The sequence below is a fragment of the Schistocerca cancellata genome, chromosome 5 (assembly GCF_023864275.1).
Source record: "Schistocerca cancellata isolate TAMUIC-IGC-003103 chromosome 5, iqSchCanc2.1, whole genome shotgun sequence".
NCBI classification, from domain to species: domain Eukaryota; kingdom Metazoa; phylum Arthropoda; class Insecta; order Orthoptera; family Acrididae; genus Schistocerca; species Schistocerca cancellata.
This window is the reverse complement of record NC_064630.1, coordinates 736,731,446-736,803,534: the sequence shown is the minus strand read 5'-3', so window position 1 is coordinate 736,803,534 and position 72,089 is coordinate 736,731,446. Positions and strand designations below refer to the sequence as shown.

The 72,089-nt window shown below is 41.6% G+C and overlaps 1 pseudogene; it reads left to right on the top strand.

Moving 5' to 3' along the window:
* The first annotated feature begins 47,228 nt into the window (after positions 1-47,228).
* Positions 47,229-47,346, top strand: LOC126189771 (5S ribosomal RNA; annotated as a pseudogene).
* Positions 47,347-72,089: the final 24,743 nt, after the last annotated feature.

Below are 72,089 nucleotides of genomic sequence, written 5' to 3'. Positions count from 1 at the left end.
CAGGCACATAGACACAGGCAACAGAGCATGCACAATGTCGGCACTAGTACAGTGTATATCCACCTTTCGCAGCAATGCAGGCTGCTATTCTCCCATGGAGACGATCGTAGAGATGCTGGATGTAGTCTTGTGGAACGGCTTGCCATGCCATTTCCACCTGGCGCCTCAGATAGACCAGCGTTCGTGCTGGACGTGCAGACCGCGTGAGACGACGCTTCATCCAGTCCCAAACATGCTCAATCGGGGACAGATCCGGAGGTCTTGCTGGCCAGGGTAGTTGACTTACACCTTCTAGAGCACGTTGGGTGGCACGGGATACATGCGGACGTGCATTGTCCTGTTGGAACAGCAAGTTCCCTTGCCGGTCTAGGAATGGTAGAACGATGGGTTCGATGACGGTTTGGATGTACCGTGCACTATTCAGTGTCCCCTCGACGATCACCAGTGGTGTACGGCCAGTGTAGGAGATCGCTCCCCACACCATGATGCCGGGTGTTGGCCCTGTGTGCCTCGGTCGTATGCAGTCCTGATTGTGGCGCTCACCTGCACGGCGCCAAACACGCATACGACCATCATTGGCACCAAGGCAGAAGCGACTCTCATCGCTGAAGACGACACGTCTCCATTCGTCCATCCATTCACGCCTGTCGCGACACCACTGGAGGCGGGCTGCACGATGTTGGGGCGTGAGTGGAAGACGGCCTAACGGTGTGCGGGACCGTAGCCCAGCTTCATGGAGACGGTTGCGAATGATCCTCGCCGATACCCCAGGAGCAACAGTGTCCCTAATTTGCTGGGAAGTGGCGGTGCGGTCCCCTACGGCACTGCGTGCATCCGTGCGTCGCTGCGGTCCGGTCCCAGGTCGACGGGCACGTGCACCTTCCGCCGACCACTGGCGACAACATCGATGTACTGTGGAGACCTCACGCCCCACGTGTTGAGCAATCCGGCGGTACGTCCACCCGGCCTCCCGCATGCCCACTATACGCCCTCGCTCAAAGTCCGTCAACTGCACATACGGTTAACGTCCACGCTGTCGCGGCATGCTACCAGTGTTAAAGACTGCGATGGAGCTCCGTGTGCCACGGCAAACTGGCTGAAACTGACGGCGGTGGTGCACAAATGCTGCGCAGCTAGCGCCATTCGACGGCCAACACCGCGGTTCCTGGTGTGTCCGCTGTGCCGTGCGTGTGATCATTGCTTGTACAGCCCTCTCGCAGTGTCCGGAGCAAGTATGGTGGGTCTGACACACCGGTGTCAATGTGTTCTTTTTTCCATTTCCAGGACTGTAGATTCTGACCACTATCTTACCAGAGGCAAAATTAAATTCACCCCAAAAAAGAAGCGTCGAAGGGAAAAATCACTAATTCCCAAATTTGATTTTAAAAAATTACAGAAGTATCGGAAAAAACGTGCAAACAACTGGAGAGATTTACAAACGAAAATTATACAGAAAGCAAGCAAACTGATCTCATTAAAGAAAAAAATCCAAGCTCCCATGATGGAACTCAAATTGTGATAATGCAATAGAAGAGAGACAATGAGCCTTCTTCAACCATAATTGTGACCCATATGAAACCACACAAGAGAAAAAAAATGAATTGAGCGTATGGCATTGCTGGCCTGGAGGCCCCTTTCGGGAAAGTCCGGCCGCCAAGTGCGAGTCTTATTGCAGTCGACGCCACATTGGGTGACTCACGTGCCGGTGATAAGGATGAAATTATGATGAGGATAACACAACATCTAGTCCAGAGCGGAGAAAATCTCCAACCTGGCCGGGAATCGAACCCGGCCCCCACTGCATGGGAGGCAGGCACGGAATCACTCAGCTGAGTAGTCAGGAAACAAACAGCTAAAATACTTAGACAAACTGAAAGAAAATATTTCAATAAACAACTAAAGTCGATTGAAGAAGACTTTAGGAATCACAAAAAACAAGACTTTCTAAACATTCTACGTGGTGTCTGTCTGTTCTATATCGTGTCTCCCTACCACTTTCGCGCAACGACGCTCTGAGGGTGTTTTTTAGGGAATTGAATAGTTTGAACCTGGGACCTGTTGCTGGTAAGGAGACGCCAGACCACACATGACATGTAGAATTCAGAAGAGTTCAGTGAGACTAGCGATGATGTAACCAAATACTTAATGATTTCAGCGTCAGCTCCACTGCACTCCCTGTAAAAGAATCTTAATACTAACTAAAATTAGTGGAAGGGGTTCAAGGCTTTCCTATTTTTAGTTAGCTGGTAAAATAACGTCGAAAAAGCAGTTAATTTTACCATTGGAAATATTATTCTACTCACAAAACATCGTTTATAAATTGCACTATTGATAAAAGGAAATGTTTTAATACAGGATGGTAAAAACCAACTGCGTTCAACAAAAATGTGAACGAATATTTCCTGAATGGGTTTCCAAGTTCTACAATGGATCGAAGGATGACCTATGCCATATCACATCTATAATCTAGGTTTAAATTAAGTTTCACAAAAGAGAAAACTATCAAAATGGTCTACAGTGACCCTCAACTATCTTTAATTACTTATCTAACTTGTCGTAAATTACAGTGGCTGATGTGGCTTCTCAATAACTATATAACAGAAAAATCATCGCGTTTCAGATTTTTACTTCAAGTGGCAAATGTGAACACCATGAGCTTTAATTGACGATCGACACTAGTATTACGTAAAGGGGATGTAACAGATGAGACTTCTGCAGTTCTGAGTGAAGCCTTATGCGCTCAAAAATGCGGCATCGCGGGCGTTCATTGCCTTGTCGGTGTTCGTCAGGGGGCGACGGGCAGCACAGCTCCGCTCACCTCGCTGTCTCGGAGTCAACTCTCTCCTAACTTCTCCTTACTACAATTTACCGAAGTTGGTTTAAAAAAAAACTAACTGGCTGTGTTTTCATCTGACCAATCAGGGTCTCAATGTTAACCTTAAGCTCCACCTACAACAATTCTGTCTATCCAACGAGAAACGTTATACTTTTCGTGGTGGGGCAATGTTTTTAAAGTTTGCAACGTAACACAGAAGCGAAAAAGTCTCACGCTAAAACTTGCAGCTGGTGTGGTCCTTTTAGCGTTATCGTAAGATCTATACTGTTCTTCTGGAGGGCTCTATCTTTTAACATGGGCTGGGGGGTGGTCCTAACGTAATAGAGACGCGAAAAAGTCTCACGCTAAAACGTGCGGGTGGTGTAGCCCTTTTTGTGTTATCTTAAGATCTATACTGTTCTTCTGGAGGGCTCTATCTTTTAACGTGGGCTGCGGGGTGGTCCTAACGTAACAGAGACGCGAAAAAGTCTCACGCTAAAACTTGCGGGTGGTGTAGCCCTTTTTGTGTTATCTTAAGATCTATAGTGTTCTTCTGGAGGTCTCTATCTTTTAACATGGGCTGGGGGATGGTCCTAACGTAACAGAGAGGCGAAAAAGTCTCATGCTAAAACTTGCGGGTGGTGTGGTCCTAGCAGTTAGCTGTCGACGTGGGTGTCCGTCCGACCCTTATCGTAGGGCCTTCCAGCTTAACACAGTTCTGCTCTCGGCTTCTGTTCTCATTTCTCCCCTCGGAACTGCGTCTGTCTCGTGGTGGGAAGGTATGACATGCATTTGGGCATTCTTGTGTTAGTCTGTGGTATTCCATTTGCTCACTCGTTACTCGTATTACTTTGGATAATTTACTGTCACGATTTATTCGGAGCTATGTGACATACTTCTGGATTTGCTTATCATGTCAGGGTTTTCATGGAAGGTGTTGGATTTTCCTGACACCTTACATATCACCACCCTTCGAACTTAATTTTTGTACTGAAGTTAGGCAATGATTGAATCGTTGTCTAAGTCAGTAAAAAATTATTTCTTTATCTAAATTTTGTTGCCTACTGTTCAGCCACGTTATTCTGGTTCTATGCTAGTTTGTATTACTAATTTATATTTTTATATTCTTCCAAATTATTCTCAAAAATGACAAGAGAAGAATATTTTTATGCTATTATTAATTTTTAATTATTTTCTTTCTTTATTTATGTGTGAAGTTTGTTTTTTAGAAGTTTGTTATCGAAAGTGAGGAGTCTTTCACATCAATTTTCTTAGAAATATATATTTTTTTATAAATGTAGTAATTAAGTAAAATCTATTCCTAACACATTTTCTAAATACCGTGTACAAGTAAAATGTTTTTGTTTCTAGACGCTTATTTCAACATTGTTACACTAACAAATAAGAATTATTTCCAAGAATTGCTTTGACAAAGAAATATACATGCACAAGTATTGAGATATTATCCTAACAAATGGTACAAATGTTAAAAAAAATGTAAAACATCCAACAAGATAATTTTTTATTCTTTGTTTTTATAAGGAGAAAATAAGTAAAATATAGTTATTCTTTTATTTTTATGAGGAGAAAATAAGTGGCATATAGTTGTAGTGTTTATTATGCCTTACTTTTGTTGTTTATATACTGTCCATTCTAGAACTAATGACTTATTTTTATAGATAGTCGATTTTTTACTTAAGTCCATAGTCAATGACTGTTATTTTGTAGTTTATTAGCTGTCTGGTGTGCTTAACTCATTTAGTTTTTCACACGTTTCTTTTACACAATTCCTACATAATGTAATTTGATTTCACGTGTTCACACAATCCTATGAATGTTTAAGCATGAGGTTGGCGAATGTTTTTGCACGAAGGTGATGGACTTGAGCGAGATGGATGTATGCAAGTATTTGATGTACAGCTTCGTTCGTCGTTGGCTTTGCAGGTGTGTGTTGCTGTTGTGGAGGTCCCATAATGGAATGGAGCTGTGGGTGCAGAATCTCGTGGTTTACTGGCTTTGTATGCGTGAAAGTCATCGTTATGTGTCGCTGAAAGCGGTCGTTTTTCGTTGTAATACTTCACAGACGACTAGTCTACAATAGGATAGGGATTTGGGAAGGTATGTCATCTATTCTTCACCCATCTTCTTTTTTGGTCTCAATCTTGGAAATCTTCAACTTCTGTTCTTCCTGCTTTTTCTCTGCTTCTTACTTGATTCTTGGTTCTTCTCTGGGCAGGATATGGAAATATTTATTGATAACTAGTCGCTTTGAAGTTCTCCTCTTAGTAACAGTTTGATAAATGGTTTGGACATGTCATTTCTACTTTGTGGACGTTTTCTTCAGTTTCGTGCATCAGTGTGCTGTTTAATAGCAGTAGTGTGACTTTTACACATATTTTTTGCCAGTGGTTGCTTGCCCAAGCGGTCTTCTCGTCGGGCCGTTTTTTGCTCACTCCACTGAGTGTGGGCGCTCGGAAACCTTTCCGGCATTGTTCAGCTCTCGGCGTCCCGTCTCTGCAGGGCTCCGCTACTGTGCGGGTCCGTGTTCCATCCCAGCAGGGTTCCGCCTAGCAGTCAAATTTATTGCCCACTCTACGAGGGCCCTCTGTTGGTCTTGCTGTCCTTTCCCTTCTCTCGACGCTTCTGCCTTGTAAGAATGCTTGCTAATTACATCCTTTTCTTTCTTGGTACTTCTTGCATTGCAACTTGTGGGTCGTTGCATCTGGTCTTTGCTAGAGTTTTTACAGTGGTTCTTACAAAAAGTTTTACTTATAATCATCTGACATATGTCTAGTACCTACATTATTTTACGCCTTCTTAAAAAGCTTTACATATTTTGGCGTCCTTTCCATGTTACAATTCTAAGATATTTTGAGTCTTAACTTATCCAAGAAAGCTCAAATTCGTTTTTTATTTTTGTGTAGTGTTGTGGTGTATAGCATTTTAGTATTTCATGCTGTTAGACTATCTACGCTTTATCCCTTCACCTTAATCTATGGTACTATTGGTGTTATTATTGAAACTACTTTCTTTTTCCCACCTTTCTCTCTCTTCATTCTTCTTTCTCCTGACGATCTTATCTGCAACATAATCTTGAAATATTGTGCTGATTATTTACCAGTAATAAAATTAATCTTAAAAATTGTACTGAAAGTGTTTAATACTGCCAGTCTTAGGTAAAAATACCTCTGCTTTATCTCGTAAAATACCCTCTAATTCTCTTTTACTGTGTTCCAAAATACCTTGAACTTCTTGCAATTTTTCATGGATTTCTTTATGGACTTCTAACATGAGTTGAGGCGATTCCCCCTTTTGTGCATACCATTCTAATTCTTCATCCTCTTTATCTCGCATCATTCTTAATTGTTTGTTTATGACTGGTATTTCTTCTAATTTTAGCTTTTGCTCAAAGAGAAGTGTGACATTCCCGAATGTTACGCTACCTTTCCCCATATCTATTATCGCTCGTCTCTCATTTAAAAAATCTGCACCTATAATCAATTCTACAGTTAGTTTAGGTATAATCACGAAGTTGGCTTCGATCTTTTGACCTTGGCACGAAACAGTTAACCTTGTTTGTCTCGTAACTTCCGCAGCATTGTTTCTAATAGGACCTCTTACTTTAATCTTATGTGTTTTCAGAACTGGCAATTCCTCATTGGCATTACACTGCATGAATAAATGTTCTGAGATCGCAGTCAGTTCACTTCCGCTATCAATTACAATATTGACTGGGATATGCTTTACCATGGCCTTCACAACTGGTTGAATTTGAAAGGGTTGGTTCTGTTCTTCTTCTTCTTGCATCAACGAATCCTCCACTGAATCATACATGAATCTTTTCAGGAATTTCCCTTGTAAATTCGAGCTTTCTGTAGGATAAGCTTCGACTACTACTTCTCTCTCTTTTATTTCCTCTTCTCTATTTCTTCCTTCATTTACGCTTTCTTCAACATCCTCTACTTTTTCCTCATCCTCGTCTATCTTCTCCTTCTTCGTCGCTACTTCCACATAATCGCATCTAAATGCTCTAATTATCGCTTCATAACTTCCTTCATTATATACGTTGGGTTGTGTGCCCACTCGTAACTTATTTTCAACTTCTGTCGACTGCGCATTATCCTCATTGAATTCGCTTTCCCTGATTTCCTTCTCAAATAGCTCTGCAATACTCATTACTTCGTCCTTTCCTCCTACATTCGTTGTGCATGCCTCTGGTAATTCATCTTCCTCGTCAGTATTCTCCCAATTAATTTTGTCCCAACACGATATTGTTATTTTCTTGTCTTCGTTTTCATCTGGTCCCTGCGGATTTGTTTCTTCCTTCTTCTCTGCTCGCGATAAGATTTTTACTTCTCTGTTCAAGGTGCTGCAATTGTCCTGGGTCGGTGCGTCATTCTCTTGGGCATGGGCGCTTAGCTGTCAATTCGAACGTTTATCGGGGTTTGGTGGTCTTACCTCCACCTCTTCTATCTTTATTCTCTTTTCTTGTTCAGCTTGTTGATAGTGGTTTCTTTGTTGATAATTTGTCGGTCTATTGGTTCTCCAGTACCCGTTCCGGTTGTCGTTATTCCCTCTGTAATAGTTGTTGCCGTTCCTGGGTGAATTATAGTTATTGCCATATTCTCTTCTAAATCCATAACCGGTTCTTTGTTGAAATCTATTGTCGTTTCTTGGTGCGAAGTTATCATATGGTTCGTAATTATTGTTTCTTCGTACTGTGTCTTGTGGATTCCACTGCTTTTTGCTTTCGTTTTCACGTACGCTTCGTCTTTTTCTTGCGTCATCTTCCGTAAATATGAACTCTAGTTCCCTTAGAATACCTTTAAATGCTTCGACGTCATTGCCTCCGCGACCTACTAATGATTTCTGCTATTTCAATGGAAGCTTCATCGCGCATAATTTAATCAACTCTCCGTCACTGTTTGGTACATCTAAGCCATTAATTCGAAAAATTTCACGGGACTCTTCTCTCCTGAATTTTCAAAATACGGGTTCTGTAATAATTCGTACTTTGTTCTGTGCTTCGCTGGACCAATATCGTGAGAGAAACTTCTCTCTGAAATCTTCGTACGATCGGCATGTCGCTGCAACATTCTGCATGGTTTCTGCAACTGTTCCTGACATGTGTGCACATATAAAATCTAATTTTTGTGCTAGCGTCCAGTGTTCTGGTAATCCCACTCGGAATTGATCAATAAAAGTTCGTGGATGTAATGAGTTTCCTTCTCGAAAGTGTTGAAATTTTCTGACTGTAAGGAAATGATCGTTGTCGTACTTTGTCATAGTTCCATATGAAATTCGCGATTCTTCGCCACTTTTGTTTCTGATCATTTCTCCCGTCGTTCTTTCCGGTTGTGGTAGATCCATTGGATATTGTCCACTGTAACTTTCGCCTACCCTTGCGTATTATCGTTGGAGTGGTACGCAATAATTTTCTTCCATCGGTTGTGAACGTGTAGCTGAATGCATTGCACTGTACTCTTCGCGACCTGGCTTTCCATTGTCACGTATGTTACTTTCCGCCTGTGATTTGAATAGCAAATGCGTAATATCTTCGTTAATTGCTTGTTTTCCGGTGCTTTCACAGATACGGATGTGGTTGCAGACTCTGTGCTTGTTCGGTCCTGTTCACTACGCTCTTCAATGGTTTGCAACAACTCTGTTCGCAATTTCTGAAATTGTCGCTTCGTTTGCGCTTCTATTTTGACTATGCGGTTATCATATCTTTTCAGCGCTGCTTTTGTGATACGTTTGTGTAACACACTGTTTTCAACAATTTCACGCGCTGTACCTGCTGCTTGTCTAGTAATTACGTTTATCTCTAGTTTCTTGACTTCTGCCTGGGTGTTGTTACGTAATGTTTTGATCTCGTCCTGAGTGTCAATACGCAGTGTTTGTACGTCCACTTGTACCTTGTCAATGTCTGTTCTCAATTGATTGTAACCTGTTATTAAGTTTCCTATCACTTCTCGAGATTCTTTTGCCTCGTCTTCAATATGACTTAGGTGTAACTGAATTTTTTTGTTTTGTTCTTTAATCTCACGCATTTTTCTCGTGGTTTCTGCATTCTGAATTTGAATTTGGTTCGCTATGTCTTTATTTTGTCTTGTCATGGTTTCCGTAATTTGTTGTAGTAATTGTGCCAGATTGGTGGGTCCTATTGCGTTTTCTTCCGACGTCCTACGCTCTGTGTTTTTGCCCAATTGTTGGTTTGCAACCGATTGCATTGAACTGTGCGGTGACACGTTTCTGCTCGCATTCCTTGTACTCTGTGGTGAGGGAGATCTGATTACTTGTACTATGGGTTCTACGTATTCAAGACGCAAGTTAGAATCCTCATCGGCTGTCTCTCTACATTCCTGCTTCTTTATCGTATGCTAACTTACGTTTTCTATGCCTTGGCGTACATTATCCTCGTTATAGTGCGTTATATGTCCTATTTCTCGCGATACTGCATCGTCTGTTGTACTGTCCTCTATTCTCTGTCCATTTTCATGCTGGGTCTCTACCTCAATTCGGTCAAGGTCTCGATCGGCCATTGCTAATCTTTCCGAATCCCTTATTTTCTCTTTTAAAAGCAATTCACGCGCCCTACTTCGAGTCAACATGCGCTCATACGATCTCACGCGTTTCATAAACTTTTTGTTCACACTACTTGACACTACCAAGACTGACAATCCATTCACTTACTTGTTGAGTCAGAACCAACTTGTCAACGATGTATCCGCCACCTGTGCGTTTGCTTTGAGGAGATAACTTAATTCTAACAATATTAAAATTCACAACTTAATTATGCTATTGTCTCTGACACTTTCTTACTATCTATCACTGCAACTACTGTTTTCGAGTATTAAAAACTTTAGGAAAAAATAAATTTTTTACTACGAAAATTTTTCAACAGGATATTTTTCTGACCTAGTTAGGCATGTGGTCGAACTTCAAGCATGGTATTTTACCATCCTGGCAGGGTCACCATTTTCTAAACATTCTGCGTGGTGTCTGTTTGTTCTATATCGTGTCTCCCTACCACTTTCGCGCAACGACGCTCTGAGGGTGTTTTTTAGGGAATTGAATAGTTTGAACCTAGGACCTGTTGCTGGTAAGGAGACGCCAGACCACACATGACATGTAGAATTCAGAAGAGTTCAGTGAGACTAGCGATGATATAACCAAATACTTAATGATTTCAGCGTCAGCTCCACTGCACTCCTTGTAAAAGAATCTTAATACTAACTAAATTTAGTGGAAGGGGTTCAAGGCTTTCCTATTTTTAGTTAGCTGGTAAAATAACGCCGAAAAAGCAGTTAAGTTTACTATTGGAAATATTATTCTACTCACAAAACATCGTTTATAAATTGCACTATTGATAAAAGGAAATGTTTTAATACAGGATGGTAAAAACCAACTGCGTTCAACAAAAATGTGAACGAATATTTCCTGAATGGGTTTCCAAGTTCTACAATGGATCGAAGGATGACCTATGCCATATCACATCTATAATCTAGGTTTAAATTAAGTTTCACAAAAGAGAAAACTATCAAAATGGTCTACAGTGACCCTCAACTATCTTTAATTACTTATCTAACTTGTCGTAAATTACAGTGGCTGATGTGGCTTCTCAATAACTATATAACAGAAAAATCATCGCGTTTCAGATTTTTACTTCAAGTGGCAAATGTGAACACCATGAGCTTTAATTGACGATCGACACTAGTATTACGTAAAGGGGATGTAACAGATGAGACTTCTGCAGTTCTGAGTGAAGCCTTATGCGCTCAAAAATGCGGCATCGCGGGCGTTCATTGCCTTGTCGGTGTTCGTCAGGGGGCGACGGGCAGCACAGCTCCGCTCACCTCGCTGTCTCGGAGTCAACTCTCTCCTAACTTCTCCTTACTACAATTTACCGAAGTTGGTTTAAAAAAAAACTAACTGGCTGTGTTTTCATCTGACCAATCAGGGTCTCAATGTTAACCTTAAGCTCCACCTACAACAATTCTGTCTATCCAACGAGAAACGTTATACTTTTCGTGGTGGGGCAATGTTTTTAAAGTTTGCAACGTAACACAGAAGCGAAAAAGTCTCACGCTAAAACTTGCAGCTGGTGTGGTCCTTTTAGCGTTATCGTAAGATCTATACTGTTCTTCTGGAGGGCTCTATCTTTTAACATGGGCTGGGGGGTGGTCCTAACGTAATAGAGACGCGAAAAAGTCTCACGCTAAAACGTGCGGGTGGTGTAGCCCTTTTTGTGTTATCTTAAGATCTATACTGTTCTTCTGGAGGGCTCTAGCTTTTAACATGGGCTGGGGGGGGTTGGTCCTAACGTAACAGAGACGCGAAAAAGTCTCACGCTAAAAACTTGCGGGTCGTGTGGTCCTAGCAGTTAGCTGGCGACGTGGGTGTCCGTCCGACCCTTATCGTAGGGCCTTCCAGCTTAACACGGTTCTGCTCTCGGCTTCTGTTCTCGTTCCTCCCCTCGGAACTGCGTCTGTCTCACGGTGGGAAGGTATGACATGCATTTAGACATTCTTGTGTTAGTCTGTGGTATTCCATTTGCTTACTCGTTACTCGTATTACTTTGGTTAATTTACTGTCACGATTTATTCGGAGCTATGTGACATACTACTGGATTTGCTTATCATGTTAGGGTTTTCATGGAAGGTGTTGGATTTGCCTGACACCTTACAACTTTTACAAAACGTTAGCAAATCAAATCAGAGGATTCACTCCACGAAACCTCTGCTTCAGGAAACAAAATGGTAAATTATCACTAACTAACAAAGAAAATTGTCAAGAACTAGTAAATATTTGTCACAACTTCGAAATTGCTCGCAACTAAATACGAGATTTCCCAGATTACAACCAGAACACACGAATGAAACTTCACTGCCGCCAACTCAAGAAGAAATTTCTCGTTACATTAAAAAGCTCAAAAATAATAAGTTATCGGGAGAAGACGGCATTGTAGCTGAACTACTGAAGAACCGTAGTCCAAATTCCATAAAAGGGATCACTCAAATTATGCAAGAAAAATGGCAGACAGCAAAAATTCCAGAGGATTTTAAATGTGCACTAATTTACCCATTGCACTAAAGGGGAGAGAGATCAGTTACAAACAGCTACAGAGGCATTTCACTTTTGCCGGTCACCTGCAAAATTTTATCCATGTCTTTTTTCAAGAGAGCACAAGAACAGCTAGAACATACAATTTCAGATTACCAAGCAGCCTTTCGACCTAATAGATCATACCCAGAACAAATCTTTACTCATAAAACGATTTTAAAAATTAAAACAATCATGTCGCAACCAATACTCTGCATATTTGTTGATTTTAGAAAAGCATACGATTCTATAGATAGACAATCTCTATTGGAAATTCTATGAGAACTCAGTAATAGACACAAAAACTCGAAAACTGATCAAACAAACACCCTAAGAAACCAAATGAAAAATTAAATTCATAGATGAAATTTTGGAGCCATTCTTACTTAAAACAGGAGTAAGACAAGGAGATGGGATCTCGCCACTATTATTCAACATAGTTTTAGATAAAGTAATGAAAGAATGGGAAGTGGAATTAAGAAGACAAAACTTCTGGAAGTCAATCGAGCTAGGAAGAGGTCAAGAAAAATTGAACGTTCCATACTTAGCGTTGCAGATGACATGGCGCTACTAAGCGACAGTGAAGAAACAGCAGTAAGACAAATTGAGACCCTCAAAGAATGTTTGGAGAAGGTTGGCCTGCAAATCTCCTTTGAGAAGACTGAATTTATGTGTTTCATGTTACATTTCCGAAACTTAAAACAAATTATGGTGACATCAACATAGTCAGACACTTTAAGTACCTCCGTGAAATTATTGAACCAACAAAACTTGAAAAAACAGCACAAAAAAGAGATTGCAGAAAATCAAGAAAGCGTTGGACTTGTTTCAAGTTTGTTTAAAAAAAAAAGCCTGTCAAAAGGCAATAAAATCAGACACTACAACACAGTAATCAAACCGACAGACACATATGCAAGTGAAACACTCTCATTTAATCGAAAAATAGATTTACAAGAAATTAAGAAAACAGAGAGAACAATTATTATTAAACTTCTAGGACCACGATACACACAAGATGGATACAGACTGCCAACGATCGAGACAACAGAAAAAGTATTAAACATCAAGATCGGCATCAGAAACACACGAGTGAAGTTCTATTGACACCTAGACAGATCACCTGGAAACAGACTAACTAAATGACTATTGGACTATGTGACATCCTTAAAGCACCAATACCTTGGGTAACTGAAGTTAAGAAGAATTTTACAAAAGCAAAAATTGACGTAACTAACACGTCAGACAGGGATACATTCCGAAGCAAAATCGATAAACGGTAGTTTATTTCAGAGATGGAACCAAAATGATAACGATCCAAATGGACCGAAGAAAGAAAGAAGGCCTTCGGGGAAAAAATGAAGAAATATTGCGAAAATAAGAAGAACCCTAAGAAAGATTGAAAACCACTTGCTTATCATTCTCCAATGGGGAAATTCGCTAATAATAGTAATAACTGATTTGTGATCAAGACTAATTTTATTAAAATAATTTTATCGTACGACTTCGTTTGTGTTAACTGTATTCCCTGCACTGGTTGATGGAGTGAGCAGTCACAGCAAATCTTTTATTTCGTTGGCGTCATCATAATATAATTATGCAATCAAGAAGTTGACTGCTCGTTCTTTTATTCTGAATGTCATACTTGAACAGCATTATGTAGACCACCTACTGCACGTCTAATAATATTTCTGTACTTCCTACTCTGCGTTTTTTTTTTTTTGTTTGTTCATCTGAGATGTTGCTACGCCTAAGTGCATCACTCATCGGTAATATTTCAGTATACATAATATTTCAGCAAAAGTTTGTAGCTCCTTTGGCAAAGATTTGTCTGGGTTCGAAGCTTTTAAGAATATTAGATCCACTAAAACAAATGTTCGTTCACATTTTTTATCCCAAGCTGTTACTGCGTGTGTGATTAAACATACAGGACACTTCCTAAGAATACAGTGTTTATAATTGCTGATCTATTTCGCTAACATTGTAGAGATTAATGCAATCAGTAATAGCCTATTGTCCATCTTCTTCTCCTCCCCTTCTGCCTTAACTTGTCACATGTGCGATCCATTTAATACTTATCTTGCTGCTTGCTTATACGTTTCTTGCGGATAATTATGTCACTGCAACTGTTCTAATTTTAGTGGTCATAATTTCTGACGAATGCTTCGAATACTTTTCAGTTTACCAATAGGCTGTTGTATACTATTTTTGACTTAGAGATAGACAACATTTTATATACTGTCTCACAAAACTTACACAGGGTTTTCATTTCAAATGTTAGAAACTTTTTCCGTCTCTTCACTCTTTCGGTTTATTACGTTATCAATACTCAGAATGATTCTACAGCTTTCTTCCCAACGATTTATTTGTGTAGTATTTTCAGCAAGTGTTTGTTTATATCTTACTTTTTTAAAAAAAATATTATTTCATGGACCTTTACAGCTCCTGTTTACAAAGCATTCCTAACATTTTCAATTCCGTTGTTTAGTGTTTAAGAATTACGTTGACGTTTTCAGTGTCCATAATACACCTCTTAAGACTTCTGTTTATTTCTTCAATTGTTCTGTCAACATATAAACCAACGTTCAGCTTTTGCATTGCCCCCCCCCCCCCCGGAAATAAACGTACGACATGGCACACAATATATTGGCAGAGTTACTATTGGTAAATTATACCTCAAACAGACAATCTTGGAAGAAATGTCTCTATAGCACAGTTTTCTCATTTTATAAATAACCAGAAACCAGTATTGCGTGGCATTTTAGCAATCCCCACATCTTACTATATATTCGTTGTATTTCACTTCGATTCTTACACGCACTTAATAAATATGTTTTAAATTCGTATTGTCGTGTTTGAAACCTATGAAAAGGTTTGCATTATCCGCTATCAACTACTTCAGAAACCAGGAAAATATATAGTTCAAATAAAAGGCATCAACCTCCACTTGATAGCCAAAACAGTAATAAATTGATGCAGAAAAAATCGCAACACTAAAAATAATAAACGTAGAGTTAGCGAATTTCGGCAATATATTTGTCTAGGTACCACATTCTGATAAGCCAAAATTTATGACCATTGTCCACTGCGACGCTGGATACCGCCTGGCGGAATTGCGAGCTCGTGACGTAGTAACGAAAGTAGCTAAGCAGAGCAGGCACGGATGAGGATTCACCCTATCGAAGATATCGACTGCAAACGTAGAAATCCGTTGAGATAAACGACTTTGACAAAGGGCAGATTATTATTAAGTAGAGCCTGTGAACGAGTATCTCGGAAACGACGAAGCTGGTCGAATGTTCACGTGCTACTGTTGTAAACATCTACAGAAAGAGTTAGAAGGATAGTGAAACTATCACTAGACGCTAAGTGGTTGGATGTCCACGATTCTTCACGAAACGTGGGGTTCGAAGATTGCCTGCTCTATAAAGTAGGATAAAAGGTGATCTGTGGCAGCTCTACCGAAAGGTACCACACTGGTGCAACACATGAAGCATGTTCATACGTTATATACTCGCCGCGGAAAGGTAAATACTTTCCTGCTCAGCAGTCACTGATACAGCGCACGCTTTCCGAACGCTCTGTGAATCATTTTAGTAAAAGCTTTTAGTACTTTTGATGTATTCTTTTGTGTGTTAATGTATAGGGCTGTTATACGAGGGCTATCCACAAAGTACATTACGTTTTTGAATTAAAAATAAATAAAGTATTGGAAATTTTTTTATTATATACAGATGAAAGCCACACTTAAATACTACTTTTCTACATAGTTGCCATTTAAATTAAGGCACTTATCGTAGCGATGGACGAGCTTGGAAATTCCTTCGTCGTAAAATTCGGCAGCCTGCGCCTTCAACCACGTGGTTACCTCTTCTTTTGGGACAGAAAAGGTGTGATTTTTGTGGATTTCCTGGAAAGAGGCACTAGAATAAACTCTCAAAGGTATTGTCAAACTCTGCACAACCTCAGAGGAGCAATACAAAACAAGCGCAGGGGAAAGTTGGGCTCAAAGATCTTGCTGATTCACGACAACGCCCGGGCCCACACGGCAAATGCCACTCGTGAAGTTCTCGAATCTTATAAGTGGGAGTTGTTTCCTCATCTGCCGTACAGTCCCGACCTGGCACCGAGCAACTTCCACTTATTCCCAGCAATGAAGAATCGGTTGGCTATGCAGCGTTTTGATGACGACGCACAGCTTAAAGAAGAGGTAACCACGTTGTTGAAGGCGCAGGTTGCCGAATTTTACGACGAAGGAATTTACAGGCTCGTCCATCGCTAAGATAAGTGCCTTAATTTAAATGGCAACTATGTAGAAAAGTAGTATTTAAGTGTGGCTTTCATCTGTATATAATAAAAACATTTTCCAATACTTCATTTATTTTTAATTCCAAAACGTATTGTACTTTGTGGATAGCCCTCGTATTATGTATGAAGTCCATTCAGTATGCATATACGCTCATGAGCCAAAATATTGTGACCACTGCTCACCGCGACGCTAGATGCCGCCTAGCGATTGGGGATGTATTTTGTGATAAGCGGCTTTGACAAAGGGCACATTATTGTGTAGGAGTATCTCGAAAACGGCGAAGCTGGTCGAATCACGCGCTACTGTTGTTACCATCTACAGAAAGATGTAGAAAGACAGTGAAACTACCACTAAGTGCTAAATGGCAGGATGTCCGCGATTCTTGACAAAACGTGGATTTCGAGGATTGCCTGCTCTCTAAAGTGAGACAGATGGTGATCTGTGGCATCTCTACCGAAAGGCACAACACTGGTGCACGCGCAAGTGTTTCGGAGAACACCTTTCTTCGTACATCGTTGAACATAGAGCACCGCAACAGACAACCCCGACGTTTACGTTTTCACATGTTGACCCAACGATATCGTGAATTACGATTGCAGTGGCCACTGTACAATCGGGATTCGACAGTCGATCAATGGAAACGTGTCGGCTCTTCGGGTGAACCACATTTCTACTACAATAAGTCGATGATCGTCTCCACAAACGACATCATCGAGGTGAACGGCGGTTCGAAATGTGCAGCGCACCACGGGTGCAGGCTGGTGGGAAGAGTATTATGCTGTGGGAGACATTCTTCTGACCTTAACATCGAACCTGTGATGGTAATCGAGGACACGCTCACAGCTACGAATCACCTGCATTCCCTCATACATGATGTCTTGCCCGATGGCGATGTTGCCTTTCAACACTATTATTGTCCGTGTCTAAGGGGTTGGTTGGGTTGTTTGGGGGAAGAGACCAAACAGCGAGGTCATCAGTCTCATCGGATTAGGGAAGGAAGGCGGCCGTTCCCTTTCAAAGGCACCATCCCGACATTTGCCTTGAGCGATTTAGGGAAATCACGGAAAACCTAAATCCGGATGGCCGGACGCGGGATTGAACCGTCGTCCTCCCGAATGCGAGTCCAGTGCAGTGTCTAGGAACCATAATCGTGCTACAGTGATTTGAGGAGCATTATAGTGAACTCATATTGATGTCCCAGCGACCAAATACGCCTGATGTAAATACTGGGTCACTCTCGGGTACCATCACCGCCTATGCAAAGCAGCGGTCTGTTATTTACACAAATTACATGACTATTTGATTTACCCTCTGCAAGTGTAAAATTCTAAAAAGTGTAATATACATCTTCATTCCAAAACAAGCAGACACATTATTAAGATAAAGAATCAGTTTACCTGCATACATCTTTGGTATACACAATCTCCGCCTTGGAAATGGTTTATTAATCGTAGTGAAGAAAATTCCATTATGAATCTTCCATATCAGCTGCCAACCATTACTGTTATTGTTATCTTCCCTTAATCATTACATTCCTTAACCAAATGAACGTTTTACCAAAAACTTTTTCTCTTTCTCATGATATAACATATTTACATTAAGAATCTTAACCTCGTTCCCTAACTCTACGCAACGAGTGTCCAATTCCAGGCCTAAAGACAGCATGGATAACATACTGATGACTTTGTTCTCCTCGCTCTTATTTATTTATGTATTTCAATAGCCCCCTTAGAGGATACAATAAATCAGCTTCGGTTTTATTTCGCTGTCAATAGACTTTCTTGATCTTTCAAGTGTGTCGCTCCTTCATAGGTGCAGTTTCTTCCTTTAGCAAATCTCTTTACTTCCTGAAATCCTACTTCTTACGTTGCTTGTCTGAAAAGTATTCTGTTATCTGTAAAGACGAAAAAAATTCCAACATCGAGAAACACTTGTGTGCCGTAAGGGAAAGTTGGGAGGCCTGTATCTACATCTGAAAGATGATCTCTATTCAAATTTCGTATTGCATCTAAAGCAGCAATTTGCGCAGCACTTACCACCTCAGTGAGGCAAAAACTGTTTCAAATGGGCTACTTCCAGGACAGGTCGTGTAACGGGCATCCCACTGACCTGGAACCACCGCCACTTCTGATTCTAGTGGTATGAAGCGACGGTTCACGGGAATGCAGGGTGGAGTTCCGTCGTGTTTTCCGATGAAAGGTGGTTCTGGCTCGGTGCCGATGATTGCTGTGTGTCGGTTAGAAGGATGGCAGGTGTGAGATCGCCTGCCTGTGTGGACTTACACCTGGAGTTATGCCCTCGAATGCAATTTCGCATTAGAGCGGTTATTCCACTCACCCTGACTGCAAATCTGTACGTCTCTCTTGTATTTCGATCTGCTGGACTCCCATTCATGGAAAGGATCCGACGTGCTGTTTTCCAATTGAATAACGCTCACCCACACACGACTGTTGTAACTCAACATGCTCTACACGGTATCGACATGGGGCATTGGCCTGCTCGATCGCCAGGTCTGTCTCCAATCGAAAACTCACGGGAGGTCATAGGACTAGTCCAGCTTCACTTATAACCAGAATTAATCGTATTGACTGAGTAAGTGTAACAAGTATGAAACTCCACCCCACACATTGACATCCAGCACCTATACAACACAATGATTACACCTTTGCAAGCAGACATTGTATGATTCAAGCGGTTAAGCCAGTAATTAATGTACTAGCATTTCAAATTTGCAATAGCTTATCCCGTGCTTACATTAACCTGTGATCTTGCAATGTTAATCACTTAAATACCCTGATCAGCCCAAACATTACGACCAACTGCTTAATTGCTTATTTGTGCGTCTTTGGAACGAAATACGAGGTACATTCAAGTTCTAAGGCCTCCGATTTTTTTTCTCCGGACTGGAAAGAGATAGAAACATGCGCATTGTTTTAAAATGAGGCCGCGTTCATTGTCAATACGTCCCAGAGATGGCAGCACCGTACGGCAGATGGAATTTTACCGCCAGTGGCGAGAATGAGAACTGTTTTAAATACTTAAATGGCGACGTTTTCCTTACTTGAACAGCGTGCAATCATTCGTTTTCTGAATTTGCGTGGTGTGAAACCAATTGAAATTCATCAACAGTTGAAGGAGACATGGGGTGATGGAGTTATGGATGTGTCGAAAGTGTGTTCGTGGGTGCGACAGTTTAATGAAGCCAGAACATCGTGTGACAACAAACAAAAAACAATCTCGGGCTCGCACAAGGCGGTCTGACGACATGATCGAGAAAGTGGAGAGAATTGTTTTGGGGGATCGCCGAATGACTGTTGAACAGATCGCCTCCAGAGTTGGCATTTCTGTGGGTTCCGTGCACACAATCCTGCATGACGACCTGAAAATGCGAAAAGTGTCATCCAGGTGGGTGCCACGAATGCTGACGGACGACCACATGGCTGCCCGTGTGGCATGTTGCCGAGCAATGTTGACGCGCAACGACAGCATGAATGGGACTTTCTTTTCGTCGGTTGTGACAATGGATGCGACGTGGATGCCATTTTTCAATCCAGAAACAAAGCTCCAGTCAGCTCAATGGAAGCACACAGATTCACCGCCACCAAAAAATTTCGGGTAACCGCCAGTGCTGAAAAAATGATGGTGTCCATGTTCTGGGACAGCGAGGGCGTAATCTTTACCCATTGCGTTCCAAAGGGCACTACGGTAACAGGTGCATCCTGCGAAAATGTTTTGAAGAACAAATTCCTTCCTGCACTGCAACAAAAACGTCCGGTAAGGGCTGCGCGTGTGCTGTTTCACCAAGACAACGCACCCGCACATCGAGCTAACGTTACGCAACAGTTCCTTCGTGATAACAACTTTGAAGTGATTCCTCATGCTCCCTACTCACCTGACCTGGCTCCTAGTGGCTTTTGGCTTTTTCCAACAATGAAAGACACTCTCCGTGGCCGCACATTCACCAGCCGTGCTGCTATTGCCTCAGCGATTTTCCAGTGGTCAAACAGACTCCTAAAGAAGCCTTCGCCGCTGCCATGGAATCATGGCGTCAGCGTTGTGAAAATGTGTTCGTCTGCAGGGCGATTACGTCGAGAAGTAACGCCAGTTTCATCGATTTCGGGTGAGTAGTTAATTAGAAAAAAAATCGGAGGCCTTAGAACTTGAATGCACCTCGTACATCACTGGTTCTGTGTATCAAGGATCCGACAGTTTGTTGGTGGGTTTGTGAAGGTATGTCGCTTTAGATGTCTACGCACGGGTCATGTAGTTCGCGCAAATAACGGACCACTGATCTGCGTACGTAGTGGAGGCACCCGAAAGCGATCCAGATGGGTTCCATACGATTTATATCAGGCGAATCTGGTCGCCTGGACATCAACGTGAATTCACTATGAAGCTCCTCAAACCAATGTAGCACAGTTCTGGCTCAGAGACAAGGTCAATTATAGTGCTGAAAGATGACGTCGCCGTCGGAGACGACATCAAACAGGAGGGGATGCAGGTGGTTCGCAGTTGGCAGCGTGTGTTCGATTAGTACCACAGGTTCCATGTTAAGCTCAGAATAAAGTCTCTCACAGCATAATACTGCTCCCACCAGCCTGCATCTGTGGTGCGGTGCACGTTTCGAACCGCCGTTCACCTCGATGATGTCGTTTGTGGAGACGATCATCGACCTAGTGTAGCAAAAATGTGATTCACTGGCAGAGCCGACACGTTTCCATTGATCGACTGTCGTATCTCGGTAGTCCTGTGCCCACTACACTCGTAACTGACGATACCGTTGGATCAACATGTGAGAACGTAAATGTAGGGGTGGCTTGCTGTGGAGCTGCATGTTCAACAATATATGATGAGCCGTGTGCTCCGAAACGCTTGTGCGTGCACCAGCACCGTGCTCTTTCGGCAGAGATGCCACATATCACAGTCTGTCCTTCTTTACAGAGCAGGCAATCTTCAAACCCCAAGTTTCGTGTTGGATCGTGGACATCCAACCATTTAGCACTTAGTGGTAGTTTCACTGTCCTTGTAGCTCTTTCTGTAGATGTTTACAACAGTACCACGTGAACATTCGACCAGCACCGCCGTTTTCGAAATATTTGTTCACAGGATCTGCGTAATAATAATCTGCCCTTTGTCAAAGTCGTATATCTAAATGGATTTCTCCGTTTGCAGCTCATATCTTCGATAGGGTGATCTATTCGTGTCTCCTCCGCTTATGTACTTTCGCTACTACGTCACGAGCTCGCAATTCCGCCAGGCGGTATCCAACGTCGCAGTGGACAGTGGTCATAAGATTTTGGCTTATCAGTTAGCGTATGTTACCTACACAAGTATACTGCCGAAATTTGCTAACTCTGCGTTAATTATGTTTTGCTGTTGCAATTTGTTCTTCCTCAATTTTTTACTGTTTTGGCCATCATGTAGAGGTTGATGCCTTTTATTTGAACTAAATATGTTCTAGGTTTCTGAAGCAGTTGTCAGGGAATAATACAAACCTTTCCATCGGTTTCAAACATGATAATATGAATTAACAACATATTTATCAAGTGCGTGTAAGAGTCGAAGTGAAATTAAATGTCAAGCGGTATGGGTTCCTCGTTATTTATAAAACGAGAAAATTGAGTGACGAGCCATAGAGAGATTGTCTGTTTGAGACATAATTTACCAATATATAACTCTGCCAATACATTCCATGCTAGGGATAAATTTGTATGCATGTTGTACGTTTATTTGGGGTGGTGTTGGGGGGGGGGGGCAATGCACATGGTGAACTTTAGTTTATATGTTGACGGAACAATTGAAGAAATAAACAGAGATCTTAAAAAGTTGTATTATGGGCTCTGAAAATGTCAACGAAATTCTTAAAGACTAAACAATGGAAATGAAAATGTTGGGAAATGCTTTGTAAACAGTAACAGTAAAGGTTCATGAAATCATAAAAAACTTAAAAATGTAAGATATAAACAAACACTTGCTGAAAATAATACACAAAGAAATCGTTGGGAAGAAAGCTGTAGAATCTTTCTGAGTTTGGATAAAGCAGTAAATACAACGACTGAAGAGGCTGAAAAATTTTTTAACATATGAAGCGATAACCCTGTGTAAGTTTTGTGAGAAACTACATAAAATGTTTTCTATCTCGAAGTCAGTTTAGTATGCAACAGCATATTGATAAAATGATAAGTCGTCGAAGCATTCGTTAGAAATTATGGCCGCTAACATAAGAACAGTTGCAGTGACATAACAATACGAACAAGAAGAAAGCGCAGTTTAAAGAAGAAGAAGAATTTTTGTCAGTTGACATATTCATTGCAAGGGCTACTGCCGATTGTGATGCATGTATTCGTCCATGTGAAAAGGTAGTCTGTGATAATTGTTGCCTCCTTAGACGTGTTGAATGCTCAAATTTTGTCACCTATGCTGGGTGAATCTCACAGATTTCGTATGTATGAGGTAAATTTTATGAAAAAGGTGTTCTATAGACACTTTATGTCAGAACAAAAATATATTAATTACACCAAATGATGTAGCTAATTACAACTACAGAACAGTAAATTCTCCTCTACACTGCAAATGTATGACCATCTGAGGATTTCTCTCCAACATCCAAACTGTTGAAGCTAATGGGATAGGTATATGATGGAATAAAATGTACTATATATGGCTCTGAGCACTATGGGACTCAACATCTTAGGTCATAAGTCCCCTAGAACTTAGAACTACTTAAACCTAACTAACCTAAGGACACCACACACACCCATGCCCGAGGCAGGATTCGAACCTGCGACCGTAGCAGGCCCGCTGTTCTGGACTGCAGCGCCAGAACCGCTAAACCACCGCGGCCGGCAAAATGTACTATATATCTTGTGAAAATATCATTCGTTATGAACAAACTGTATTCATTGTTAATATAGTTCGTGGTTTTTGATTTGTGTAAAATAAATAACTGTAATTAAAATGTACTATATATCTTGTGAAAATATCATTCCTTATGAACAAACTGTATTCATTGTTAATATAGTTCGTGGTTTTTGATTTGTGTAAAATAAATAACTGTAATTAAAATGTACTATATATCTTGTGAAAATATCATTCGTTATGAACAAACTGTATTCATTGTTAATATAGTTCGTGGTTTTTGATTTGTGTAAAATAAATAACTGTAATTAAAATGTACTATATATCTTGTGAAAATATCATTCCTTATGAACAAACTGTATTCATTGTTAATATACAGTTTGTGGTTTTTGATTTGTGCAAAATAAATAACTGTACTTAAAAAATTTTGTCCTCCCCTTTTTCTACATTGAACCCTATTCGTCACTCCGCTATATTTGCCAGGTAACTGTCATTTATATACTTTAGATTCAACATATGTTTCACGCAAACCAACTGGAACACTAATAGACATAGGAATGGCGTCTGTAAATTCCACTTGTGTGCAATTTTTTTATAAGATCAATACTAGCAGACCTGGGTACAGCACACATAGACAAACCTATGTACACGTTTAATTCCTCCTCATCATCATCGTGAACGTCACGTTTCTTGAAAACATCATAGAACGGACGTTTAACTTACCTTTGCCATGAAATGAATCCATCTATGGCGATCCATGTTGCACAGTACAAGTAATACAAGTTTGTGTCACTTGGACGCTTTCGACATATACACTGTGCTCTGTCTTGAGATGTTAAGTTCGTCACAACAACTGAAACGTCCCCTTAGAAAAATTATACAAGACTGTGCTTAAACTGACACACAATATTTTTAGCGCAACGCAATCTGACTTTCAGAAATCCCTACAAAGGAATGGCCCTGACTAACATTAACCTGTACCTTTCACAAATCACTTACCTCACAAAAATCCTCGTTACTCAAGATACTGCAATACAGCGAGCGCCACTACTGCAAGCTAAATAAAAGATTCAAACTACAGAAGGCACTAACTACTGATAGGCATAGTTAGCAATTGAAAGATGTTAATAGAGAACAAACAATGTATTTACCTTAACAGTCATAATATATATAGTAGTTCATGACATCCAGTGTTACAAATTTCAAAACTCCGCTATATCTCTCCTCACATCCACCACTGCTGGCGGCTCACCTCCAACTGCGCAACGCTACTCGCTGTTCACATCCAGCTGCCCAACACTACAATGGCAGACAATAATGCAAACTAGCCACAGACTGCACACAGCACAGCCAGTGATTTTCATACAGAGCGCTACGTAACGTTGCCAATAAGAAAACATAAACAGCCTACTTACATAGCCCCCATGCTCCCCACAAAAAAATTTACAAATTGTTTTGGGCAGTGGCCAATAATGATTTGATAAGATTTTTCATAATTATAATAACAAAGAAGTCAAATGCACACACTTATCAATACAATGTTGGTCAAAGGCTAAAATTTTCTCACAGTCCATAAAGACAGTCCTGGTCATTTATCACAGTAAAATTACAGTGTTTTTTGTTTCTCAAAGTCTGAGTAGCAAAAGAGAATGCACACAGAAGTAGTGGATTTCCATGCAGTCTTGAAGAAGTAGTGTTGTCCTTCCAACGGAACATGCTGACAGGTAATGGGCCACAACAGAGCAAACCCACAGCAGAGTCATTCGACGTTTTGAAGATTGGTTGGTGGGTCATCACAGAGCAGACCCACTGTAGTCCTGGTAGAGATTATGGTATTGGTGGGCCACCAGAGCTGCAGACCCACTGCAGTCCTTGTAGAAATAATGGTAATGGTGGGCCATCAAAGATGCAGACCCACTGCAGTCCTTGTAGAGACGGCCAGCAGCCATCTGTTGCAACTGTGCAGGTGCACAATCACCATCGAAGAGTCTTGCGGACAATATAGCAAATGCAAAAACCACCACTTGTGCACTCACGAAGTTTTTTAAATTGTCCTTAGAACCAGCAATGCTGTTATCCAGTCCCTTGCTGAATTATTAACACACGTGCAAACACTAACAGTCCCTACTTCTCACATATTGTCTATATACTATGACTAACAGAAACGTGTGCAGTGAAATGGAACTTATAAGTTAATAATATGATGAACTGGTGTCAATTACAATTTTATAACATAAGAATACAATTACAAAGGTACAAAATACATCATTAAAGAACATAACAATACAGATAACATTTGTAGTACAAGCTTTACAAAAGAATAGAAATAACATATACATCAGTGTTACAGGAATTATGACTTGAGCACATACATAAAAGATCAGAATAACTTTTGAAACATCAACTTTACACATGAGCATTAAAACAAAACAGAATAAATAATGTCTAAGCATATTTACAAGGTAAATAACATATTATTAATGCCAATTATATTTGAGGATAACAGTATTTCTCATCATAGTGAATGTAGTCATAGTGAATGTAGCTTAGTATTAGAAGAAGGAAAAAATCTATGAAACTACGCAGAGACAGGAAGAAAACAAATACACAAGGGTACACAAACACATAGTGGGATAACACAAAAGGAAAGGACAGGGTTTGTTTTCAGTGTAACGTTTGGTACTGCAGTCCAACCCAAACTTCATTGCATAGATCATTCCTCTTATTTCGATATTTGCTCCAGCCAAAAAAATCCTATTCAAGCATGCTTTCTGTATTTTTCTCGTATAACCTCTCAGTGCATTTCTTCAAATTCATTGTAACTCATTCTCTTATAGGCTACCCCATCTTAAGCTAACTTAAATCTACTGAGCTCAGATGCTAAACTAAGGGACGAGGCAATGCAGCAGCATAAAACAATTAACACAAACAGCAATGAAAAAAATGGAAATTGTCAAAGCAAGCAACAATATTACAACTAACATAAGGCAATGAGCAGCAAACAAGAAAAATAAATCAGTAATAAACTGGTTTAGCAGAGTAACACAAAGTCAAATTCAGTAACACTATGCCTGGCAAACAGCAGCAGCAAATCAAATAACTTATATCTAAACATGACATAGCTCAAGCAGAAAAAAACATTACACTAAAGACAATAATGCAGACAAGGGAAATGTATATTCACATCTTAATGTCTATGTAATTAAAGTGGTGCACCACAAATTATTCTACAAAAGAAATTACCAAGTACTTGAAAAGAAAATTCTGTATGCAATTCCTGTGAAATGTTTTTGTGCTCCTTAGTTTTTTTTAGTACATCATACAGTTATTTTTTTACTGGATCTGTAGGCATAAAATATTTATATTAGTACATCTATAAAATTTTATTTTAACCAATGGTGCAGTGCAGCTAGGAACTAGATATTAAACAAAATAGGCAAAGCAAGGCGTGAAACGTCATTCACTAGCCATATGGCATTTCATAATGCAGTATCCAATCTTTCAACTAGGAAGACAATAGACATGAAATGTTTCTCATCATTTCATTTCAGTAAATATCATAAATTAAGAACTCTGCAATGTAATCATGTTTTCAAGTTTGAGGGTGTCGTATTTACGATGCTATCTGCAAAGGAATGTCAATAACGAGGATAATGGCCTCCCTTTTTCTTCAGCCTCTGCCTCTGAAAAGGCACACACTAATGGCTTGTTCTCCAGGCATCTGTCGTGCAGCTGGGTGCACACGATGTATTACGTGAAGGTGGTCACTTAACTTTCTTACCGAAATATTTACGACAGCAGTTTCCGCTACAGTGACAGTCTCATATACAAAATTTCACGGGTCGAGAATTTGCGTTGCAAATGTGTAGAAACAAAATCTTATGAATATAACAGTGTCCAAAAAATTTTCGCTGGCATTGTGATACATTCACGCATTTACACACATTTCATAACTCTTACAAGTACGATTCTTGGTTTCCTACAACCTTTTTACAAACCAGAGTCCCTAACCGCTACTCATTATTCCTTACCTTATTCGTCGACACTTCTTCAATATTTCACCATAATAAATATGTAGCATAATCAGATTCCTCATACAGCATCAGCTTATTGATCATAAACATACCTCAACAGCATAATACACATAGTCATCGTAATAATAACATCAAAACACTTCAGTCAACTCTCAAAATCGTCGTAGCTTCCTCCAATAATTTCAAAACCTAAAAAAAATTCTCTGCTCATGTCAAAAGTGTCATCTGCCTCAAACGTATTTTAAAAATCGTGATCCCATACCAAACATATCATTCAAAACTCTCATAATATCACAATGGGTCCAAAAAAATATGAACCGTTCACAAAGTACAGACAAAATACAATTTCGTAAGTGTGAAGTAATCCAACTCTGTAATTGCATCAACATGTGTCACTGGTGGAGTAAAAAAGGTTTGTCTCTCCCAGTTAAATGATCAGATAGCTGTGTAATTATGTGTTAGAGAAATATGGTACTGATGTGTAAAGTTGTGTAAGCAAATACCATATTAGCTAGGGCTCCTTGTGCTTGCCAAACACATGATACACAAAGTAAGCATGTACCCCCCTGAGGATTAATGTAATTATACCCTCAGGTGTTACAGATAACAGCAATGGAATGAAATGTATCACGGAAAACCTTTGTATCATTGTACTTCAAATATATTTAAAAATAAATGTTTTAAGTACAAAATTAATCACTCAAATACGTGTCCTGTAGCGCTAAGTGTGCATCTTGCTGTAAGATAATTTTGTGGAAGTGTCGTAGTTATCGTCCTCTGTAAGCAAAGTTCTGCTGAAGCAATGTACTTACCTCATCATAAACGAAAGTGAAATGCTATGTGTATAGATGTCGTACTTATTATGCTTATGCCGTGATGAAGAAAGTACTGTGCTGTAATGTATTGTTGTGCTACGGAAGAGGCTGTTTCATTGTAGGTATTCCACAAAAGTTACTACTAAAACATGTTTTACTTTCCAGAAGAATTCAGAAAAACTGTGCAGATATAAAGCAGATACAGCACAAAAGCAACAATGTAAATTGTGTCACACATTAGTAGCGTCGTGATATAATTGTGTAGCTGTCAAAGAAACCAAGTGCTAATTGATCTTTAATCCCACAGAAAGTACTTCAAATAAAGAATGTCTTTTCAAATAATCCAAAATGTTGCATGAAAATCTCATTAGCAGTGCCGGTATATGTTCTAAGTATGTAAGCCCGATAGTCGTTACGCAATCATGCAACTAACAAGCACATATGTGCAAAAACAACACTGTGTCGTCTGTTCACTATAACAATGCATTTGTAATTTCTGTTTAAAAATGTTCCCTAGGTTCTAGACTGGATACTTAACTTCAAACATTGTTGCATGTTAACAGTTTCTTAAGTCTGACAAAGCATACTAGAAATGTGAAGTGAAAAGTTTTATGGCAAAGACGAAGTTAAAAGCAGATTATCTTTCAATAAACATAAGCGTAGGCTTCCGCAGCCATTCTCATCTTCAATAAACGGTTTTACATGTGAAATGTGGTGTAAGCCTTTACTCTTCCTACTATGCAGAGCTCCAGCTTCAACGTAATTATCATATGGTATATGGTACATTGGTAAAGAATGCTCAAATTTTTCCCAAGGTTAGCATCTATGTTATTTTTCTCTGAGCCAGCCGGCGCACGCGGCTGCCTGCGGCGTACGCGGCTGCCTGCGGTGCGAGTTATTGTCTGTCTCTTTGTTGACGCGCATCGTTACTGGGATTAGGAGACCTAACTTCTACAAATTTACCTTGCCCAGAGGGCCCAGCCCTGTTTAAATCCCGCCAGTTCTGATTAAATTCACGTCTGTCGGTATGATTATATCGTCTGTCGTCATGTCGGTAGTTCCTGTAGTTTCTTTCTTGTCAGTTAAATGGTGGAGAATTTCTCCCTGAATTATCACTGCATGGTGGACCGTTGCATCTGAAGTTATTCTGTCTCCCATGATAATAATTGTTTTTGTTCCCATATTGTCTGTTTCTATGGTAATCTCTGTCATATTCATTACTACGGAAATGTGATCTTTCTCTGTAACTACTACTCTGCCAGTGGTTGTCATATGGGTGGTGTCAGTTTTATTCACGATTTGCGTTGTAAGAGTAGCCTTGTCGTGTCCAGTTATTATTTCTGTCGTCACGGAATTATGACGGATGTGACCTGTAGTGATTGTTTTCCTGTTTTCGCATCCCACGACTGTCTGTGTCAATTTCTAATTCTTGTAAGAGTCCCTGAAAAGCTTCAATGTCGTCTTTGCAACGCCCTGCCATAATAATATTTCTTAAATGTTCAGGCAATTTCATTAAGCAAATGCGGATGTGTTCTGAGGGGTTGTATGGGTTTGCCAGGTACTGATTCTTGTGCAACATGTCTTCAAAATATTTCACAAGACTGGAAAATTCAGATTGTTCAAAGTGTTTCATCATCATGATGCTATGTTTTACTCGGTCTTGTGTAGCTTGAGACCAATGTGCTGAGAGGAAGGCATGGTAAAATTCTCCTTCACTGTGGCAATCGTGAATGACCGATCGCATTCTTACAGCTGGTTCATTCTCTAAGTAGCCACACATAAATTCTAATCTGTGTTCTAATGACCAGTTGGGAGGAAAACAATGAGAGAATTGATGGAGCCATGCTTGTGGATGAATGTTGTTGCCAGAATTCTTAAATGTTTTGAATTTACGTGTAGTAATGAACAGCTTATAGTCAAAATCATCATGTCGGCGAGTCGCACATCGCTCATTGTTACTTCGTTTCGGCGGTTCCATCTCAAAATCCAATGCGCCTTGCCAATTTGTTTCATAATTTCCGAAGTGTCCCGTCTTCTTATTTTGTGGTTGTTCCATATTTCTATGTCCCTCTTCCCGTACTGGAGCGCGAGTGTCCTCTGAAATATGTAATTCTTGTATTACCTGCGTCAACTGATCTTGTACTTCCCGGATTTCTCTTTTGTACTGTGTATTGATTTGATTTTGATTTTGTTTGAATTTTCTAATTTGTTCATACGCTTCTGTGTCAGTGAAGGCTACGGGTCTTGTGTCATTCAGATCATCATCTACCTTTGTAGATAAGTCAGTGACCTGATCCGAAAATTCACCTACTTTCTCTGATAGTGAACACATTTCCTCAGTGTGTTTTTCTGAACCAAGTTTCAGAGTGTCCATTTGTGTTGAAATCGAATCTACAGTGTCCTTTAAGTTTTCCTGAGTTTTTGCAAGTTGCGTAACCGAATCGGTAGATGCAACTGAGTCAATTTTAGCCCACAAGGTCTCATGATTTTCATGAACAATGGTTTGCAGTTCTTTTATGGCTGCTTCGTGATTCTGTAATGCATTTTCATGCCGCGAAAAGATAGGTTGGAAATGCTCACAAATTTGTGTTTTTACGTCATTACAGACTTTTTGACATTTCGATTCAATGTTATGTAACTCAGCAGTTAAATCTTCACGTGTTTGTTCAAGTGTGGTGTCTTACTTCCGAAGATTTTGTTCCATTGTGTCTAACTTTTGAAGTTTTTGCTGTGTTTGTCTCTAAATTTGTTCCATTGTGTCTGACTTTTGAAGATTTTGTTCCATTGCGTGTAACTTTTGAAGATTTTGTCCCATTTGTTTCTGATTTTGTTCAAGCGTTGTGTCTAACTTTTGTAGCCTTTGTCCCATTTGTTGCATTAACTGTAATAACAGTGCACTGGTGTCTGAAACATGTTCCTCAGTGCTATTCGGCAGTGCATTTGAACCGGCAATATTCGCATTTTGAAAAGCAGAAAATGTGTCTTGATTTATTTGAGAAAACGGTGAGGACGCAAAACCTGAATCTACTGTATTTGCAAGATTGTGTCCTGTCATTTCGGAATCCTGAGGCGAGCTGTTGCCGACCGATCGATCGATAATGCTTCCCTGTTCACTAATTGTTTCACTGCCTCCACCATTATTTGACGCCCGCTCCATTTCCCTATGCACAGTTATCAAATTACTACTTTGAATATTTGTTAATTCATTACATGGTGGCGTTAACACACTGCTCTCGTCTTCACTGTTATTTCTCAGTTTACTTTGGAGCCTAGTATTATGTTTTTCACACGCCATTATTGCCACAATACTTCACACAACAACACATAAAAACACAATTTGAAGAGCAAAAATAAGAGAACACATTAACATAGCACTGAAAATGACATCTAATTAATTGCAAGCTGCGAAATACTTGGTGCAAATTTACATACGTGCCACACCTGTTTTACTGTACAACAATGAAAGACTGCAACTACAAAGGAGATTCTCTCTACAATTACGCGCTAGCAATAAACAAAATCTACACTAATTACACAAACTACAAGAAAAAATCAGAAGATTCCAGTGAGGTATCCTCGGCTAAGGGTCGACATATGAAACGTCCCCTTAGAAAAATTGTACACGACTGTGCTTAAACTGACAAACAATATTTTTAGCGCAACGCAGTCTGACTATCAAGAATCCCTATAAAAGAATGGCCCTGACTAACATTAAACTATACCTTTCACAAATCACTTACCTCACAAAAATCTTCAACACTCGAACTACTGCAATACAGCGAGCGCCACTACTGCCAGCTAAATAAAAGATTCAAACTACAGAAGGCACTAACTACTGATAGGCATAGTTAGCAATTGAAAGATGTTAATAGAGAACAAACAATGTATTTACCTTAACAGTCATAATATATATTGTATTTCATGTCATCCAGTGTTACAAATTTCAAAACTCCGCCATCTCTCTCCCCACATCCACCACTGCTGGCGGCTCACCTCCAACTGCGCAACGCTACTCGCTGTTCACATCCAGCTGCCCGACGCTACAATGGCAGACAACAATGCAAACTAGCCACAGACTGCACACAGCACAGCCAGTGATTTTCATTCAGAGCGCTGCGTAACGTTTCCAATAAGAAAACATAAACAGCCTACTTACAGAATAAACGTTGACAATGAATGCACTGCTGCTGCCGATGATTCTGATGTCTCAACAGAATGTATTTTACTCTGTTGCCACGGAATCCTTGGAGTGTTTCGGTTTGCTATATAGCTCCATATTACTGAACTACACGTTTGCACTCCACAAGACATTGTGTATTAGTACTGTAACTTCAAAGTATATGTCAGGTGCTAAACTGACGTTAACATACTTCAGTCTGCCGGCGACCAATTTATATATAGTATTGAAGAACCGTATTCGGAAATAATATAGCTAAGGCTGGATGAGTTTTCAGGTGTTGAATATAGGTGTGAACTCGAAATCTTAAAACAGTTCCATGTCCTGCTCTGAAATGTTGGGAATTGAATGAGAGATAGCGCGCTGACTTAGTTTCCCTGTGGATGGATTTTGTGTAAATTCAAAGTCTGGAAACCGTTCTCCATGCTATTTGATTTCTGGTTCATGTGTAATAATAATAATAGTAATAATATTTACATATGGATGGAAAAAATTAATTTAAAGTATATTACAACTAGATTATTAGAAATGTTGTGCTTGTATGATTTTTGGCTAATTGGACTTCCTCTCTTACATTTCAATTGTAGATCCAAGCAGCAGGCTTCAATGACACCAGTGTGAGACAAAAATAAGAAAATCCTCCTTACTTGGTTCCACTTCACTTCAATAATGATACTTAACACTGACATCAAATCCTCTCTTACTTCGACACATATATGACACAAAATACTCGCAGCTCGTCATACTCCGAATCACACTTCTTAACAACTTCTACATACGAAATAGTGAGTGACAAAATCACGAACAAAGAAAAATGAATTTTTCATTTTTCTGCGCCTTACCGCGCATTTATAATTAATGACTTTGCCGATTCTTATGGTCGATCGGTGTTTCATCTTTCGTTTTTAATAGATTTTAGCTCTACGATATTCTGAGGGTCTTTCCCCATGTACCTACACATTTAGTGTGTCAGAGGCTGCATCAGAGAACTTTTCTGCACGCTGACTTGATTTCTGCTGCTACTTCTGCTCCTCGAATATATCTAGCACTCCATCGCTAATGTGTGGGAGTAGCTGAACTCAGGGAGAAGTAAATTAAATGTTTTAAAAAAGCACACACACACAAATATAACGAACAACAACCATTAAGAACAGAGGAAAGGTTTAATATGATCGACTATTGAGTACATAACTCAGTACACAGAGTAAGAGTGGTTGGTCCACTCGATGGCTGGTAACCCTTGCGCTGAGGATGCGTGGTGGTAGTAGATGACCAGTGCCACAGAAACTGAAAGAAGTATTTTGAACTGCGCCCATATTTCCAGGACACCATTCCCCTGTTTACTAAAGGAACACTTCGTTGGATGGGCGATGGCGTGCATAAGCTAAATAGAGAATCTGTTATCGACATTTAAAAAAAAAACGATGCTGACGTCATGCCGAAATAAATTTATTTGCTTTTACATTTTGACTTCATGCACATATAAGCACATGTTTATGTAAGGTTGACATAGACATCTAAATGATTGGAGCTTGAATCCAAAGACCCATTTCTGAAGAATATGTTCTTCACATTGATGGCTGTATGCTACTGTATTTATAACGATTATCTTGACAACTTCTACCCAGACCTTAAAGATGAGCAATATTAGAAATATGAAATACTTCAGCTGACGTTTTCATTTTGAGAAATTTGTGAGGTAATGGGCGAATTGTGGCGCCCTGAAAATATTCAAGTTGGCGTGGCCGTACGGGCCATTCGGCCAGTCGGGGCCTGGCAGCAAACACGGGGTGGCGAACATTAGCGGGACGAGAGCGGTAGCCCCAGCACATGGTCCAGCCGTGTGGCTGGAAATTCCATTGTGACGCTGTGTTGACGAAGGACACACGCCGGGAGTGCCAAAGATGGCGGACTTTGAGAAACGTTAATGGCAGACATTTCGCACTTCGTATAGAAGTTAATAGTAGCCAGATGAATCATGATACCTCAAAAAGAAACATGTACATTACTATTTTTTGCACGAAAATTCTGATGGTGTAATCAGATTTTCAGTGTCTTTATTAGTTTAAAGTTTAGTATCTGATGGTAAATTATACAAGTAACACCCAGCAACGAATTTCCAAAATTTAAACGCTTCATCCGATTTCATCGATCGACATGTCTTTAGGGAGCTATTACTGCAAACCTAAATTGGTATAAATTACAGGCCTGTAACTTGAGTAGTACATGAGTTAATGGACGTCAAAGTATTCGATAACTATCGATCGCGTTAGGCCATAAGTACTCCATAGTTACACGAAAAAACGGTAGCAACATGCTTATAAATATATTTATCCATCCATGTCCTTGTTTATATTCAATATATACTATTCATGAAGAAATTGGTTAAATATTTACTGTGTTTTAGAAAGCTCAGAAACATTAGGCTACTGGCCTACCTTTTGTTCTATTCCTTTGATATATCTTTATTTAATTTGTTTATGTATCTAATAATGTGTGTTAGAGCGTGTTTATGGTCCAGCCGTAGGAATATATATTTAATTTCAAGTATTTAAATGTAAATCCAGTATTTCGAATATGTTTCATTATGTTTGAGAGTGTACGTTGGCACGGAGGGAGCGCTCTAGCCAATCACAGCGCTCGTTACTAGAGAGACGTATGGAGGTTGGGGAGGAGCATCGTTTCCGGAGAGGACACGGGGGAGTTCTGGACAGTGTGGTGCGAGGGACAGTACGACACTGGACACGGGAAGTGCTGGACACGACAGCGCGACGGACGCACAGTCGCGAGAGGAACTTGGAGGGTGTGGAGCGGTTTGTGCGTCGTCGCGGCAGATAGAAATACTTCGGAGTGGCAACTTGTGCCCTTGTGATATTTCCTTTGCTTCTACAGTGAAGACATAGTGTGCGTTTATAAGTGACTGTCTCGCGAGCTATGTTGTTGTTCATAACTAATTACGTGCAATAGGAATTTATTGTTTCCCTGTTATTAGAGTTATATTTTACTTAATTGCTCGACCATCGACACCCAAAAGTCTTTTGCAGAAATATACTGCATTCTCAAAAGTAATCCTACTCATCATTTAGAATCGTTAAGATAGTACCTGCAGATTTTACTTAATAGCAATCTTTCATTTATAAATTCATATGTTACATTAATAATTCGCAATTGCCGAGTGATAGAAACCATTAACCATTCGATTCATGTGTGTATTCTTATTGTATACTGGAGAATCAGCAGTATTTAGCCTTAATGCGGCAACTACGTATCCCAGCCCCTAGACAACGAAACCAGCCAAAATAGTATTGCAACGTTGAGTCGGAGGGTAAGTAGATGAGGGCCACACCACTCAACTTTCATTCTATTATTTGAAAGCCCGCAATTTCATATGAAGCAGGAAATTCGTCATTAGAGACTATGTCTCATTTCAACTCATACTTTTTACAGCGAAACACATTCTATCAAAGTGCTCCCCAAACTGTTTCAAGATGTCAAACAAAATACCTGCCAAACAAAACACTTCTCAAACTACAGTTTTCATCATCATCATCATGACCATCACTCTCAGCACCCTCACCACCACACGAGTGTTGCATACTGTAAAGTGCTGAACTAGTTGGTAGTATATGAGATCTTCCAGCGCAACTGCTTCTTATGCCGTGGTGGTCAAGCTGGAACATGTTCATTACTTTCCCTAAGATTCATGCAAATGAACCTGAATCCGAAATATGCTCGCTCCAGATACTTGCTGCTGGGTATTTTTACTGCGGTTCATGTTTCTGGTGACAGTGTACAGGACCTCCTGTTCTATTTATGTGTACTGATTAGTCTTATTTACATTGAGATCTTCCTCCAGTTCGCTACTGGCATTTTATAGAAAACTTTATCACCTACAAACATTCTATATTCAAACAAATATCCCACACGCCAGTGTATAGTGTATGGCGAGGAGTGCATGACACCAGTACCTCCGATTGCCTTCCAATCACACTCTGACTCACTCATTGAGTAAAATAATGTTATCTATATACATCTGTCTTACACGGTGTAGTCCAGTAACGCTACCACCACTTCAGGGCTGAACACTGCAGTAATTTGTGCTGTATTCCAATATAACTGATTCCAGTCGTAATATGGCAGTAAACTTTCCTGTCAGTATAGCGTGGATCTTCGTAAATTAACACCACATTGAACTTCAGATCTGATGACAATCGTGTAACAACACATGTAATGTTTCAGAGAGTAACCTACATTCATTTATGCACTATGCAATGACAGTCATGTAGATGTTGATGGGAGAGGAAATCCAAAATCTGGAGACAATTGTGCCTCATGGAGCTCGTCTGGAAACAGTTCTGCTTGCTACTCTATTATATTCTTGATGGCTATAGTAACGCTGGACTCTACAGGTGATTCCTGGATATAAATCTTCTGAATGTTTTAAATGTGTGATGAGTTGCTTAAAAATTATGTTCTAGCATAGACATTAGGTCACATTTCTGTTTCGGAAGTATGGTTGGAGTTAAACATTTTGTTACATTGATATCCAATTTTTATCATTCCAAAGTGAATCTACAGCAAAAATAAGTGTTGTGTTAATAAATAATAGCATCACCCATCACCCATCAAAAGAGTCTATATGTTCCTGCATTACTACTGGCTGAGAATCTGTGGTTGTGAATCTGCAACACGTATATGAATTACTATAACACATTTTCCTGTGCTAGAACCCGTATATTTCATCAGAAATTAGAATTATGGTGTGTGGTGATAGGTGTGATTGGTATGTGATAGGTGTTGTGTGAGGTATGTTGAGCGTGTGGTATGCAATTTCTGGTATGTGTTTTGTGTGGTATGTCTTCTGTGGTGTATGGTGTGTCCTGGAGATATGCTGTCTGTAGTGACTTGTGGTGTTTCGTGAGTGTTGTGTTGTGTGTGTAGTGTGGTACTGTGTGTGGCGTGGTCTGTTGTATGTTGTGGTGTTTGTGTGGTATGTGGTGAGCTGTGTTGTTTGTGGAGAGGTGTGACGTGTGTATGGTGTGTTTCGTGTCACACACTCCTACTCTGCTTTTTCTAAGCCTCAAACCTTAGAAAAGCTACTGTGTGTACTCTGTAAGCCTTCAATCAATGGTTGTGGTGTACTTCTTATATCGCGGCTAATTGTTCACTTTCTTATTCCACTTGCAAATGAAGAAATGGGAGAACATTTGTGTACCTCTGTATGTTAGCTGTTCTGTGTCAACTAACTTCGAAGCGTTCATGCATCGTGAACCTCTGTGACTTGTACTCTGAAATACGGGAAGCTATGGAGAGAATCAGTTTATGACAGACTTATTTGAAACCGTTCTCCGATTAAATTGTCAAATATGTGTTGGAACTTAAAGGTAGTGCTCCTGACTTCTGGTCAATATTCATTACAGTTTCCAGACGTTCTCACATGAGAAAAATATTGAATATCTTGACGAATTTATGGTGGCACTTAAGAGTTTCTAGCAAATATCATTTGTCCTTAATCAGAGATACTAATTTTATTGATTTCGGTGCTATATTCGCTATTTTCAAGAGAAAATTCAGTGTTGTTGGAACAACACTCATTTTAAAAGCATAATACTGTAACTATAAAAAGCTCCACACTTCTTTGGGTACAAATTTCGTTTATTTTGGTGCTACATTTGCTATTTTCAACGCAAAATTTAAGGTTGTTGGTACAATATTCGTCATAAGAATGTAACACTACATCTGGAAATAGACGTTACACTTCTTTACGTATACATTTCCTTGATTTTGGTACTATAATCGTTATTTTCAACGCAGAATTCAGGGTCGTCGGAACAACATACGGTTTAAAAACCCAGGAGCTCATCTGGAGACTGTCTTCACACTTCTTGATGAACAAATTTTCATTGACAGTTTTGAGCAAGATGATCAGGAGGTAACAGCGATTTGGTATGTTTGATGATCAAATAGAAAAACCGGTCAATATCGCAGTATGTCTCATTCACTAAAAGACCAGTTTCGGCTCGTTTAAATGGCGTATGGTCAGAATAGTTACCGTTGTGACCACTTGCCTTCAGTTCCAGCCAAATTGAGCTCCTAATCTGTAGATGGCTGTTTAATGGTGCAGAATATTTTAATAAATAGGAGATTACGTGATCCTGACTGTTTCCTCTGATAGAAATTTTCATTGATTTTGGTACTATATCCGATGTTTTCAAAATTATTAAGTTGTCTTACTAAGTGGTGTGAAGTGGGGCACTGTTGTTTACTGCAAAGAAAATATCATAGAAGACATAAGTGTGATCAGTTTTAGAGGTTTGTTGAAGTGACTGTAAAGTAGACATGACAAATGAGATCGAAAATGCTCTAGACTCATAACCACAGTAAACTGCAAGCACACGGTGGCTGATGGGCTGCATTGTGTGGGTCAGTAGTTGGCCGCACCGTGCCACCAGAGTTCGTCAATCACATAACTGCTATGTATTTATGGAGGTGCGCCACTTTCTCCAGTGCAGGTGCCGCATGGGACTGTGTTGTCTTGCTGTGCTGTGAGCTCTCATTTCTAGTCTACTACATGCCGACACATTTTGCTGCTGAAGGCAGTTCAGTGTCTTCGTCGTGAAATGTAGTGTTCACGTAGGTCATCAAGCACTAAAAAAGCACAAAAGAAACTGTCATACATTCCCATCTTATGTGTTTGGCCCAGTTTGCTTGGATAACCGATCGGACTTGAAAAAAAAGTATGTGTCATTCTCAGGCATACCTGATACGTGACAGAGCACAAGAGACAGGAGTTCAGGCAGAACTGTGGTTTAGCTATGTATAATGCAGATTACAGCGTGTTTTAAAAGCTGCACCTATCCCACACCTTCATTTCTCTTGCTGAATTTTGCAAGCATAGTGCCTAACCTTACATTGCACATGTCCTGCCCACACGATATGTGTGCATCACCTCCGACTTTTTACGTCTCCTGCAGAAGGTTTGTGTGTTATAGATCATTTTTAATGTGACAGAATTTTACAATGTGGGTTAAAGCACATGTGCCATTTACATTTCAACTTCCACATTCCATTTTAACTTAGCTCTCACTAAGTTGTGGCTGTAGCAACATCACTTAAATCGTGACGCAGCTTAGAGGAACTGGGGTAGGAAGAAGCAGTGTGCAAGAATTCTATAAGCAAGTATACACCTTTGAGTGAATAGTACCTTGGGAAACTTGTTCTGAGGGGGAAATCTGACAACAAAGCACTCTGTCCTCATATTCTAGGTTCTCCATCTTTAATTCCAGCACGACAATGTACTATCTTAGATTTTTAAATTTCCTGCCAATTTATACTTAGAACAACAGACCTACTCAACAGTGTTGCCAAAAAATTGGGGGGAAACCCAACAACAAAATTCTGCTATGTTGGATTTCCCTACCAAAGTCTGAATTTCCCGCCATTTCATAGATACGGCAACTGGTTTTTGTCAGAAATCTATTAACAGTGTACTTCATCATCAATGATGTCATAGGTAATCTGGCACGAATGCGGTCCCTCTTCAAATGGCCACAGTCTACCTACCCATCTGGTAATCCGTTTTTGTAACGTCACCCTATTTGTCACCTCGATCTTTACCTCATGAGTTCAGTTCTCTCTGCGATACGTCATGATTCTCACGTGAATTCAAGTCTCCACTGTACTTCGAAATCCATCGATCGTTTAAGTTATTTTTAAAGTTATAGCATTACTGTATGTCACTAGCTCATATGGTTAATGGGGGCTTCTGTCAGCTATATGTTCGTAAATTATAGAATATCCCCTTGTGTAACACTGAGCAGTTTTAATTATAGTTGTATCGCCTGTGCAGTTTCCTCAGTCTCTTAATTAATTAGCATCCCCAGCAACCAACGATGTTGATTGCCTTCCACGGTCGGGACTGATAGTTTGCAAACGTTCGCTCAAGAGGCAGAGCCAGTTACTAGGGCCTGAGAATTCTGTGGCGAGATTTACATGCCCTGCCATGCGGCACTTAAGGAAGGAGCAGGTGGGCACGAGTGAAAGATAATAACACATGTGGCATTTAACTAGCAGTACTTAACAGTTACCTAATAAGGCGATTTTCTCCTGGTCAATCCAATAAAAAGAAACTACGGTGATGATTCAGTTCGTTGTAAAATACTTCAATAGTCTACTGACCCACAATTCCGTCTATCATTTTTCTTCATCAAACGAAGCGAATGCCGGAGGAGGAAGAGGTGCCGATGTATGCGTGATCGGTATCGTCACGACGCCCACGCCCTGCCAGACGACGCATGTTACCTTATTTACCAGCGACGAGGATACGACACCAAAATTAAATGCTGACAATGCATTCTTGGGTCCAGGAAGTGACATGAAGAGTTTCTGCGAACACCTTGAGAATCTGGCCATAAAAGGGGTAACACGCCTTTACAAGAACTCAGCAACAGAGTTCCGTTAGCCTCTGCCACGAACAATTTTCCAACATTCTACCTACAGGTGGTGCCCCTGCTACGCCGGAAATCTCAGTTGATGAGCAGACAGAGGTTAATGGAGGATAACGGGAAACCGCCACTGAAATTTTTCCGATGAGAGCCCCTTCGCTTTGCCCAGCTCTAAGTTATCTGCAGCTTCAAGTCCCCTAGATAGATCTCTGGCGGAGAGTGAGGTGGGGTGAGGATTGACCAACACTACAGTAGAAATTATCAATGTATATTGTAAGAAAACTTACTTGTTCATGGACTGCTACAGATGGGAAAAGTTGCCACAGTAGAAAGACATATGAGCGCTTATGACTTGTATATTCTTGGGCTTAGTGAGACTCAAAGAGGAAGGCCATTTCATGGCCCAAGGAGGGAAAACTGTGTAATTTTCAGAGAGTAGTGAAGAAAGCAAGAATGATGGTACGATAATCGTACTTGTAGATATGTACGGCTGTGTTACAGGTTACAGACATCTTAATGACTGGATGGTCTCTATCAAACTGAAAGCTTCTCCGTTTAAACTCAATATCATTCAGGTCAATGCTGCCGCTGCTATAGCACCGGATAAGGAGATAGGTGAGTTCTACAAACAACCAGTCATTAGTAAGATCCCTAACAAATAACGGGAAATAATTCAAGGAAACTAGAGTCCTAAACTGGAGATACTACCCTGGACGCTCATTTGCAGTCTAATTGAGAGAAATGACTGAAGCAGGTTGGTAGTTACTGGATATGTGCACGAGTAACTACGTCACCACGTGTTATACTGTGTTCCAACATGACTCAAGATGACTGTACACTTGGATATCATTTGATGATAGATTTAGAAACCACATTTTCTGCATATTGGTGCGAAGATATTGGAAGACTTCGGTCCTATACTGTAAGGCCTTTCTTGGAGATGACTGTGGAAGAATTCCATGAAAATACGTATTAAGTTCAGATATAAGAAGAATAACGGAGAAAGCCAGCTAAAACTCACAAACAATGAAGCTCTCTTCGGGATTTTGTTGAGCTTGTAAGGCCAATATTGCACAAAAGCAACACAAAACAGGAGCCGAATGAAGGAGTTTGTTTCGTCGTCATTTCCGACACCAGAACGACCTCAAGCGCAAAATATGCTTGATATCACAGTCCAAACTACAGTTAATTGAAGAGACAAGCAATCTGAAGAAAACTGGTTTCCGCACTGCCTAGACTGAACAAAGATTTAAGAACCTGTGCAAAGAATACAGTGGAATTGTAGAAAGGACATATCATATTGCATTAACGGTTCCAGAGATGAGATGGAAGACCATCATAAGCACAGTGCAGTACGTGATTTCTTCAGGAAACTCAACAGCATCTCCGATGAATTTAATACTCTTACCATGATTGTAGACGACGAAAGAGCCAACCCTATCGTAGACGAGGAAGACGTTGTTGCGAGATGGAAACTGCGAAAAGTTTATTCTGTAATTAACAATCATCATCATCGTTTAGGATTGATTATGCCTTTCAGCGTTCAGTCTGGAGCATAGTCCCCCCTATAAAATTCCTCCATGATCTCCTATTCAGTGCTAACTTGGTGCCTCTTCTGATATTAAGCCTATTGCTTCAAAATCATTCTTAACCGAATCCAGGTACCTTCTCCTTGGTCTACCCCGACTCCTCCTACCCTCTACTCCTGAACCGCCGTGCGGGATTAGCCGAGCGGTCTGAGGCGCTGCAGTCATGGACTGTGGGGCTGGTCCCGGCGGAGGTTCGAGTCCTGCCTCGGGCATGGGTGTGTGTGTTTGTCCTTAGGATAATTTAGTTTAAGTAGTGTGTAAGCTTAGGGACTTATGACCTTAGCAGTAAGTCCCATAAGATTTCACACACATTTGAACATTTTTGAACTGCTGAACCCATGAGTTTCTTGGGTAACCTTGCTTCTCCCATGCGTGTAACATGACCCCACCATCTAAATCTGTTCGCCCTGACTTTCTTTGATTTTCTCATTGTGGACACCCTCCAGCCATTGTTCCCATGTACTAGTACCTGCAATCACCCTAGCTACTTTCATATCCGTAACATCAACCTTATTGATAAGGTAACCTGAAGCCACCCAGCTCTCGATGCCATAGAACAAAGTTGGTCGAAAGATTGAGCGGTGCACAGATAACTTAGTCTTGGTACTGACTTCCTTCTTGCAGAAGAGAGTAGATCGTAGCTGAGCGCTCACTGAATTAGCTTTGCTACACCTCGCTTCCAGTTCTTTCACTATGTTGCCATCCTGTAATTAACAACAGCACAGAAAATCAGGGAATTGAGCAACTTACACTGAAACCTACAATCTTGAGCACTGAGGTGGAGAACTCAATTCAACATCTGAGGAATTATAAATTCCTGGTTTAGACGGTATATCTCGGACCCTGATTAAGGTAGTGGGGCAGGAAGGTATTGGCATTCTGCATTCATTGTATAATAGAATATGGGAAACAGGGGAGTGGCCAGAAGGATGGTCCAAGTATCTTCATCCCCTTACACAGTAACACGTTAATCAGGAACTGCTCCAACTATCGAACTATCGCTCTCATCCCCAACGCAGGCAAAATTTTGCTCCATTTCTTGAAACAGCGTTTGCAGACGTATATTCAGCCTCATGTGCCCACAGCACATGCAACATACGACAAGTAACTGAGGAATTGAGAGAGGTCTGTGTTCCTGTTTTTAACTTTGGCTGTGGGAAAGCCTTTGACTGTGCTGTCCGAGAAACGTTGGGGCAAGTGTTTGCAGAGACTGGTGTCCCATCACTGATCAGAAGCCTGTATAGTCATATTCTCGTAGCTGCGAAGACAAGAGCTGACACGCTTGGTTTCTTCAGCGCAACAAAAGATATGAAAGTGGGTTGTGTCCTGTCCGTTCGAATGTACAACATCTATGCCGAATATGTCGTTAGGACCAAAGGCTGAACTAAAGGCATCTCAGTTGGTGAAGGAACTGTTAGCGAACTCCGAGATGATGATGACACCGTGCTTTTGGCCAGCACTAAATATGCACATACTGAGCTACAAACAAAAATATAGGACATTAGTCTATGGAGTGGATTATACATCAATCTCAGCAAGACAAAAGTCGTGATAATTCATCGTGGAGCAGAGGTCCATCTTACAGATCTATTAAAGTCGTGCATTGTTTCATCTATCTTAGGTAAACAATTTGCGACACAGGAGTCGGAAAGCTGCGAAGATGAGAATAGAAGCTGGACCTCGATAGAGCGATTGGCTATGAAGAAATTCACCAAGACCAACAGAAAAGGGCGATAAACAGCATCACGAAGATCGATCTTGTTGAGGCACTCCCGTTTTCCGTCTTCTTTTCTGGTTGAGAAAGTCGCTTAAGGCCAGAGACAAGCAGTGTGTTGATGGATTTGGGCATTGGTACTGGTGCTGGTGCGGATGATGGGCACCGGATGAAGAACAAATGGGTGCATTGTGGAACAATCATTCTTCTCCTGAGAGTCAAAAAATTCACCTGTTCCTTGGCCGTATTGTGATGAGCGATGAGTCGAAACTAGAGAAAATTATCATGGAAGATCGAAAGAAGGAAAGAGGGCAAGGGGAAGAGCAGCAAGCAGGTGCATGGATCACATAAAAAGATCTCCGGTCTACCGCTTCACCAGGCTCTAGAGGAAACTTGTAACGGTCCAGGATGAAGACACTTGGTTCACAGGACCACGACGTTTAGCAATAAGTACAACGACTTGAGGTGATGAGCGCTTTCTTTGCTGCCATCGTACCGCACGTGTGGCAGCAGCCTTGGCGTACTTGTCGCTGTGTATCAGCGCCTTCGTGGAAGAACTAGCAGGTCCAATCTAGAACCACGCCTAAACTACTCACGTGATTTCCGCATTGGGGAACTTGATGTAGTCTTGAATAGCGAAAGGTAAATAAAGTTGCAGGCCTTGATGGCGTATATCCAGAGATTCTTAAAGCTGTCAGACCTAAAACAAAATTGTGGTTCGTGAATTTTGCAGCGATATTCTGGGAACTGAAAATTACCAAACCTTTTCTAACAGGCGAATATAATTGCCATCCTAGAACCAAGCCAAGACGAAAACGGTGCTGCTTACTATCGACCTGTATCTCTGCTCAGCATGTCCTATAAATTAGTGGAAAGGCTTACTCTAAATCGTATCTAAGAACGTATTTATCAAACCACCGCTGTCGAACAAGGTCGCTTTAGGAAACATCTGAGCTCCTGCGACCAGGTCTTAACATTGACAACTCTAGTACGAGCTGAATTTCAGGGAGGCCTCAAACCAGGATCAGGTTTTGTGGATCTTACGCGGCTTATGACACTGTCTGAAGGGAGGGATTGATGTTGAAGCTTACTGAAAGCATCCCAGCCGACATCTGGCGTTTCTAATTAACAACATGTCTTTTGACAGGCACTTTGACGTGTTCCCGAACGTACAAGCTAGCAGATGGAGAACTATAAATAATGGCCTGCCTCATGAATCAGTTCTCGCCTCCAACCTGTTTAACCAGTATATCTGTGAAATATCAGACACAGCCTCTATCAAAATTCAGTATGCAGATGACCTAGCATTAGTCTCCCACGGTAAAGACCTGATACACTGTGAGAGTGTGCTGACAAGTAATCTGATGTAATTGAATGAATCTCCCATATATGGAAACTTAGACTAACCAAAATAAAACTGAGGTTACTGAATTCCACCTAAGCATAAAAAATCCCAAAGGAATTTACATGAGACTGTCCATGGAATGGAGGTACCACATAACTACAATCCAGCATGTCTAGGAATCACTTTGGACCGGTTCTTTACAGCCGGCCAGTATGGCCGAGCGGTTCTAGACGTTGCAGTCTGGAACCGCGCGACCGCTACAGTCGCAGGTTCGAATCCTGCCTCGGGCACGGATATGTGTGATGTCCTTAGGTTAGTTAGGTTTAAGTAGTTCTAAGTTCTATGGGACTGATGACCTTAGAAGTTAAGTCCCATAGTGCTCAGAGCCATTTGAACCAACCGGTTATTTACATTCAAACAACAGTGCATCACCTTGAGAAACTTATCTCAAGGGAAAAATTCACTTCACAAGACTGCTGGGGTTGCGGATGTCAATACTGAAGCCTCTGTTGTACTCGCTCTTGTATACTCTGCTGGAGAATATTGTGCTTTTGTGTGAAGAACAGTCCCCACACAACGAAGATTGATGTGCAGCTCAATGAAGCCATGAGAGTTGATACAGGTACTGTCACATCAAATGCCAGTCAGTGGCTGCCTGTCTTAGCTAATATTGCTCCACAAGATGTCAGGAGTAAAACACCTAAGACAGACTTGCTCAAAAAGATTACTTCTCATAAGGACAGTCCCTCGTATGATGCACTAAAAGATCTACCGAGAACTCCTCTGAAATCACGCGAACAACCTTGGATTGGTTTAGAAAGTATCGGTTCTTGCGATGTGATCTCCAAATGGCGACAGCGCTGGAACGAACTTTTCTCCAACAACACTCATCTAGTTCAAGATCCAGCAAAGAAGGTCGATTGATTCGAAATAGCACGCCAAATCTGGTCGAGACTGAACCACATTAGGACTGGCCAAGGAAGATATGGTTACATCTTAAAGAAGTGGGGGTTCCGTCCATATGCTGGCTGCGACTGTAGAGTGGAAGAGCAAACAATAGCTGACCTTGTTAAGGTGAGCCCACTTCGAATATTTGACGGTGATCCGAGGACTTTGCGTCAAGTGACCCAAAGTATTCTTGACTGGTTGTCATTCCCGCTCATGCTGCCTGGAGAGGTACGCATCGCTGTTGTCGCTGTTGCAGGTTGAGATGTTGGGACGCGGAAGGGGACGCAAAGCTCCAGCCCTAGCGGAGTTGCTACTCACGCTAGCAGGGACGTCCGGCAACAGGAAGAAGAAGACTGCAGCGCAGTGCTTTCGCTGCCAAAAGCTCGGCCATGTCGCCAAGCACTGCAGCGGCGCAATCGCGTGTTTGAAGTGTGCGCAAACACTTGACTGCAAGAAGGAGAAGGATACCCCTTGTACCTGCGTCAACTGTGGCGGCGCACACACGCGCGAACGCCCGTTCCTGCGCCTACGAGAGGAATTGGCGCGGACCGGACAAGAAGAAGACGCAGAAGCAAGTGGCCACCACACACGAAGAGGTGCTCTCTTGTACAGAAGACGTCAGGCGTCTAAAGGACGCTGTACAAGAAGCCATGTCCGCCTTCAAATCCGCCATGGCGGAAGAGAGGGCGGCCATTTTGGCGGAACTAGGCGAGGCCCGGCGTCAGATTGCTGTGCTGAGCCGGCCGAAGTGGCCGTGCGGTTCTAGGCGCTGCAGTCTGGAACCGCGAGACAGTTACGGTCGCAGGTTCGAATCCTGCCTCGGGCATGGATGTGTGTGACGTCCTTAGGTTAGTTAGGTTTAACTAGTTCTAAGTTCTAGGGGACTAATGATCCCAGAAGTTGAGTCCCATAGTGCTCAGAGCCATTTGAACCATTTTTTTGCTTTGCTGACGCAGGAACTTTATTCAGCCAAAGAAGACTCCGCCACAAGAGCAGACACCGCCAACCAGACGACTCCTGCACGAGAGAAGGAGTTCGCAACGGTGACCACGCAAATCGATGAGCCTGCCGAAGGGGAATGGGCAACGGCCTTGCCGCAGTGGATACACCGGTTCCCGTCAGATCACCGAAGTTAAGCGCTGTCGGGCGTGGCCGGCACTTGGATGGGTGACCATCCGGGCCGACATGCGCTGTTGCCATTATTGGGGTGCACTCAGCCTCGTGATGCCAATTGAGGAGTTACTCGACAGAATAGCAGCGGCTCCGGTCAAATAAAACCATCAAAACAACCGGGAGAGCGGTGTGCTGACCACACGCCCCTCCTATCCGCATCCTCAGTGAGGATGACACGGCGGTCGGATGGTCCGGATGGGCCACTTGTGGCCTGAAGACGGAGTGCTTGCCGAAGGGGAGGCGACACAGTAAAAGGACACCGAAGCAGCTTCAAGATGAAGAAGAGTGGGAAGAAGTACCATTCCTCACGCTTCCGGACATGTACAGCGCAAGTGCTGTAATGAAGAAGGTTGCTAGTTCGCTTCGCGACGGTACATAACATCACCACGGAAATCCCTGTACTTTTGTCCCACCAAACCATCCAAAACCGTCACTCCCACATCAGGGACCTGGCTATCCACAAAGCCTTGCTGGACTTTCCAGGGAGAATTATGAGCTCATTGATTCCTACCCTATCTTCACTACAATGCAGATGCATTGTCTCATCATTTCTCTAGTTTCCGGAGAACAATTGAAGACAGAATACGTTACGTACCGAGGAACAGTCCTCAGTCTCCAGTAAGAAGAAGAAAAAAGCGCCACATCGACAAGAACAAGAAATAGATTATCGGCACTCCTTGCCAGTTCCAGATATAACCAAACAGTCCAAGAAACAAGTTTTGTCAAGATTCTTAGGAGAGTAAAGGCCAACAGGCCACAAACTTCCACTTGAATTTCCTCACAGAGAGGAAAGTCAAATTGGAGCAGAGAGTGACTGGTTGTCACATTTGAACATTTCCACTTGACTGTAGATCCTTTTGTGTACTTGTAAGACTATGTGATAACTAAATAAATAAATAAGGAGCAATCTTTTATACAGGGTTACAAGAAGGTACGGCCAAACTTTCAGGAAACATTCCTCACACACAAAGAAAGAAGATATGTTATGTGGACATGTGTCCGGAAACGCTTACTTTCCATGTTAGAGCTCATTTTATTACTTCTCTTCAAATCACATTAATCATGGAATGGAAACTCACAGCAACAGAACATACCAGAGTGACTTCAAACACTTTGTTACAGGAAATGTTCAAAATGTCCTCCGTTTGGGAGGATACATGCATCCACCCTCTGTCCATGGAATCCCTGATGCGCTGATGCAGCCCTGGAGAATGGCGTATTGTATCACAGCCGTCCACAATACGAGCACGAAGAGTCTCTACATTTGGTACCGGGGTTGCGTAGACAAGAGCTTCCAAATGCACCCATAAATGAATGTGTGTAATTTTGAGCATCTGTCCTTCTACCCTTCTTATACAGGGTGTTACAAAAAGGTACGGCCAAACTTTCAGGAAACATTCCTCACACACAAAGATAGAAAATATGTTATGTGGACATGTGTCTGGAAACGCTTACTTTCCATCTTAGAGCTCATTTTATTACTTCTCTTCAAATCACATTAATCATGGAATGGAAACACACAGCAACAGAACATACCAGTGTGACTTCAAACACTTTGTTACAGGAAATGTTCAAAATGTCCTCCGCTAGCGAGGATGCATGCATCCACCCTCAGTCGCATGGAATCCCTGATGCGCTGATGCAGCCCTGGAGAATGGCGTATTGTATCACAGCCGTCCACAATACGAGTACGAAGGATCTCTACATTTGGTACCGGGGCTGCGTAGACAAGAGCTTTCAAATGCCTCCATAAATGAAAGTCAAGAGGGTTGAGGTCAGAAGAGTGTGGAGGCCGTGGAATTGGTCCACCTCTACCATTCCATCGGTCACCAAATCTGTTGTTGAGAAGCGTATGAACACTTCGACTGACATGTGCAGGAGCTCCATCGTGCATGAACCATATGTTGTGTCCTACTATGAGGTGCATTCAAGTTCTAAGGCCTCCGATTTTTTTTCTAATTAACTACTCACCCAAAATCGAGAAACTGGCGTTACTTCTCGACGTAATCGCCCTGCAGACGTACACATTTTTGACAACGCTGACGCGATGATTCCATGGCAGCGATGAAGGCTTCTTTAGGAGTCTGTTTTGACCACTGGAAAATCGCTGAGGCAATAGCAGCATGGCTGGTGAATGTGCGGCTACAGAGAGTGTCTTTCATTGTTGGAAAAAGCCAAAAGTCACTAGGAGCCAGGTCATGTGAGTAGGGAGCATGAGGAATCACTTCAAAGTTGTTATCACGAAGAAACTGTTGCGTAACGTTAACTCGATGTGCGGGTGCGTTGTCACATGATGTTCTGCCTTCCTTAAACTGTCGCAGCCATGAACGCACTTTCGACACATCCGTAACTCCATCACCACATGTCTCCTTCAACTGTCGATGAATTTCAATTGGTTTCACACCACGCAAATTCAGAAAACGTATGGTTGCAAGCTGTTCAAGTAAGGAAAACGTCTCCATTTTAAGTATTTAAAACAGTTCTCATTCTCGCCGCTGGCGGTAAAATTCCATCTGCCGTATGGTGCTGCCATCTCTGGGACGTATTGACAATGAACGCGGCCTCATTTTAAAACAATGTGCATGTTTCTATCTCTTTCCAGTCCGGAGAAAAAAAGTCGGAGGCCATAGAACTTGAATGCACCTCGTAGTAAAGGTACATGTTCTAGCAGCACAGGTAGAGTATCCCCTATGAAATCATGATAACGTGCTCGATTGAGCGTAGGTGGAAGAACTAAAATGTGCTCTAACATGGAAATTAACCGTTTCCAAATACATGTCCGCATAACATCTTTTGTTTATTTGTGAGTGAGGAATGTTTCCTGAAAGTTTGGCCCTACCTTTTTGTAACACTCTGTATACAGGCGTCACCTGCGCTTTTTTTCCAGTCGCTCGGGACTTTACGTTGGGCAAGAGATTAGCGATAAATGCAAGCTAAGTAAGGAGCCAATACAGTGGAGTACTCTCTGTAAAACCGAAGTGGAATCCCATCAGGACCTGACGATTTATTTATTTTCAACCCATCCAGCTGCTTCACATCCCCAGGGATGTCTATCACTATGTCCTCCATACGGGAACCTTTCCCTAGCACCCGTAAATAAAAAATAGGCAGAATAGCAAACCGACATTCTCTTCCAACGGATATGAAACAAAGGACCACGAATGGGTGGAACGGGAGGCGGCGAAGGCAGTTTGCGTTCGCCGACCGTTCGGTCGAGTTCCTTTTAATAGGAACGTGATTCTTGTGACATTGACTTTCTACGAACAGACAGAAAGTACGCTGCGGGCAGTTCCGGTGGAAATACGGGAAACCTACCGAGTAAGCGCCTGACATCCGAGCAGAGGCGTGATTGCGATCAGTGGTGCCCGCTCGCGCCCGCCCAATTCGCGATCAGCCCGCGCGGCCGGCCGGTGGGTGTGCGACGTTGCGCCGCGCGGCGCCGCGCCGTGTGCAAGGCCGCGCCCGCCAAGGTCGCCAGCGCCACCACGTGCTCGTGCCCCGTCTCTTAGTCACAGCACAGGTGGCTAACGGAACCGCGGCCTTGGCGCAGTCGCACTGGCCGCTGCCGGTGCGTTGGCACGCTTTTCGTGCCAGAGTTACATCACCCGGACACCTACACTGTTTGCTTCCGAAACAGACACACACCCACCGCCAACAGCAAATCTAAGACTCGAATATTGTACCTACTGAAGTTCGTACACCAGCGTGGCTGGTGTCAATCTGAACCAAAGATTTTCGATAAAATGACGTAACAAAGGGTGACGAACACTGCTTTCTTCGGTTCTTATAAAAATTCACTTCCTGGAGAATAGTCCATCAGCATATAATGTTTTCCATCGGCTGTTACTGCGTTGCTGCTCAAAGAAATTACCTAACTGTCAATTCGAGAGAGGGTGAAAGATGATATACAGGGTGTTACAAAAAGGTACGGCCAAACTTTCAGGAAACATTCCTCACACACAAATAAAGAAAAGATGTTATGAGGACATGTGTCCGGAAACGCGTAATTTCCATGTTACAGCTCATTTTAGTTTCGTCAGTATGTACTTAACTTCCTCGATTCACCGCCAGTTGGCCCAATTGAAGGAAGGTAATGTTGACTTCGGTGCTTGTGTTGACATGCGACTCATTGCTCTACAGTACTAGCATCAAGCACATCAGTACGTAGCATCAACAGGTTAGTGTTCATCACGAACGTGGTTTTGCAGTCAGTGCAATGTTTACAAATGCGGAGTTGGCAGATGCCCATTTGATGTATGGATAAGCACGGGGCAATAGCCGTGGCGCGGTACGTTTGCATCGAGACAGATTTTCAGAACGGAGGTGTCCCGACAGGAAGACGTTCGAAGCAATTGATCGGCGTCTTAGGGAGCACGGAACATTCCAGCCTATGACTCGCGACTGGGGAAGACCTAGAACGACGAGGACACCTGCAATGGACGAGGCAATTCCTCTTGCAGTTGACGATAACCCTGATGTCAGCGTCAGAGAAGTTGCTGCTGTACAAGGTAACGTTGACCACGTCACTGTATGGAGAGTGCTACGGGAGAACCAGTTGTTTCCGTCTCATGTACAGCGTGTGCAGGCACTATCAGCAGCTGATTGACCGCCACGGGTACACTTCTGCGAATGGCTCATCCAACAATGTGTCAATTCTCATTTGAGTGCAAATGTTCTCTTTACGGATGAAGCTACATTCCAACGTGATCAAATTGTAAATTTTCACAATCAACATGTGTGGGCTGACGAGAATCCGCATGCAATTGTGCAATCACGTCATCAACACAGATTTTCTGTGAACGTTTGGGCAGACATTGTTGGTGATGTCTTAATTGAGCCCCACGTTCTTCCACTTACGCTCAATGGAGCACTTTATCATGATTTCATACGGGATACTCTACCTGTGCTGCTAGAACATGTGCCTTTACAAGTACGACACAACATGTGGTTCATGCACAATGGAGCTCCTGCACATTTCAGTCGAAGTGTTCGTACGCTTCTCAACAACAGATTCGGTGACCGATGGATTGGTAGAGGCGGACCAATTCCATGGCCCCCACGCCCTCCTAACCTCAACCCTCTTGACTTTCATTTATGGAGGCATTTGAAAGCTCTTGTCTACGCAGCCCCGGTACCAAATGTAGAGATCCTTCGTACTCGTATTGTGGACGGCTGTGATACAATACGCCATTCTCCAGAGCTGCATCAGCGCATCAGGGATTCCATGCGACGGAGGGTGGATGCATGTATCCTCGCTAACGGAGGACATTTTCAACATTTCCTGTAACAAAGTGTTTGAAGTCACACTGGTATGTTCTGTTGCTGTGTGTTTCCATTCCATGATTAATGTGATTTGAAGAGAAGTAATAAAATGAGCTCTAAGATGGAAAGTAAGCGTTTCCAGACACATGTCCACATAACATATTTTCTATCTTTGTGTGTGAGGAATGTTTCCTGAAAGTTTGGCCGTACCTTTTTGTAACACCCTGTATAAGAAGGGTACAAGGACAGATGCTCAAAATTACAGACCAATATCCTTAACATCGGTTTGTTGCAGGATTCTCGAACATATTCTCAGTTCGAATATAATGAAATTCCTTGAGACAGAGAAGTTGATGTCCATGCATCAGCACTGCTTTAGAAAGCATCGCTCCTGCGAAACGCAACTCGCCATTTTTTCACATGATATCTTGCGAACCATGGATGAAGCATGTCAGATGCATCCCATATTCCTTGACTTCCGGAAAGCGTTTGACTCTGTGCCCCGCTGCATACTCCTTACTAAGGTACGAGCATATGGGATTGGTTCCCAAATATGTGAGTGGCTCGAAGACTTCTTAAGTAATACAGCCCAGTACGTTGTCCTCGATGGTGAGTGTTCATCGGAAGTGAAGGTATCATCTGGAGTGCCCCAGGGAAGTGTGGTAGGTCCGCTGTTGTTTTCTATCTACATAAATGATCTTTTGGATAGGGTGGATAGCAATGTGCGGCTGTTTGCTGATGATGCTGTGGTGTACCGGAAGGTGTCGTCGTTGAGTGGCTGTAGGAGGATACAAGATGACTTGGACAGGGTTTCTGATTGGTGTAAAGAATGGCAGCTAACTCTAAATATAGATAAATGTAAATTATTGCAGATGAATAGGAAAAAGAATCCCATGATGTTTGAATACTCCATTAGTAGTGTAGCGCTTGACACAGTCACGTCGATTAAATATTTGGGCGTAACATTGCAGAGTGATATGAAGTGGGACAACCATGTAATGGCAGTTGTGGGGAAGGCGGATAGTCGTCTTCGGTTCATTAGTAGAATTTTTGGAAGGTGTGGTTCATCTGTAAAGGAGACCGCTTATAAAACACGACCTATTCTTGAGTACTGCTTGAGCTTTTGGGATCCTTATCAGGTCGGATTGAGGGAGGACATAGAAGCAACTCAGAGGCGGGCTGCTAGATTTGTTACTGGTCGGTTTGATTATCACGCGAGTGTTACGGAAATGCTTCAGGAACTCGGGTGGGAGTCTCTAGAGGAAAGAAGGCGTTCTTTTCGTGAATCGCTACTGAGGAAATTTAGAGAACCAGCATTTGAGCCTGACTGCAGTGCAATTTTACTGCCGCCAACTTATATTTCGCGGAAAGACCACAAAGATAAGATAAGAGAGATTAGGGCTCGTAGAGAGGCATATAGGCAGTCATTTATCCCTCGTTCTGTTTGGGAGTGGAACAGAGAGAGAAAATGCTAGTTGTAGTACGAGGTACCCTCCGCCACGCACCGTATGGTAGATTGCGGAGTATGTATGTAGATGTAGATGAAAGTATGACAGAAAACTGTCAGAACAGTAGGAAGCTATATGTGAAAAATAAAGAAAACCTCATTAGTCATTCGTAATTCTGTTTTGTGACTCAGAATCTTGATGTCTCTTTCTATTCCATCAACTTTGCCACTCTTTTTTGATATGATGAACGCGGGTAGACTAATCGCGAGATGTAGTGTTATGTTTGTGTTGTTTATAACCACGACGGATTTCTAAGGCGGATGAGAAATTTCTTTTTTTTTTTAAGAAAAGAAAAGAAAAAAGCATCAGTCTTCTGACTGGTTTGATGCGACCCGCCATTAATTCCTCTCCTGTGCCAACCCCTTCATCTCAAAGCATCACTTGTTACAACGTCCTCAGTCTTCTGCTGGACGTTTTCCAATCCGTGCTTTCCTCTACAGTTTCTACCCTCTACCACTCCCTCTAGCACCACGGAACGTACCATGTCGTTACTTCTTCGTTTCAGTGTTTTCCGTATACTCCTTTCCTCGCCGATTCTCCGCAGAACTTCCTCATTCCTTATCTTATCAGTACACCAAATATCTAACATTCATCTGTAACACAACATATCAAATGCTTCCGTTCTCTTCTTTTCTAGTTTTCCAACAGTCCACGTTTCGTTACCATGCAATGATGTGCTCCAAACGTACTTTCTCACAAATTGCTTCTTCAAATTGAGGCCTATGTCAGAAACTAATAGAATTCTCTTGGCTAGCAATGTATTACTTTGTTTCCTATGTTCTTCTTATTCTGACTGTCTTGGGCTATTTAGTTATTTATGTAGCATAATTGCTTAACTTCATCTAATTCGTGATCACCAATCTTGACCTTAAGTTTCTCGCTCTTCTCATTTCTGCTACTTCTCACTACTTTCGTATTTCTTCGGTTTACTGTCAGTCCACGTTGTGTAGTCATTAGACTGCTCATTCCACTCAAGACATCCTGTAATTCTTCTTCACTTTCACTGAGGATAGCAAAGTCATCAGCGCATCTTGTCATTATTATGCTTTAGCTCTCGAAAATTTCATTTATTTCAATTACTCCTTCTTCGATGTATAGACTGAACAGTAGGGGCGAAAGAAGACATCTCTGTCTTACACACTTTTTAATTCGAGAGCTTCTTTCTTCCTCTCCCTCTTTTTTGTTCCCTCTTGCTTCTTGTGCATATTGTATATTATCCGTCTTTCCCTATAGCTTACCCTCACTTTTCTCGGAATTTCGAACGTCGTGCGTCATTTGACACTGTGATAAGCTTTTTCCCGGTCGTGAAATCGTATCACGTTTTGATGTTTTCTTCAGTCTCGCTTCCACCATCAATCACATAGCCAGAGTTCCCTCTCTACTGCGTTTATCTTTCCTAAAGCCAAACTGGTAGTCATCTAACACATCCTCAATTTTCTTTTCAAATCTTCTGTATATTATTCCTGTCAACGACTTGGATGCATGAGTTGATATAGTGATTGTACGATAATTCTCGCACTTGTCGGCTCTTGCATTCTTTTGGAATGTGTGGATGATGTTTCTCCGAAACTCAGATGATATATCGCCATACATTCTACACTGGCCTCGTTGTTGCCACGTCCTCCAATGGTTTTAGAAATTCTGATGGAATTTATCCATCACTTCTGCTTTATTCGATAGTAAGTCTTCCAAAGGTCTTTCCAATTCTGCTTCTAATACTGTACACACTGGACTCTCATTCAGGAGGGCGACGGTTCAGTCCCGCGTCCGGCCATCCTGATTTGGGTTTTCCGTGATTTCCCTACATCACTCAAGGCAAATGCCGGGATGGCTCCTGTGAAAGGGCACGGCCGATTTCCTTCCCCGTCCTTCCCTAATCCGATGAGACCGATGACCTCGCTGTTTGGTCTCTTTTCCCCAAACAATCCAGTCCAATCTAATACTGGATCCCCTACCTCTTCTATATCGATTCCTGCTTCTTCTCCTGCCACGTTATGAGACAAGTCTTCTCCCGCATAGAGGCCTTCAACGCACTCTCTCTATCTATTCACTCTCTCCTCTGCATTTAACAGTGCAATTCCCACTGTATTCGTAATGTTTCCACCCTTGCTTTTAATTCCATCAAAGGTTTTTTTTTTTTTGAGTTTTCTACATGCTAAATCAGTCCTTCCGATACTCATTTCTTTTTTGATTTCCTTACGTTGTTTCCGCGGCCATCTCGTGTTCGCTCCCGCCGCACTTCTGTCTATTTGATTCCTGAACGTCCATGAAAATTTTTTTACTTCCTTCTTTCATCGATAAACGGAAGTATTTCTTGTGTTACCCACGGTTTCCCTATCTGTTGGAGTGATCACAACCAGCAAAGTGGCATGCTCTTACTCCGTGAAAGAATGTGAATAGTTTTGAACGGAAGGAAAGGAAGGATACCGCTGTACACCCCTTCACTCGACGACGTTAGAGAAGGAGGACAAGCTAGAATTGGACCAAGTCTGGTTGCATTATAATCGAGTAACTTAAGGAAAAAACAGAAATGAGAGTTTCCCATTCAGGCCAAACACTTACTAATTATGGGATCAGCCTACTAATCAATAGATCAATCCCTTAGGCAGAGAATTGGGATCCGTCTATGTTATTTAAATACAGTCTCTTGATTAAGAATTTCACACCAGTGCTTCTCCTTATTGGCCGTGAAATTTTCTTTCAGCACTACTAGCTGTGAATCGAGCTAGGGTGCGCTACCGACCAAAATGGATAAGTTTTAGAAATTAAGTCAACACTGAGCTGTTAAATCTAAACAGCTGTATATATCTGCAATTATCTCAGTTCAGAATCAGGCAACAGCAACAGTGCTGTCTTCGTCCCTGTTTTGTTCCTCTTTGTTTGACATCTAAGTGTAGCATGAGCCAACACACATGGCTTGACTGCTCTCTGAATGACTGCTTAATCCCAACACATCTAGGATTTTTTTCGTGATAGACACCTTGTGTGAGTCTGCAAGACTCACGTGTTTTTTCTTCATAATTCTATTGTTTCACTAATGATAATATGAATTAACAGTATTTTAGCAAGGTTTTATTAATATCAATATTAATGGTTTGTATGGTTGAGTAGCAAAATTTTTATTTATTTTCTAAAATCCACTGAATAATAAACCCTGCAAAAAGTATTATACTTATCTGTTTCGAATTGTTATATTGTTAAACTTTTTCCTGAGTACAAAATTGTTAAGGCTTTCGTGGCCACTTGTTGACAAACTGCCTATTGGCTTCTGTCTCGGGTTCTTCGGCCGACGTTCATCTAATGATTTTTCTGACGTTTCGCCAGCACGAGTGGCTGGCATTGTCAAAGCTTCACCCTCCATTGCAGTTCACCACCGGCAATGGAGGGTGAAGCTTTGACAATGCCAGCCACTCGTGCTGGCGAAACGTCAGAAAAATCATTAGATGAACGTCGGCCGAAGAACCCGAGACAGAAGCCAATAGACAGTTTGTTTTTCCTGAATATTTTCTGTTTTTGTTTTGTTTTCACAGTGACCAACTTTTGGACTTCACTACAGAGATTGAATACTCACTACATACTTTCCTTCTGCAGGTACTACAAACAGTTGTCTGCATTCTTCCTTTTCTTAGAGTCACACATCTAGCAACTCTTCTTTACCGGATTTTTTCTTTTACTACTACCCTGGAGTCTTGAGTTTTTTGAACCTCATTTTCCAATTTTACCATACATTGAAGAACAGGTTTCTGAAGTAAGAGTTTGGGCCTTCTTTTGATGCATGGTTGACCGAATCTTCAGCGAGTTCAACAAGAAAAATCTGACACCTAGTTTTAATCTTTTTGATGTGATATGCCAGGTTTTTACTCAAAAATACCATATATACAGGAACTCCACACACATCAAATGAGTGCTTGAATAATTTCAGGTGCCATCTTCAAGTTTTTCTTTTACTGGAGAAATTACGAACCATCTGACCTAATGAGTTCGTCTTGGCTTTAGTCTCATTACCGCACTTTATTATGTCAAGTTTATAAGTATCTTCATAACAACATTTGATATATGATGCATTGTAGGATGCAGTACTACACTTTTACCCTTTTTTTTTTTGGAACGTATGGCAGTGGAGAATGATTGCAACTGAAACTATATTCTGTAGTACGTCCCTCCTGGATTTCTTTTCTTTGAGAAAAATTCTCTTGGTACAATTTTTTTTATTTCGTCAAAGTGTTCCTGTAGGTGTCAACCCATGTTGTAGGAAATACACTACGGTCATTGATGCGAAAATTTATCCTTTTTCATATTTCGGCAACCACCAAAAGAGTCTATTGCAAGATTGGTGACAGTATTGAGACCAACATTTTTGCGTCTTTAGTTTCCGTCTTTTCCAAGTTATAGTAGCCTTTCCAATGGATATCAATTTTGAAAGACACATATCCAGAAAAATTTTGTTTCACACTTATCAGATTTTTTATTTATATACCTACTGCCTAAGTGTACACTGTCAATGGAATGGGACTAACTCTTCATCTATCGTCGGATTTTTGTTTGGTAAGTATCATTTCCGAAGCCTATAATTTATGTCTTCACAAATGTCTTTGAATGCAGCAAATTTATCTTTCTCTCTTAGAACACTTCTTGTAGCTTTATCATATCGAATAGCAGAAACAATAGAAGTCTTCACATCTCTGATGATCCAGTGTGGCTCTAAATATTGGTGGACCATACTTATAGCTCCACAGGACCCTTACGATGGACAAATTTCTTTTTAGATGACCAGCTGTTATCAAGGGCCAATGAGAGTTCCTATTTCTGCACTATCACAGTTCTCTAATAGTTCTCAGAATTCGTTTTCTGACACACCCTTTCAGCTTCATTGTTAGTAAATTGTACAAATAATATCTGACGAAAAGTGTAGTTCAAACGTGCCTGCTGGCGATACAATAGTTTTCAAAGGAAATCACTTGACTATATAAACTTGAAATTTTGTTGTATTATATGTCCCTCCTTTTACTTCCTGAGGCGTAATTTTAGTTCTTCAGTTCGTTTTCTTCCAAGAAATACAGCTTCAATACCTTCTACATTATTGGTATCATCTTCATCTTCTAGGTTAGAAGTATCTGCTAAGTCAGCTACATAACTTATTTCACAGACAACTTACATGATAGTCTTTCCAATCTTTTTCTATTGTATTGTATGTTACCTGGGGGTCTATGAATGACGGAGACACTGCATCCCCGCCGCAGCCACATCGGTCCACAACCCCTCCGCCGCCCCACACCCGGAGAACGTCTCACGCCAGACGAGTGTACCCCCTATGTTTGCGTGGTAGAGTAATGGCGGTGTACGCGTATGCGGAGACCTTGTTTGTGCAGCATTCGCCGACATAGTGTAGCTGAGGCGGAATAAGGGGAACCAGCACGCATTCGCCGAGGCAGATGGAAAACCACCTAAAAACCATCCACAGACTGGCCGGCTCATTGGACCTCGACACAAGTCTGCTAGGCGGATTCGTGCCGGGGACCAGGCGCTCCTTCCCACCCGGAAAGCCGTGCGTTAGACCGAACGGCTAACCGGGCGGGCATTCCAGTATTTACGCTCATCATTTGGTTTGTAGACCAAATCTTCACCAGTTAAACGGCTGAGATGATCGGATTCTTCTAGTACTTGGAGAATTTCTTCAGCTATCAATTTTTTCTTAGACAGTTTGAAGACTAACAGATAATATGTTTTTTAGCCACCAGACATCATTGAAGAATGGAGCATTACATTGCAAAAATGTGCAGTCAACAATGAACTTTAAATGAAGCAAAGAAATAAGAAAAAATATGAAAGAAGTCTGAGACATTCGACTCAGGTAACAACGCACAAATGTTTTTAAAAATCAGTTTATGTATTAAAAATATAAAATCTCAGGGTTTTGTCATTTATAGGAGCATAACATGCTAGGAGGGTAGCTAAATGATGAAATTACAGTAAAAATATTTACACCTAATTAAAAAAATGTGACATAATGTCTTTTGGAGACACCTTATGTGTTATAAGGTTATATTTGTCAAATATTATATACATATTCACTGATATGAAAATGGTCTACAACAAAAATATTGAAAAATTTGTAATATTGTTCTTGACACAGTACTTTAAACTGTGCTGTGATCTAATTTTTGATGCACTAATTTTGTAATATTAAGGTACTAAATGCCAGCCGTTGTGGCCGTGAGGTTCTAGGCGCTTCCGTCCGGAACCACGAGACTGCTACGGTCGCAGGTTCGAATCCTGCCTCGGGCATGGATGTGTGTGATGTCCTTAGGTTAGTTAGGTTTAAGTAGTTCTAAGTTCTAGGGGACTGATGACCTCAGTCCCATAGTGCTCAGAGCCATTTGAACCATTTTTAAGGTGCTAATTGGTGCAGATTAGTAACAACTGAAGTTAGATGTAGGAGACCCAAATTAACTGTTATTTTATCTTTTCTTGTAAATAACTAAAGTGTTCAAAATAGATAATATGAGATGAAAGATGTCCAAATGTGGCCCACTTTTCTGGCCCTATCAGTGGTCTTCACTACCCTTCTATTTCGCAAGAATGGCTTTCAGGGTTTCAGATTGTTGCCTTCCGCCATATCAACAGGCCGATAGGTGTTCTTAAGAGGTTTTTACCCTTTATTACAAAATCAAACTGCGCTGTTAGAATGATGTATTGTCTTCTCTTCGCTGAGGTCATGTTGCTGAGTTATCATTCAAGCCTCTTGCCTGGCAGAATCTTCCGGGTTTGTTCTGCTTTCTGCGATGTTGGCATTCCGTCTGTTCGTAGTTTTCATTTCAACACAGGGCACTGGCCCGACTTTCTTTGGCTTGGTGCTAGCTGTAGATGACTTTGAGAATGTTTCTCTGTGTAACAAACATTCCCCTCTTCTTCAAAAAAATACTTCCTGAATTTTTCTTAGATTACTTCCGAAACACTCGTGAAATACAAGTTGCACAAGTAATTACACACTGTACATTTTTCTATTACCTACACGTTTGAAAAGCTTATTCACAATTGTTTTTGATCTGCTCTTATTCGCATATTGTCTCTGTTGAGTCCTTATTTTCTAAAACAGTCTTACTCTGTGTTACACTTTTTGATTCCTTATTGCTACTATTTAGCCAAATGATTCAGGTGGATGAGTGGTTTTACGCCTCAAGCAAAAGTAGAATGCACAAACTGTCAGTAAAACCACAACAGCACATAGCGACAATACTTGTGATCGTGATGTTACACCGTTATTTATTTCCGTACTCCTGAATATGCTTAAACATTTATTCTGTCAATATTCGTCCTTTGAGGGTGACGCTATCAGCTCGTATTGTCGGTGCAATGGGGCGGGGTGTAGAGTGTTGTTGAGAAATGTGGGTTCTTGTGTGGACACGACGTAGGCTGCTAGATCTAGGTTGTACCTTTTATATTAGCTGGAAAACTCAACTGTGTCCCTTGTATATCGCAAGTTGTACTATTTATTAATATCTTTGGTCATTATTAATATATTTTGGTCATGATCATGCGTATTCCATTTTGGCTGCAGTTTACAGTGACAACTTAGGGTGCGAAAACTGAATAAATCCAGTATGCTCCCACGCCCTGGAGATATGGTTGACGGGGTAGCACTGTTTGACATTCTGTTACTTCCGTTTTCCCTACTAACAATTGCATGTCACCTGCCAGTATGTGAGTCAGTATGGCTCTGGCTGACAAATCGTGATGCTTTCGCATATACAGTGTCACAAGTCTGTTAATGACTTCAGGTCGTTTGCTTCTATTCCTTCTAAGCTTAGCAATACATCTGTCGTTTGACTTGGATCCACTTGTAGACCGTTCCCTATTTTATTGGATAAGGGTGAAAGGTGAAATAATGATATTGGTTTGCTCTATCTGATTTTATGTTGCAGAATAAGGCTAGGTTTCTGTCCGTTAGAGTTACTACGTGTTGTTGTTCTGCAGGGATTTCTTTTTGTGCTTGTAGTAATCGTGCTTGGAATTCTGTTAGAGGCAACAGTGTAGAACTTAGGTGTTCGTGCGTGGCATGGTAAACTGGGTCTCGCAGTGTTTCCGCTCCTAGCCTCGTGTAATTCACGCTGATACACGCAACAGTCTGGCAATGCTCATTCTGCTGCCTAATGAACTGACCAGAGTCTGAATTCTTTCAGAGTTGTTATTCATTATTCACACAATACCATTTGCATTCTGCGCCAGTTCAGTATTCAATTGTCTTACGGTTTTCGTGTTATTAGGCACATTATGTTCCATGTTTGTCAACTGCATAGTATAATATTCTGTCGTAGTTCCAGTAGTATCCCCTATTTCCCATGTTTGTTCTACTGTATTACTTAAATTTTGTGTATCTTCATTGTCTGCCATGCCAAATACGGTTTTCAGTAACCTTGCTCTAGCATCCAAACGTACTCTCTTCCCTATTAACGTCTGTGGTACTTTTTCTGACAAGTTTGGCATATTTGTACTCTCAGTTTCTTAGATGAAAGGTTTAGGACATGATACTTGTTTTGTATTTACGCCAGAACATTTTCTTTGTGTACTTCCTTATGTAATTCCGTGAACACGTCCTGTAATCTTTTTACCTCATTTCGTATTCGAAGGTAAGTCGAAGGTTAGTCTTAACGTCCATAGATGATCAGTTAACAGTACATCCAGTCGTCTGGAGAACAATATACCAGAATAGAACAGCTGGATCCGAATTGTACTCGGTACTGCTACCTGAACGAAGCAAAAACTCTACCCCATCCAATACAAACTTCTGAACCCTATCGTGTAACATACGTCAATAACTCGTACATAGAAACATTTATAGATGACGAATGTACAGGAAACTCTAAAACTATACAAAAAATCTGATCATAACTTCTTATTTGGCGATATGAGTGAGAAAGGCATATTGCGAATCACTTCATCGCCATTAGATACCTATTTCCTATCATTTCTGGACGCTTTTATCGAGAGCAGTCAACTGATGGAATTCATGGTAAAGTTCCTTTGAATGGTTTCACAATGTTTTCATTGGCAACTGCAGTTTAACGTTTACCAGTGACTTGGTATGGACAGTCGAAGTTAGTTAAAAAATTTTGGTTTTACCATTTGGTGTATATGGTTTCGTTAATTATGCACACAGAACAACTCTGTATTTTAGCAGTTTCCCTGTGAGTTGCCCTGTCTGTTACTGACTTTCTAGAGCTTTTGTATTGGCTCGTCTGCTCTTTGCCAAACTTCGAGGATTATCTTACTGACTGACTAGTAACTCCACGCTTGGATTTTGCAATGTCAAAAGACCTGCTATTGTGTTAGCGTGTTGATCTGAGATTGCTACCATTTCGATGTATTCGGAAAAGTGAGCTATTATTGTTAATAAGTACTACTTTCCTGCAGCTGTTCTATTAAATGGTTCCAAGACGTTCTACCGAAGAATTACTAGTGGTCTGTTGACTTCTAGCAATCTTTTCAAAGCAACTTTTCGGTGTCTATCAAAAGTGACAAAAAGCAGATTGCAGAGTACCTGATGGCTCAACAAAAAAGTTTTGTCTCAAGTACAAATAGTGTTGTGGATCACTGGACAAAGTTCAAAACCATCGTACAATATGTGTTAGATGAGTATGTGCCAAGAAAGATTGTAAGAGGTGGAAAGGAGGCACCCTTGGTACAACAACCGAGTTAGAAAACCGCTGCGGAAGCAAAGGGAACTTCACAGCAAACATAAACATAGCCAAAGCCTTGCAGACAAACAAAAATTACGCGAAGCGAAATGTAGTGTGAGGAGGGCTATGCGAGAGGCGTTCAATGAATTCGAAAGTAAAGTTCTATGTACTGACTTGGCAGAAAATCCTAAGAAATTTTGGTCTTATGTCAAAGCGGTAGGTGGATCAAAACAAAATGTCCAGCCACTCTGTGACCAAAATGGAACTGAAACAGAGGATGACAGACTAAAGGCCGAAATACTAAATGTCTTTTTCCAAAGCTGTTTCACAGAGGAAGACTGCACTGTAGTTCCTTCTTTAGATTGTAGCACAGATGACAAAATGGTAGATATCGAAATAGATGACAGAGGGATAGAGAAACAATTAAAATCGCTCAAAAGAGGAAAGGCCGCTGGACGTGATGGGATACCAGTTCGATTTTACACAGAGTACGCGAAGGAACTTCCCCCCTTCTTGGAGCGGTGTACCGTAGGTCTCTAGAAGAGCGTAGCGTTCCAAAGGATTGGAAAAGGGCACAGGTCATCCCCGTTTTCAAGAAGGGACGTCGAACAGATGTGCAGAACTATAGAACTATATCTCTAACGTCTATCAGTTGTAGAATTTTGGTATACGTGTTATGTTCGAGTATAATGACTTTTCTGGAGACTCGAAGTCTGCTTTGTAGGAATTAGCACGGGTTTCAAAAAAGACGATCGGGTGAAACCCAGCTTGCGCTATTCGTCCACGAGACTCAGAGGGCCATAGACACGGGTTCCCAGGTAGATTCCGTGTTTCTTGACTTCCGCAAGGCGTTCGATACAGTTCCCCAGAGTCGTTTAATGAACAAAGAAAGAGCATATGGACTATCAGACCAATTGTGTGATTGGATTGAAGAGTTCCTAGATAACAGAACGCAGCATGTCATTCTCAATGTAGAAAAGTCTTCCGAAGTAAGAGTGATTTCAGGTGTGTCGCAGAGGAGTGCCGTAGGACCGTTGCTATTCACAATATACATAAATGACCTTGTGGATGACATCGGAAGTTCACTAAGGCTTTTTGCGGATGATGCTGTGGTATATCGAGAGGTTGTAACAATGGAAAATTGTACTGAAGTGCAGGAGGATCTGCAGCAAATTGACGCGTGGTGCAGGGAATGGCAATTGAATCTCAATGTAGACAAGTTTAATGTGCTGCGAATAAACAGAAAGAAAGATCCCATATCATTTAGCTACAATATAGCAGGTCAGCAACTGGAAGCAGTTAATTCCATAAATTATCTGGGAGTACGCATTAGGTGTGATTTAAAATGGAATGATCATATAAAGTTGATCGTCGGTAAAGCAGATGCCAGACTGAGATTCATTGGAAGAATGCTACGGAAATGCGATCCGAAAACAAAGGAAGTAGGTTACAGTACGCTTGTACGCCCACTACTTGAATACTGCTCAGCAGTGTGGGATCCGAACCAGATAGGGTTGATAGAAGAGATACAGAAGATCCAACGCAGAGCAGCGCGCTTCGTTACAGGATCATTTAGTAATCGCGAAAGCGTTACGGAGATGATAGATCAGATACATTATATTATGGTAAGACAGAGACTTAGGAACCAGGTTTTAAATTGTAAGACATTTCCAGGGGCAGATGTGGGCTCTGACCACAATCTATTGGTTATGAACTGTAGATTAAAACTGAAGAAACTGCAAAAAGGTGGGAATTTAAGGAGATGGGACCTGGATAAACTGACTAAAGCAGAGACTGTACAGAGTTTCAGGGAGAGCATAAGGGGTCACGAAGGGGGGAAAGAAATACAGTAGAAGAAGAATGGGTAGCTCTGAGGGATGAAGTAGTGAAGGCAGCAGAGGATCAAGTAGGCAAAAAGACGAGGGCTAGTAGAAATCCTTGGGTAACACAAGAAATACTGAATATAATTGATGAAAGGAGAATACATAAAAATGCAGTAAATGAAGCAGGCAAAAAGGAATACAAACGTCTCAAAAATGAGATCGACAGGAAGTCTAAAATGGCTAAGCAGGGACGGCTCGAGGACAAATGTAAGGCTGAAGAGGCTTATCTCACTAGGGGTAAGATAGATGCTGCCTACAGGAAAAATAAAGAGACCTTGGAGAAAAGAGAACCACTTGTATGAATATCAAGAGCTCAGATGGAAACCCAGTATTAAGCAAAGAAGGGAAAGCAGAAAGGTGGAAGGAGACTATAGATGGTCTATACCAGGGCGATCTACGTGAGGACAATATTATGGAAATGGAAGAGGATGTAGATGAAGATGAAATTGGAGAGACGATACTGCGTGAAGAGTTTTACAGAGCACTGAAAGACATGAGTCGCAACAAGGCCCCGGGAGTAGACAATATTCCATTATTCAATATGTATGAGACAGGCAAAATACCCTCAGACTTCAAGAAGAATATAATAATTCCAATCCCGAAGAAAGCAGGTGTTGACAGATGTGAAAATTACCGAACTATCAGTTTAATAAGACACGGCTGCAAAATACTTACGCGAATTCTTTACAGACGAATGAAAAAACTGGTAGAAGCCGACCTCGGGGAAAATCGGTTTGGATTCCATAGAAATATTGGAACACGTGAGGCAATACTGACCCTACGACTTGTCTTAGAAGAAAGATTAAGGAAAGCTAAACCTACGTTTCTAGCATTTGTAGACTTAGAGAAAGCATTTGCCAATGTTGACTAGAATACTCTCTTTCAAATTGTAAAGGTGGCAGGGGTAAAATACAGGGAGCGAAAGGCTATTTACAATTTGTACAGAAACCAGATGGCAGTTATAAGACTCGAGGGGCATGAAAGGGAAGCAGTGGTTGGGAATGGAGTGAGACAGGGTTGTAGCCTCTCCCCGATGTTATTCAATCTGCATATTGAGCAAGCAGTAAAGGAGACGAAATAATAGTTCGGAGTAGATATTAAAATCCATGGAGAAGAAATAAAAATTTTGAGGTTCTCCGATGACATTGTAATTCTGTCAGAGACAGCAAAGGACTTGGAAGAGCAGTTGAACGGAATGGACAGTGTTTTGAAACGAGGATATAAGATGAACATCAACAAAAGCAAAACGAGGATAATGGAATGTAGTCGAATTAAGTCGGGTGATGCTGAGGGAATTAGATTAGGAAATGAGACACTTAAAATAGTAAAGGAGTTTTGCTATTTGGGGGGAAAAATAACTGATGATGGTCGAAGTAAAGAGGGTATAAAATGTAGGCTGGCAATGGCAAGGATGGCGTTTCTGAAGAAGAGAAATTTGTTAACATCGAGTATAGATTTAAGTGTCAGGAAGTCGTTTCTGAAAGTATTTGTATGGAGTGTAGCCATGTATGGAAATGAAACATGGACGATAGACAGTTTGGACAAGAAGAGAATAGACGCTTTCGAAATGTGGTGCTACAGACAAATGCTCAAGATTAGATGGGTAGATCACATAACTAATGAGGAGGTACTGAATAGAATCGGGGAGGAGTTTGTGGCACAACTTGACAAGAAGAAGGGACCGGTTGGTTGGACATGTTCTGAGGCATCAAGGGATCACAAATTTAGCATTGGAGGGCAGCGTGGAGGGTGAAAATCGTAGAGGGTGACCACGAGATGAATACACAAGCAGATTCAGAAGGATGTAGGTTGCAGTAAGTACTGGGAGATGAAGAAGCTTGCACAGGATAGCCTAGCATGGAGAGCTGCATCAAACCAGTCTCAGGACTGAGGACCAAAACAACAACAACAACATACGATTGGCCAGTTTCAAATTTTGTCATTTTCAAGCACATATACTAAGCATCCATCTGCGTTGTACATATAGTATATCACTGGAACATGTGGACAGGAATACATCTTCTTTCTGTCAATATGTGACACAAAACCAATACACTACTGTACATAGTTACGTCTAAAAAGTGTTATTTTTACTGTTGTTTCCTCACTGTCAATAAGCGCACACTGTGTAATTACTGCATATTTTATGTGAAGCATAGGCCCAAGGTAATCCTGTATGTATGACCAGTTGAAATTCCTAATTTTTATGTCGGACACCTTGAAAAATCCACCATTATTTCTTGTGCACAGCCATCGATTGCCAATAACCACAGCATATGATTATTCAGCTTGTAGTACACAGCGCATCCAGCGGCGAGATAGGTGACTTTGTAGCGGATATCCCGCCTCTATTTTAACTCTCCGCCGGCAATGTAGTGCTGTGCGGCAAGCTTGGGAGAGTCATGTTAGAAGCCAATATGCATGGAGGGAACGACAGTTTTATCAAATGCGGAATTTTGTACACTGTGTACATTTTATCATATGTATGCATTTTATCAGTTTGGTTTTTATCAAGATATTTATGTGTTTGCAGTGGATTTTATGTTTGACTTCACGAAGTGTAGCGTGGTAGTTTTAGAACAAGTTGCACAAGGTATATTGAATTTTATACAATCGATGAAATTAATTGTGGTCTCCCTCCTCCCTCCACTTATTGTCTTTAAATTTTCCCATTAGATCAGATGATGGCAGCGTAAGATTGTTTAAACCACATCAACTTGGAACAATAAAAGTGTGTCAATTGCGAGTGCTGTGTACGAAGTGTGTCATTTATTTCCAATCATACCGATTGTCCCACAGCACAGCATGTTCATCTTTGGTGACACATTACATAATTATTTTCACATCGCCCCTTAACTGTTAGTTAACCATACACAAATCTGTTTCATTCCTCCAAGTGGACAATTCTGTAGTAGCTAACAGATCTCTAATGAACACAGTGGCATCGCCCGTTGTTCTTCCTGGAAAAGGCGTTATTAAATGTCTTGGTGAGTGTCGAGAGGAGAGGAGGGCGTACGTAACACGATCGTAGCTGCTCCTGACCCTGTTTACAACGCTGCACCGCACCTTGTAGGGTTTCAACTTGCTTACACAGGTCTTCATTTTCCATTTCTTACGTTTATTTGCTCTGACGTCTTCACCCGTTGTAGCAGCAAATGTTTTCGCCATTTTACGGATCTACTACTGTCATTACAAAAGAAAGAAATGGAAAAGCTGCACTTATACTGCACCCACCAATAAAACAAATTAATTCTTATGCCGGATCGTAGCCCAATGGGACTGTGTACAATCTCGTTCCAAGTGTCCAAATCTTCTACAAATATCACACATAAATGGTACTGACTTAGTCATGACATGAAAATTTACAAAATTTGCTCCTCGCTGGCGTCAAATTCATTTCCCTGGTATATCCCACGAACAATTGTAAGTAATTCCTGCGGTTTACAAATGACACTTCAAAAGCGGAATTAATGTCCCTGCTACTGGACATGGCCAAAAACAAGAACGTAATGAGAAATGCCAACAGAAAAATCTCACTCTTACTGCACTGCACAGGGATGGGAGGCCAAAGGTGACGTCAGTGATGCTGCAGACGCGGACCTACTACAGCGGCGGCAGCAGACATAGGTACTTGTGAAGCCATTGTTGAAGGGGAGCTGGTAGAGGCCCTACTAGAGTGCTGCAACGCTCCATGTTTGACCGGTCACGGCTCGCCTGTTGACGGGGGGACCGAGCCGCTCGTGTCCGGCCCCACTCCACTCGGCTCGGTCACGTACTCGCCCCATGTCGATGTCCGGATTCCGGACACGCGGATAACAGAGCATGACCGGTCACCGCTGACGTCTCACCTCGCCTCCCCCCGGCTCGCTGCACTGTACTGTACTGTAGTGTACAAATCCAACGCCTCTCTCTCTCTCTCTCTCTCTCTCTCTCTCTCTATTTCTGTCTCTCTCTCTCTTTCTTTTAATACAAAAGTAACGTTTCCAAGAACGGGTATGTTACACAGCTAAATTCATAGAGCACTTTCTTTTATAATATTTACTCCCGTCTTCCTAACGTCCGGGAATTTTGTTGTAAATAAAACATTGATCAGAAGAGACCAATCTGTGTTAATGTAATGAGATGTAAGCGTCAAATAGTGCACCTGATTATGCGAATCAGTCCACATATCAACTATCGCAGCACATGTTTTATTAATAACTTCCGCAATAACAGAAGGCATTATACTGTTTCGTATTGCATCAGCTAGTTCTTAGACATGTCTGCTTATAGTAGACTTTTCCATAATGCGCACCTAGATGCATTAATTCTTGGCCTAGTTCTCTGAAACCTCCACCGCAAACAGCATTAAAAGGTCTCATATCTTTAACATACATTGAAACACACTTTGCTGTAATACTATTTTTTATTACTGCCGGTATTCCTGAAGGAGCTGTATCTTTGTGAGGTTTCTTGCAACTGTGTTTCTTTAAAAGAGTGGTTCCCGATTGGAAACACAATAATGTGGAGCAGTTTATGCACGATACGTATCCAATAGACGCACTGTTTTCGTCTACAACCACCAAAAATATGCTCCGTACTTGGCTTTTTAGACCTTCCCGTCTCTTCAATGTGTAAACATTGATTTCAATCTTACGTCTTACTGCACTGGTTTCCTCGCACTGCATGATTGCAGAGAGAGAGACACCACAAATGAGAAGCCCGTACTGGCTGCAGTCTCACACGGATAATGACACGTGTAATGTGTTTGAAGTTGCGTGCTACGTATTCGGTCACGGCTTCTATGTTCGGTCACTAGAACTAGTGCGGGCAGCCTATCCAGTTAGGGTGTGCTCGCCCCGTCTCGTATTTTGTGCTCGCTTACTCGGTCATGCAGGACTCTAGGCCCTACTGTGTCAGGATGAGAGACCGTGGAGCAGGCCAATCGGTGCGCTGTGATCTAACGGTACTACATTAGTGAGCGAGTACTTACTACACTAAATTTACGATCGGTTATTCTACTCTGATCGGCGCCCAGGAAGGCAGCAGTGCACCGCGCGACCTCAGGAGTAGCTGACACTGTTTCAGCAATCTGTCGCGCACGTCACCCTGTGGCGTGCAGCTCATGTAGCCATCGTGTGGAAAGGGCTGCAGGCTACGTTGGCGATCGGCGGAGTTCGTACAACAGGCCTTACTGTCTAGGATGGAGACTGCATGCTCGCCAGAGCACTGGCATGGATATCAAAGGGCCGGCCGGGGTGGCCGAGCGCTTCTAGGCGCTACAGTCTGGAACCGCGCGACGGCTACGGTCGCAGGTTCGAATCCTGCCTCGGGCACGGATGTGTGTGATGTCCTTAGGTTAGTTAGGTTTAAGTAGTTCTAAGTTCTAGGGAACTGATGACCTTAGAAGTCAAGTCCCATAGTGCTCAGAGCCATTTGAACAATTTTTTTTTTCTTTTATCAAAGTGTTCTGCTTGGGCAATTTCTCTGCACGGTGTGGAGATGAGCAATAGCATAACCAAGCAAGGGTGGGGATGTTGATCACTGATTACAGGTACTAATCGGGAGGCAGCAGTGTGCCAAACACCATCAGCTCGAGAATGAGATTTTCAATCTGCAGCGGAGTGTGCGCTGATATGAAACTTCCTGGCAGATTAAAACTGTGTATCGGACCGACACTCGAACACGGGACCTTTGCCTTTCGCGGACAAGTGCTCTACCATCTGAGCTACCCAACCACGACTCGCGGCTCGTCCTCACAGCTTTACTTCTGCCAGTTCTTCGTCTCCTCCGCTGCAGAGTGAAAATCTCCTTCTGGAAACATCCTGCAGGCTGTCCTTTCTTTCAGGAGTGCTACTTTTGCTAGGTTCGCAGGAGAGCTTCTGTGAAAGTTTTGAGGTACCAAGTACTGGCAGAAGTAAAGCTGTGAGGACGGGGCGTGAGTCGTGCTTGGGTAGCTCAGTCGGTACAGCACTTGCACGCGAAAGGTAAAGGTCCCGTGTTCTAGTCTCGGTCCGGCACACAGTTTTAATCTACCAGGAAGTTTCACCATCAGTTCGGCCCAATAAGCCAGAAGCAGAGTCTCCACGTCTTGTTATTAGTGACTGTGAGGTCGACAGCTCATAGAGATCAAGAAAGGCAGACCAGATCTTTATCAGTCTCTTGGTGAACTGTAGCACCACATCATAGGTTCGGCCTTGTAGCTGGTGTACTGCAACGTCAATATGGATACCAAGGCTCATAAGTCTATTAACTACTCCTTGTCTGAGGCAACGACGTTATGTCTTGTTGGCGATGACTGAATGTGTCCTACGTTTCCCGGCTCTTCGGCGGTCTTCTCCTCCCTTCTATGCCGGTCGGCGTGACCGAGCGGTTCTACGCGCTTCAGTCTGCCTCGGGCATGGATGTGTGTGACGTCCTTAGGTTAGTTAGGTTTAAGTAGTTCCAAATTCTAGGGGAC